This window comes from Magnolia sinica, chromosome 11, assembly GCF_029962835.1.
Source record: "Magnolia sinica isolate HGM2019 chromosome 11, MsV1, whole genome shotgun sequence".
NCBI classification, from domain to species: Eukaryota; Viridiplantae; Streptophyta; class Magnoliopsida; order Magnoliales; family Magnoliaceae; genus Magnolia; species Magnolia sinica.
In genome coordinates this window covers 1594175-1651177 of record NC_080583.1, presented here as the reverse complement: position 1 = coordinate 1651177, position 57003 = coordinate 1594175, and the positions used below count along the sequence as shown (strand labels likewise).

The window sequence follows — 57003 nt, the reverse complement described above, 5'->3', positions numbered from 1 at the left end:
TGGATGTCGAAAATCTACCCCATCAGTCAGATGCATCATTCCATGGTGGGTCTGAGGCTTAAAAATCAAGTCCATCCGTTATTTGTGTGGGCCACAACACATACAAAGGTTGAGAGGGGTTACCCTCCATTAAAACATTCATAATCATTTTTTGGGGCCACCGAGATGTGGTTCACAAATCCAGCCCATCCATTATGTGTGTCTCACTTGGATGAGGGATCAGACCAACTTTCAAATGCATCCAAATTTCAAGTGGGCCCCACCAAGTGCTTTTATATGTTTTAGGCATGTCTTCACATGATTTTAGATGCTATGGCCCACCTGAGTTCCGTATACGGCTGATTTTGGGGATATCCTATAATTTAAAGGTGACCCATCAAATGCACGGTGTTGATGGTTGACACGCATCACGGTGGGGCCCACACAGCTCGACCTCATGGGAAGTTCCCATGAGCTCGACTGCATAGAACCTTTTCATATATATATATATAATCAACAAGTAAGATGGCAAATAAACATTACAATAAGCCTTAGTAAGTTTTTAGTGGCGTGCATTCAATCAGGTGATTGTTTCCTGTGCTGCAATCCACCAGAGTGTTAGTACTATCTCAAAGAGATCATGTCCTAAAATGTGCAGGAAAAATGTATAGATTGCATGGATAAAACACATAAATCATGGTTGGGCCACAGTTTTTTTCAGCACTGACCAGTACCAAGTCAATACTGGCAGCTGGGTCACTACCGAATCCAAGTCCCATGGGACATGTGGTGCATTTTGGACCGTTCATCTGGTGGAACACCATGCGGACATGCCGTATCCCAGAGGGGCAGGAGGAGCAATTAGTCACGGCTGTCCACCACATGTCCTGCAAAATGTACAGTGCAGCAGCCTACATTCAACCAGTAAAATCCACAATCGACTGGTCTGAGTTTTCCAGACATGCGATTTTCAGTCTATAGCTCACCCACACGGTGGCCCATCAATTCAACAGTGTTAGGCACGTGTACGGTGAGACGTGCATGTTAGCTATGGTCTTCTCTGGACCAAATAATGGCATCTGTGTCAATTAAAGGCCTGTTTGGACGTACCCCGCTAAGGGCATGTCAGGCCTAAACTCCGTTTGGATCCAAACAGTCGCTGATGATGTACGTTTGGATGCACCTCGCAGACCTGATAAAGTGGGAAAATGCCGACAAAAATCAATCCAACAAGGAAAAAAAGGTTTGAAGTTATATGTCTTCATTGGGTTTCTAATTTAGATAATTTCACATATTCCGGGTATAATAATATTATCGCATCTAATATTCTATTAAAATATTAATTAAGAGTTTTATCTGATCTTACAAAGTGATATCATATGACTTGGTTAAAAAGATAATGATAAGTTGTTCTTTCCTATTTACATATTTCACATCGGTTAATTAGAAATTTTCTATCTTTACAAATGAAATTAAAGGTTGAAGGTAAAATGAAGTAAGATGGCAAATAAACATTACAGTAAAGATAGAAATTTTCTATTTTTATAAACATTACAAAATGAAGGGAAAATGAAGTAAGATTGCAAATAAACATTACAATAAAGATAGAAACTTTCTATCTATATAAACGAAATTAAAGGTTGAAGGGAAAATGAAGTAAGTTGGCCTGGTGCTGGAGGCACTAGTCAAAAGAATTGGGAAAATGAATCACTTGCATCTCCTTGTTTTTTGCCATATCCCTAGAGAAGGGAATGCCCCGGCGGACAGCTTGGCTCGCCTGGGTAGTGATCTTCAGTCTAATTGCGTGGTCATGTAGATTGAGGACCTCACCTCATCCATCAGGGGTTTAATCTTCCCTGAGAAAGTGGGGTTGGGCGCCATTAGGGAATCCAAAAGGTGTAGGTAGGGGCAAGGTTTTGTATAGTCTTAGAGACTTTTTATTATTTTGATGGGTTGCCGCTGGGCAAGGTTCCTATTGGGTAGCCCAGATGGGCCCTTCATGTGTATATTTTATATACTGGTGAAATGAAAGAAGATTGTTTTTTAAAAAAATAAAATTTGAAGAAAGTTACCTTATAACTAACCCTTTTATAAAGACCTGCTTTATTGGTATTATACAACGATAAGTTTACTGTGTACCAGGCAGGTGTGTGGGTCTAGTGACACATTCCCATAATACAACCCATTCATGTGATGTGCTACCTTAAAAAGCCTGTATAACCCAAAAATCAGACTCTTGCAAAACAGGGAATGTACTACTGATAGGGAATGCCCACTTGGTTATTGTGGGGGACCTACCATGTTGTTTATATATAACCAAGACCACTCACACCCTTCTTCATGTCAAGATTCAGGCTGTTTTGCGAGTCAAGTGGCTGCTAGTGGAAATCAAGTGTGGGCATTCCCTCAAAGCTTGTTCTCTTTTTTTGTGGTCTGCATAGGTTTTGGATGGGGCAGAGTTCTTTTTGGTGGTAAGGGATTTTTAAGACGTGATTTGGATATGGTAATGACCCCTTCCACATCAGGATATTAGTATCGGTTGGTGTTGGAAAAGCCCCATAAGCCCATCAAAGAAGGCGAGTAGTGTCGGTCTTTCGTCTTCAAAGAAATATTAAGATTAAAAGAAATGTTTGATTGTTCAATTAAAAAAAAAAAGCCCCATAAGCCCCACCAAGATGTATGTGTTTTATCTAATGTTTATGAAAATTTTCAGCTCATTTTAGGGCAAAGCTAAAAAATGAGGTATATCCAAATCTCTAGTGGACCACACCACAAGAAACAATGGTGATTAAAACCCACCATTAAAAAGTTTACAGCGCACACCGTAATGGTTATTTGCCTTCCAATCTATTGATAAGGTCACATAGACACGAATGAAAGGAAAACACAAATATTAGCTTGATTCAAAACTTTTGTAGATCTTTAGGAACTTTTTCATGGTAAGCATTCAATCACTACTCGATTTGGATGTGCCTCATTTTTATTTTTTATATGGATCTGAAATGAACTGACAATGCATGCATCATTGTGGGGCCCATAGCACCGACACCAGTACCAATCTCGGTGGAGGTGTCACTACTGAATCTGAGTCCTTTCGAAAGTGGACAATTATCACTAAGGACACTGTTCCATTCGAAAGTATCACATGGCCGAACCGCTTTAGCTCCCCCTTTTAATGCTAACTGAAAGTGGTCTGTTTTTGTTTTTTCAGTCCTAACATTATCACTACAGACACTGTTCCATTTGAAAGCATCACATGCTTCCGAAGCAACCGCTTGTGCAAATGGAATATCCATGTACAGAGAGGTCCAAGCATTGGCCTTTGGTGGAGGGTGTCCTCTCTTTAACCGTCTATTGTCAAGCTCCCAATCATGGGGCCATTTTCCATCCGTTGTGGGGTCCACACGTCAGTGTTTTGGATGGCAGGACCATTTATCCATTTGCGCCGCTCATTCCTTCGTACTATTGGTGCAAGCCATGATGAAAATATCCTATTGATCAACGTACCTCACCCTTTTAATACGGGCCGTCTTCTACAAACCATATGTTTTTTGTGAGCCTAGATTTGACAATTAATTAGCATCCTCATCAAGTGCTTCCTTGGAATCACGAGTGATTGTGGGACTTGAACATTTTAAGATAATGATCAAAGTTATTTTATTTGTTTGCTCCATCTTTATATAAAAGGTGCTTATGTATGATATAATCATGTTAGATTTAGTGATCCAGAAAATGTCACATGACAATGAGATTTCAATAAAAACAAAAGAAAAATCTCTTCAGCTATATATAATAATTGTTGAATTTTATTAGAATTTGAAAAGTCATGGGTAGTCCAAAAGTGACAAGTTTAACCAAGTACTAGCATAGGATGCATGTCCTCCTGTATCTTGCTCGCATAGTAGAGTTCATTACTCACCATAGTAGCCTCGTGATAGATAATGGATAACAAATGAAATACGACCATGACTAATGATGGATTCGTTGATGCACCACAACAGTCACAGAAGAAACCTTCACAGTACCAAAACTACTCAAGAAGTTATAAAGCAACATGACAACAATGTCAAGCTGGCCGATTTTCATGACAAGCTATGTACATTAGAGTAGAGAAAATGATAATGATTGTCTACATGTGGCGCTTTACAAAGAAACATCGCTAATGCAATGGACTCAAGGCGTGCGCAGAACCAATAACTAACCCATGGCAAACAACTAATACACATGTCAGCCTTGGAATTCGGGTGCCCGGATATAATATAACCCGGGACTCAAATCCCAATACTGATATAAATATGATGGGAAGTGAATATTAATTGTACATCCAAAACCAATTTAATGTAATATAATCATTGAGTCACTAAAATAACCCCTACATCCAGAGAAGTCTTATTCCAACTACTTCTATATTTATTCCACCATATGTGAAAGGAAAAACTTATAGTCTAATTACATGAAAGAAAATAATTAAACTAAACCTAAAAGCACGAAATAATTGGGTTGAAGGACTTAGATGGGTCCAGGACCCTCTGTTGCGAATGAAGAAGACACTGGAGAGAGGACGTGGCTGGTGGGTTGTTGCGTGCGGCATGATGGGCCCCACTATGATGATACAACAAATCCACTACGTCCATTTTTTTTTCCCAACCATGTTAGGGCATAGGCCAAAAATCGAGACCGATCCAAAACTCAAGTGGCTCACACCAAAGGAAACAGTAGGATTGATATCCACAGTTTAAATTTATAAAATATGGGCTGTTACAACACGAGGCGTTGTATAACAAATCACAATTGTTTACATGCCCATAGGGTAATTTTTACATCAGCAAATGTGAGGAGTGGATAGGAAGATCTCTCTCCAACTACCTCTTAAAATTATATAAAGAAAAGATTCAAAAGCTTCCAGCCTTTGCCTCTCTCTCTCTCTCTCCAACTACATCTTAAATTATATAAAGACAAGATTCAAAAGCTTCCAGCCTTTGCCTCTCTCTCTCCAAGTACCTCTTAAAATTATATAAAGAGAAGATTCAAAAGCTTCCAGCCTTTGCCAACCCAATACAATATAATTGCTTATTCTAATTTATCTTATCCTAGCACAACATAGCTTAGCCTAGTAAAATCATATCTATCTATGCCGCAACACTGTGTAACACTTCAAACTTTTAAATACTCAGGCTATTAGATCTCCTTGGGTGTGTGTGTGTGTGTGTGTCCATATATATATATATATATATATATATATATATATATATATATATATATATATATATATATATGTCGATTGACTACGCAAACATAGGTCCACACACATCATTTTAACCCAGAAAACTTAAAATTTTATAAATGAAATTTCATTTCCGGAATCCTAATTTGGACAAAAAATTGTAGGACACTTCGATAAATAAATTAAAAAGTACAAATTCAACTTGGAGACTATGATCCGTCACTTGATTATGGAGATCAGACCATACGATCATTAAATCAACCATTGATCTCCAACTAAGTAGTTCCTAAGATCCTTTGGACCATTGATGTTCGGATTCGGAATCAATCCAACCTTCGAATTGATAAAAATAGTTAAGTAAATCCAAATTTCACCTAGTGTGGGTCATCTGAGCTATGGATCTGCCTCATCGCTACAATAATATCCTATCAGTGTCAGTCGAACCTAATGGACAGATCAGATATTGTAAAATCAATAATGTGGACCCCACATTATTCCAGAAGGTGCACCAGAGAATGTGCACCCACAAACCACCTAACCTGGTCAAATTGGGTTTGAGCCGATACCGAGAGAAGAAAGCTTCTCTCCTTGTTTCTGTTCTTTCCCGCCAAACGGCGTTTCAAACGAACACGACCCGTTTGTTGAGTTGGTGGCGGGTCATCATTTGCTGTTCAGACGATCTGAATCGTCCATCGTGTTAGGCAGGAGTTTCCGATCAAAACCCTGTAAACCGTACAGTCTCATGCGCACGTGCGTGAGAACAAACTCGGGCATAAGCTGAGTTGCGAGGGTGAAGTTTCCGAAAACCAAAGTTCCCGTTTCAAGTTGTCGCGCTGGCGATCCGAGGAGAGATGTTTCTCTAGATCTCAGCCCTTCAATTTGTGAAATCTCAGCCCTCCAAACTAGTCCCAGCCAAAGAAACAAAGCCGCTAGGGAATCTTTCGGTTACAGATTTTTTTTTCATCCAAATGCTATCTAAGCCGTCCGTTGGCTCTAGAAGCCACTCTAGAGCATCTCAGACGTCGGAAGCAGGACCTCCTGGAAGACTGATCGAGTTTTTGGACGAGAATTCGTCGGTGCACAAGATATCTTGTGTGCATCATAACAACTCAGAAACCATCGAGAATTTGTTAGTCTCTCCTCAAAAGGGGTCCACAATCTCTCTGGGACCAATCTAGTCCATTCATAAGGGTCAAATCGGAAGATGAGCCCTTCAATCAAGATTTTCCATGATCATGGCCATCATCTTCTCCAATCGACTGAAAACCGTACCAATCTGAGATGGGTCCCATGATCGGATATAAAAAAACGTCCACAAGGTGAGCCGGATCCTGAAAATCCATCCATGTGGGTGGATTGAGATCATGCAAGCTTTTTGGGGTGTGATCAGGATGTTTTCCTTCAGTCAAGATACGCTTCATGGCATCAAACATCTTGATGCGCATCGATCCAACGCATACAACTTTACAGGCATTATCATTGTCCATAAATACCGGGCTACCATCTCATTCATTATAATTAGTAAACCAACTTTGATGAGGGGTCATGGGGTAAGAAACCCCTTATCCAAAATCCTTTTTTTGTCAAAGTACCTGCATTTTGATGCGGTCAGCACATCACCACCGTTCGCTTCCTCACTGGATTCTACAATGTTGGCTTCTGTAGAAGAACTATCTGAATTCTCATTTCTCAACTTAGGATTATGATAATCCTTCTTCATGTGTCATGACATGCCATAATTTCAACACTTCAACTTACTTTTTCCTTTACTTCCTCACTGGATTCTACAATGTTGGCTTTTCCGGAAGAATTATGTGAATTCGCATTCCTCGACTTAGGATTATGACAATCATTCTTCATGTGTTATGACATGCCATAATTCTAACACTTCAACTTGTTTTGCCCTTGCCTTTGGATTTGGACCTCGATCGTGAAGGTCAACTATCCTGCTTAGAATTTCTCCCTCTTATAATCAGTGCATCTTTAGAAGCACTTACGTCGCCGTTTTTCTTTCTCATCGCCTTTGACTAAAGGGCTAAGATAACGGTCTCAACACTAATAGTCGTTCTATTGGTGCACAAAGAGTACTCTTGAACGACTCATATGATGCTAGTAGAAAATTCAATAGTATACATGCATGATTCTCATCTTTCATCGTTTCCTCTATATCTAACAATTTACAAATTAACTTATTAAAGTTACTAATATGGGCCTCAACGTCACCCCCTTAATTATATTATCTTCAGATTGAACAACCGTAGCTTTAAATGCATACGATTCTTAAAAGATTTCTTCGCATAGATATTCTCAAATTTTGCCCATGTACTTCTGTAATTTTCTCTCTCATAACATTATAGAGGACCACATCCGTTAAGTACAATTGGATAAATGTTCTCATTATCTTATCCATTTTGTTTTATTCTTCTTCTATCATAAATTCAAGTTATTTTTCAAGGAGAACATCGTCTAATCCTTGCTAAAATAGGATACCGTTCATCTTAACTTTTCATAGTTCAAAATTATTTTTACCTGAATATTTTTCTAAATTGAACTTTGGGTTAGATGTCATTAATATGTTACTTTTATATTAAACTTGCTTCTCAATATTATCTCTGATACCAGTTGTTAGAAACTATGGAAACAACAAGCGACGAATCAAGCAAAATATTTGCAATTGCACAACCAAGTCCAAACAAGAACAATCCTAAATTTACGTGGAAAATACCTTCGGAAAAAAACCATGGCATAAAGTGATGAGTAATGCACTATAAAAATAGAAATTACAAGGGATGGAGTGTTACCAATTCGAACAATCCTTAAGCCCTGCCCTTGAAATAAAGCCCTCACATACTCTCGAATTCCAATTACACTCGTATATAAAGTATCACAACTGGAATAGGAAACAAATCACACACTTACACAATTCTACGCACATCTTTAATGGGACTTCGATGACATCGAACTTATTTCGATAACATCAAGTAGCAACACTAAAAGTTTCATCGACCAACATGAAGTTTTTGAATTTTCTCGCTGGCATCTTTGATGGAACTTCGATGGTATCGATAGACCCTGTTGTTTACGTATTTAAGACAACAACAACAAAATAGAAAACAGCAAACCACTTACAAAATTAGGGTAGATAATTCATAAAGCAGCTACTCTACGTTTCCTCTGGACGTTTGGAGACTGATTTTCCATTCATCGACAACATGAGAAAGCGAATTATATGAGGAACCCCCTTCATCCAAACCCTTCAAGACACTGTCCCTCACCTCCTTCACCCTGCCCCTCAAGGCCTTTCCATCTTCAACGTCCATCACCAATCTCACCACCCTCTTGATCTCCTCTCGTCCCACTCCTTCCTTCTCCGGCAACACTATAGGTCGAACTGCAACCTTGAGCTCCTCTGTCAATGTCGATGCATTCAGCTTCTGCTCGGCATAGAGCGGCCAGGCGATCATGGGCACTCCATAGACAATGCTCTCTAGTGTCGAATTCCACCCACAATGCGTTAGAAATCCCCCCGTCGCCTTGTGGCTCAAGATCTCTCTCTGCGGTCCCCACGACGGAACCACCAACCCAATTCCCCGGTTCCTTGTTAGAAACCCATCTGGCAAGTACTCCGATGGGTGGTTGCATCGCCCACCTGATGTGAAATAAGTTGCTGATTTCTCATTTCCACTAGGCGGACGGACCACCCAAAGGAATGGTTGCCGACTCAACTCCAACCCCCACGCCAGCTCAGTCATCTGCTCAGCTGATAGTGTCCCACCACTCCCGAACGACACATATATGACTGATTCATCCGGTTGCCGGTCCAACCACATCAAACAATCTTTTCCTGAAAGCAATGGAGCTTCTGATTGTATTATCGGGCCCACTGGATGAACGGATGGTGTTGGGATTTTCCTTAGAATCGGGTCCTCTCTCAAGGCCTTGATTGTTCTTGGCTCAAGACCTTCACATGTGTTAACTAGAATTCCTTGGGCCATTCTGTATTGGCGTGCATGGTGTAACATCCATCCGTACCGATCGTTCTTCCGGTCCTGCAATGCATCGACCAAGTTCTCGATCTTGATAGGCTTGCAGCCGGGAATCCGTACTGGTTCTTGGAGATGGACGTACTCGCCTGTAACCTCCACATCGAGCTTTGGCAAATACATCAGGAACGCTAGCAGCATTGCCGTCGATGTGAAGAATACATATTTAGGTATGTTTAGCTCTTCTGCAATCGAGAATGCGTCGGTGCCGAAGATGTCGACAACGAGGATGGTGGGCAGTGCCAAGTCAGCTAGCGCAGACCGAAGGGTGGGGACTGATTCTCTAATGATGATAGACAATCGGGTCTCTATCGTGGCGTCGGTAGGGATCAGTCCAGAGACGTTGGCCGGTGGGAGGTGGATGATGTGAAGGCCTTGGGGAAGATTTATGGAGCGGAAGAAGTGGGATTGGGCAGCTGAGGCATCGGTTGTTGGGATGAACAAGCTTACGTGGAATCCGTTGAGAGTGGCTAACCGTTTACCGAACTCTAGGAGGGGGATGATGTGGCCCATACCGGGGCTGGGGAGGATTGCCACGTGAGGGTTTTGGGTGGCCATTGGCCGGAAAAAGATCGAAAGAGAGGGTACAAAAGTCGAGAAGAACAGGAAGAAAGAGATAATTTTGCAGTGCTGATATGTAGACAAGCTCTCAATTTTATAGAGATTTGATGAGGCTTATTGATTAGATATTTCTTAGCTTGGGGACCACCCACGATGGAATTCAAACTGGGAGTGCGGATCCTATGTTCCGTGGTAATAGCGAGCAGCTGAATCAAATATTAATTTAGATGTATCTTTTTTTTTTTATTTTTTTGGCTCAAGCCGTAAGACAAGACGAGCTCTTCAAATGAATGGACAGTTTGGATATAACACATACCTTGAGATGACACCCACAAAACTTGCTGATGTCAATAGGCCAGCTGTATAGCTGGCGTGTGGTACACCGCCCAGTTCGCTTCCTTGCCTAGTTCGGCCCGTAATTTTAGGAAACGGATTGGCTACTCCGCGTGGCTGGTGCTCGGTGCTCTTTGGGCCCTACCATAATGTATGTTTTTATTCCATTCCGTTCATACATTTTTAAAGATCATTTTAGTACTTCAACCCAAAAATTAGAGGTATATAACTCTCAGATAGTCCACACCACATGAAAACAATAGTGATTGGATATCTACCATTAAAATCCTCCTAGGGCTCAATGTACTGTTTATTTGATATCCAATCTGTTTATTAGATCATACAGGCTCAGATGAAGGGAAAAACAAAAATCAGCTTGATTCAAAGCTTTTATGGCCCCTAAAATGTTTTTAATGGTCGACGCTCATTCAACACTGTTTCCTATAATGTGGTCCACTTGAGATTGGAATATACCTAATTTTTTGTCTCATACTGTAAAATAATCTGTAAAAATAGATGGACAACATGGATGAAACACATACATCATGGTGGGTCCCACGGAGCACCGACCACCAGCCATTGGCTGGTGTCAGGGGAGTAGGCAATCCGTTTCCATAATTTTATAAGTGAGTTCCGCATAGAAGTTTTGGACACAGTCCGAACGTAGGTAGGGCCCACAGTAATATTTGTGACAAATCCATCCCATCCATCTGTTTTGAAAGGTCATTTTATGGCATGATCCTAACAGATTGAAAGAGCAAGTCGGCTACACAAACGGGGAAACGTGGGGAGGGAAATTCCAACCGTTGATACCTTCCCAAGTTTCCTCGTTATCTTTATTTGCCATCCAAACCGTTCATAAGGTCATTCTCATTACAAAAATATTAGGCTGATCTAGAACTTCTGTTGCCTCGTGAATATTTTTTAGCGGTAGGCATTCAACCCTTACTTTTCCTGCTGTGTGGCCCACCTGAGTTTTGAATGAGTGGAGTAAATTACTCACAAACATCACAATGCACCCCGCTTAGTTTGCAACGGTAGGGAGGTCGCAGTCGACAGCGTCAAAAACTTCTATGCATTTTCTCTAATGGAACATGTGGGACAGTTGGGACCTTTCATCTACGAAGCGGGATCGCGTGGTGGCGTGACACCACCGACCTTAGTGGTGTGTTGATGACCTCACCTAGATGTATATGTTATATCCACATCGCCTATGCATTTTGCAATCAATTTAAGTCATAGGCCAAAAATTGAGTCGGGTCCAGAAGCTAACATGGACCACACTATAGAAAGCAGTGAGGACAATGATGCCCCACTGTTGAAGCCTTAGGCCGTGTTTGGGCTCTTGAGTTACGGTGGATTAACATGTAATATGGTAGATGGGATTCGTCAATCTATGATGTGACTAGCGAGAACATGTTTGGAAGGTCACCGTCTCTCCACAGGATTCGTCAATGCATGAATGGTCGTAATTCCATCCCATGTGATCCGTTGTAACTCATGCGCCCAAACATGGCCTTAGAGGCTCACTATGGTATTTACCCAACCTATTCATAAGGTCACAAAAATTAGAATGAAAAGAAAACATAAATATCAACTTGATTTAAAATTTTTGTAGCCACTAAAAAAAAGTTTAAAATTTAATTTCCACTTCTTTGTGTGGTGTGATCTACTTAAGCCTTGGAGCTACCACTACAAGAAAAGGGAGCTTTAGCCTCGGTTTAAAACCGTGGCTAAAAAGGTTTAAAAATGAGACTAAAGCTTTTAGCCTCAATTTTGCCTCAGTTATCCAAACCGAGGTTGAAACCCCCATGGCTAAAGGCTTTAGCCTCAATTTTAGCAACCGAGGTTAAAATGACTTTTATAGCGTTGGTTCTTCAAATGAGGCTAAAAGAACCTTTTTAGCTTCAATTTTCTCGAAATGAGGCTAAATTAAAATTTTAGCTTCCATTATTTCCTATTGAGACTAAATTCAAATTTTAGCCTCAGTTGCCTCTAATTGAAGTTAAATCTATTTTTAACATCGGTTCTCAACAACCGAAGTTAAAGCCTTTAACCATGGGAGTTGTAGTCTCAGTTTAGATAATTAAGACAAAACTGAGACTAAAAATAGATTTAGACGTGTTTCTTTCAGTGTGTACCTGCCTGACAAACATCCTGAATCATTAGCTCCCATGATTTGATTAATTAAAAAACCAAGCATTACAATTGTCATTAATAATGCTCAATTCTCTAAAAAAAAAAAAAAAAAAAAAGGTAGTCCTTAGCAATTGAGTAAAAATCATCAAACAAAGATCCAAAACTGAGTTTTGGAGCCATGTCTTAAAATGGGAGGCAGATTGTCTGGTGTACCACACACCACAGATCTGCTTGGCTGGTAGTTTAATGTCACCAAATTCGGTGGGTCCCATCATGAGATATGTGGTATATCTCATCAGTCCTTTAGTTGGGAGCTTGTCCTAAGGCTTAAGACAAAAAATAAGACAAATCCACATCTCCAAAGATCAAGTGGACCACACTGCAAAAATCATCGCGGGAATTGAACATCTACCATTAAAACCCTTCTGGGGTCATAAACGTGACGGTGAGCCTTATAAATGTTTTACCAGTGAGAATTATTCTCCTCACTATTATTTGTGGTGTGGTCCACTTAAGCTTTGGATATGAATCATTTTTGAGGTCGTCCTCTAAAATGATCTCGCAAAATGGATGAACGGTATGGATATAATTAATACATCATTTCAGGGGCCATGTAACTTTGATCTCCTTTGAACCGTCGGTACAATCGGAGCTGGAGCGGCAGAGCTGGGCTTCACACGACACGTACCCACGCCAGCCAGATCGGTGGTGTGTGGTACACCAGCCAATCCGCTTCCCATAAAATGATATCAACGGTGTGGGTAAATCACGTACATAAAATGGAGTTTACAAAACTTGGTAACGTAAACACACCACCAAGTTCAACAGGCAATCCGCAATACCTGGTAGCCGGGGTTGTTTGGGGTATATAAAAATATTTTTGACAAATCCATTCCGTCCATCTATTTTGAAAGACCATAATAAGACAAGATTTTAAAAATTAAATAGATTCAAAACTCAGGTAGGCTGCACCAATAAAACATTGTGAATAGAAGCATCTATATTTGAAACCTTCTTAAAGCCGTTATTACCACTTTGATAAACTGTGGGAACCAGTTTCATCTTAATATAAAACTTAGGTTGAACCCAAGGCCTTCAATTCCCACGGCCCGCGTGGGCTTCTAGGGAGATCATGGTCTTTCAACACAGATGAATTTGTCGCTAGAGCTAGGCACGGGAGGACTCAACTCATCCAACTCGTTTAGGTCCGACTTGATCCGAACTAAGTGGGTGAATCGTCTTCTTCCAATCCGAATTCAAACTGAGTTGAATTTGAGTTACCCCGTAACTTGATTTAACTTGAAATCCAACTCGGTACCGACTCGACTTGATGGAAACTTGACTAGTACATATATATTAAAAATAATAATAAAAAAAAGATTAAAAAATAAAAATAAGAAATCGTCAGATCTAAGATGCTGATGGAGAGGCTGCAATTCGGCAAGTGAATCTAGGTCTTGAGTTGAGATTTCAGCCCGTGAATACCCATTGCACTATGCCGACTCAACCCGAATTGATATTTGTAACCGGGTCCAATTCGGTTCGAATTGATCAAGCCCAAACCCGAACTTGGATCGGGTCAGGCATGCTGGACTCGGTACCGAGTTGGGTCAAGTTCAGGTCAAGCCTATTTCAAAACCGAATCCAGTCAAATCAGCCCTAACTTGGTCCAACTCCACTCGATGCCCACCTCTATTTGTAAGAGACATCTCCATTAGCTCCACACATCCCTATGCACGGGAACATATATGTGCCTGGGTCACTGGCAATATTGACTCCCTACATCTGTTTGTTTAGATTATTTTAAGTTGTTGTATCAAAATTTAAGCAGATCCAAACCTTCCATGGACCACATCATAAGCAGTAAATGATCATTAAAAACTTTTTTGCAGGCCACAAAAGTTTTGGATCAATCTTATATTTATATTTCCCATTAATCCAGGTCTGTTTGACTTATCAACGGATTGGCTGGCAAATAAACATTTAGGATGGGCTTACGGTGGGTCCTGAGATGTTTTTAATGGTGGGCATTCAGTAATCACTATTTCCTGTGGTGTTGTCCACATGAGATTTGGATTTTCTTGATTTTTGGGATCACATGGTAGCGTGGGCTAGAAGAAAGGATGGATAGCCTGGATATAAAAGAACCAATGGAAAGAGTAGATATTGAACACATCATTAAGATGGCCCACGGTGAGGTGTACCCGGGTAACAGCTAATCGGCTTCCCAGGTAATCATAGCTGTCCAACAGGTGGCCTGCAAGAGGTCGAAATTGGTTAAAACTCACAATCAAATGATCTGAGCTTTTCAGCTATGCGATTTTCATTCCGTGGGCCACTAATTCAATAGCATGTTAGGTGCATCAGCGTACATTCAATCAGTCAAACTCACAACCGAATGGTCTGAGCTTTCCAGCCATGCATGTGATTTTCAGTCCATGGGCCAGCAATTCCACATAATGTTAGGTGGGGCCCACCGTGATGTAAAAAGCCTTTTGCATAAAGTTCCTGCACTGGGAAGCTAGGCGGGGCCTACCATGATGTTTGTTAGGAATTCATCCTGTCCATCCCAAACGGACACTCATTTTAGTATATACAACCAAAACTTATACTGATCCAAAGCTCAGCTAGGCCACGTAAGAGGAAACAGTGGAAATTGAATGACCACACTTTCATTTATTTATTTATTTTTCACGCATAAGCTGTACAGAACCTGGACAGCTTTTCAGGCTTCCCCTGTCTTCAGGAAACTAGGGGCAGTCTGTCATATAGGCTTAACAAGAAAGAGGCATCCTACCTATGGGACGCGGTCTCTAGCCCGGAATTGGCAGTTCTGTGGGTGGGCCCACCGTGATGTATCTGTTTAACCAAGTCTTTCATCCTTTTCTCGTATCATTTTAGTTCATGATCAAAAAAATGAGGCAGATCCAACGCTCAAATGGACCACACCACAGTTGACTCTTGCATTTAATGCAATTGGCCTTTAATGCTTTGTACATTTAATGCAATCAAGCTTATTATTTGGTGTGGTCCACATGAGCATTGGATATGTGTCATTTTTGTGTTCATCCACATGAGCATTGGATGAACTGCTTGGATAAACAGATATACCAGGGTGGGCCCGCCCATTGAACTGCCCATTGGAGGCTAGAGACAGACACAAAAGAATATTTTTTCTAATGGTCCCCAGCCCACTTTGTCTAGCAAAAATAAAATCAATATTTTTTCTAATGGTTCCCAACCCACTTTGTCTGGCGAAATCAGCCCCCAGATAACGAGGTTGGAAGTGATCATAGTTGAAACATTTGCGCAGTCACCAAAGTTTTATACCAGGCTAAGTTTTTTTTAGGTTTTCAGCTCAGTAGAGAGGGAATGAACTTATAAACAGTTTAAATGGCATACAAACATCGAAGGGTTAGGAAGTTTTCAACAGGAGACGCTTCATTTTCTCACTCGTATGGCTTCCTTGAGTTTTGGATCCAGTTGATTTTTGGTCACATGTTTTAAAATGATCTCCTAAAACAGATGAACAGAGTAGATTTCTCGTAAAATTAGTGAGCCCCACTTAGCTTCGGACGTACCGTCCGAGGGGCGTCTCAGGCATAAATGCCAATTGGATCCAAGTGGCGGTTGAGGATCCGTTTGGATGCACTTTGCAAACGGAAGCGGATTGGCTGTTGTACCACACAGCGGCTGTAAGTACGTGTCGTGCGAAGACGAGCGCTGACGCTCCTCGAGCTCCGAGTTGTACGAACGGTTCAAAGTAGTTCACAGTTACATGGCCTCAAAGTGATGTATTTATTATATCTACACCGTTCATTTATTTTTGGAGATCATTTTAGAGCATTATCCAAAAAATAAATCATATCCAAAGATTATGTGGACCACACCACAAATAGCAGCAGAGATAATGATTTTCACCGTTAAACAATTCGTAGGGCCCACCATAATGTTTATTTTCCATCCAATCTGTTCATAAGGTCACAAGGACCTGAATAAAGAGGAAAAACAAATTTCATATTGATCCAAAACTTTTGTGACCCAAAAAAGGGTTTCAATGGTAGAAGTTCAATCCCCCACTGCTTTTTGTAGTGTGGTCCAGTTAATAGTTAGATTTGTCTTATTTTTCGTTTGAAACCTTAGGATGAGCTCGTCAAATGAATGGACGGTTTGGATATAACACATACCTCATGATAAGACCCACAAAACTTGCTGACGCCCATACACAGCTATAAAACGGGTGTGAGGTACACCAGCCAATCCGCTTCCTTTGCAAACCCATGTCTCCCCCGATAAAATTGAGATTAGATGTTTCCTGGTGCAGTAGATTGCGCCTGCGACCGTCCCAAGAAATGTCCAGAGATGAGACTGAACAAGATTCAATTATCAAGTGAACCATACTTGGGGTAAACGGTGGTGATTGAACACCCCATCATAAAAAATAATTAAAAAAATTTTTTTTTTTAAAAAAAAATCTTTTTAAGGCACGCCTTAATTTTCATAGTGTCTATTTGCCAAACAATTAGTCGACGAGGTCACATAAGCCTAGATGAAGGGAAAAATAAAAACAAATATCATCTTTTAAAATAAAAATAAAAATATGATTGTATATATATTCAAAAAGAGATACAGAGATTCGGGCCTCCCCACTAGAAAAATAGGAACCCAGGACTGCCTATCATATCCATGTACACGCCCAGCACCCCAACGCTACTATGGACATCTTCATGTCTCCTTAATGGAGCCCAGACCTATTTTATCTAACATATACAGGCCTTTTATTGACGCAAGAGAGAACGTGAGGTCGAGCACCGTCTTCTTCAAGAGGATAACTATTCCGAATCCACGGAACTTCTCTGGACTCATCACAGAGACTTCTTGAATCCACGAGAAAAGAAAGCAGAAAATAGAAATAAATTCTAATAAATTCAAAATTGATTAATTCATTAGTAAAAACGAGTTCACAACCCTTTAAATAGGGGTACCAAGCAATGAGAAAGAAATCAGTATCAAACTACAACTAAAACTCCTAGAATTCGCGACTTACTATAAATAGTAAACTTACTATTTATAGACGGTCGTGATGTCTACTAGTGCGCAAGGTTTTTGGCCAAAAATAGTAAGTGTCCTATTTGGCTTCACCAAACTGTTCTCCTAATTATTCTAAGCTCTTTTCACGTTGGGCGCAACTCCTAAAGCCCGACGGATGAAGAGTTATAATCAAACTAAAACTTACTATTTATAGTAAAAACGAAATTAAAATAGGAAAACGACAGTTGATCTAGGGGTTTTTCGCAATTCCGGGTTGCGCAACTCTGCATAGCGGGGTTGGTTGGCTAAAGTAGCTCGTTCTACTCCAAAATCATATATTTTACGTCAGATAACTCATTCTGGATTGCGAGATACGCCCGATTTAAGGTCCAATGGTCTGGATTACTTCTGTCGTCGACCGGGCCTTTTCTGATCCATCTTGGCCATGAAATTGTCCGCAACCTACTTTACATCACTTATGCACATCGGGAGGTATCTAACAGTCTCAATGGCCGAATGATTTTGATTTAATCGCACCAGCCTTTGCCAGGCCATCGGCTGGGCAATTCCCTTCTCTAGGGATGAGGGATAATGAGAAAACTCGCCTATTCTTCAATCTTCTGATCCTAGCCCACCAATATCTCCACTTCCAAGTTGGAGAAGAGTTCTCATTGAATGCATCCACCACACATTTTGAGACAGATTCTAGCTCTAACTAACTATACCCAAATTTCACACAGGGACATAGCGTCATATAGAGGCCGGAGTTCAGCCCTATTATTAGTACCTACCCCATAGCTAGAGGAGAAAGCGAACAGAAAGGAACTGGAGGAATCTCTGCAAAGCCCGCCCCTCCCAGATGGGCCAAGGTTGCCGATAGCAGAGCCATCTACTTTCACTTTCACCCACCCCGTGCTGGGTCTGGACCATTTTACATGCTGCACAGTTTTGGCAAGGAAAGGCCGGGAAGGGATCTCCAGACTTTGGAAGAGGGAGCACTCGGAAATGCACTAAACTTCTGTGGCTCATTAATGGTCAATCACCACAGTTTCCGGTGGTATGGTCGACCTGATAATTGGATTTACTTCATTTTTTGTATAATGCACCACTAAAATGATACGGAGAAATGGATGGACAAGGTGGGTTTTTTTTTTTTGGGTTAGCTTGTTAGTACGCACCCACTGTCAGTACACACTCCACGGTCAGCCACCCCCACTAGGAAATCGAAACGAAGACGTTAGCATTGAAATTACGCAGCACTGCATTCCGGCCCTTTCCGTTCTTCCCCAGCAGTGAAAATGACCGAGCATACAAAGAAGGCCCGAATCGTGGGCAAGAATGGTACGAGATATGGTCGTACCAGCTTGAGGAAGCAGATCAAAAAGAAGGAAGTGAGACAGTATGCAAAATACTTCTGTGAGTTCTGCGGGAAGTATGCGGTTAAGAGGAAGGCTGTTGGGAAATGGGGTTGCAAGGACTGTGGCAAAGTGAACTTACACCTTAAATACTGCAAGTGCTGTAACTGTGAGGAGCACAATCCGACAGCTGAGGTAGCAGACTGAGGGTTGATGGAACCTGCCTGTTAGGGTCACCAGTTATCGGATTTTGTTTCTTGAAATTACCTGGTCACATTCAAAACACAAACTGTTAGAGATGAGGTTTTGGGTTGTTGATTTGAATGCATTGAATTGTAGCTGGACTATTTGAGCTGACAGAGGGGATCTGTAGATGAAGCGCATGTTTCTCCCCACAGTTAGTGCGGGGGATCAATCAACATGAGATTTCAGACAAAAAAAGAAAGTTAGGCCCCACCATAAGGTCCGCAGTGTCTTGGATGAGGCCGGGGTCTCACCTAATCCACTCCCAGTGGAGTACTTGCATTAAACATGTATTTTGCAGTAAAACTAAGATATTGTTGGCTTTTTGAACGTGAAATCCAATCTACTGAATGAAAAACTGTAACTGCTATAGTTGAGGTTCCCAAAATACTCTTAAATTACGTACCTATATAACATAGGGATTTTGACCATACCGGTATTGTAGTATGGTCAAATTCTTGGAAGTTGTTATATGGGTCATGGTTGTCATGTTATATGTGTCATGGTTAATATGGGCCGTGGTTGTCATGTTATATGAGTCGAGGTTATGTAACGTGTGGAGTTCATGGTTGTAGGTTGTCATGTTATAAGGGTTATGGTCCTCTAGTGATTTATGTGTCAAATCCAATCCGTCCATTGGATTTAGTATTTAATTTAACATCATGTGCTAAAAAATGAGTTATATTCAATTTCACTGCTTTCTATGGTGTGGTCCACATGAGCCTTTGATATGCCTCATTTTTGGGCTCACTCCTTAAAATGATATTTCAAAATAAATGGATGGCGTGGATAAAATATATACATCAAATTGAAGACATGCTCGTGGGATATTCATGTATGCCTTGCATGCAGTGAAGAAAGATTATTATTATTATTGTTATTTTGTTTTATTTTTGAGAAAGCAAGAAAGATGATTCTCATCTTACTAATTAAGGGCAAAATTCGAAAGGAATAAAACAACAGAAGAGCCAAACTCTTTGGAAAAAAAAAAAAACCAAGAAGAAGAAGAAGAATAAGAAAGAGCCCACGTAGAGGCCAAAAGGTTAAAGGAGAAACACAAGCTCCCTTACAGGAATAGGGCGGGAAACAGTGTTAAGAAGGGCATTGACTAATTTAATAAAGAAGGTTTTTGTAATGCTTAAAGCAACATCAGTCTGACACCCCAGAGGGAGATAAAGTCATGCACTCCATGGACATATAGTCCCATCTCCCAGTGAAGAAATTAACTTGCACAAAGAAAGTTATTGGAATGGTGTTGGTCCATTGGCTTTCTTTACAAATCAGGCTACTTCCTTTTTCTAAGTTCCTCTTACACTGCCATGTCCCAACACATATAGGCTAAAACCATTATTAGAAAACAACAGAAAATGGGATGAGCATTGTCTTATTTAAAATGAGGGGGCAATTGGCCACTCCACACGTGTGATCACAGGTGCCAACATGAGAGAGAGAGAGAGAGAGAGAGAGAGAGAGAGAGAGAGAGAGAGAGAGAGAGAGAGAGACCGTCTTAACTCAAGGAGGAAACAGAGACCAAAACACTTCCTAAATTAAGGTGGGTATTCATAAAACAGCTACTCTACATTTCCCTTGGGCTTTTGGAGACAGATTTTCCATTCATTGACAACATGAGAAAGCGAATTATACGAGGAACCACCCTCATCCAAACCTCTCAAGACACTGTCCCTCACCTCCTTCACCCTGCTCCTCAACGCCTTTCCATCTTCACTCTCCATCACCAATCTCACCACCCTCTCGATCTCCTCTCGTCTCACTCCTTCACTCTCCAGAGACACCAGCGGTTGAACTGCAACCTTGAGCTCCTCTGTCAATGTCGATGCATTCATCTTCTGCTCAGCAAAGAGTGGCCAGGCGATCATTGGCACACCATAGACAATGCTCTCTAGCGTAGAATTCCACCCGCAATGGGTTAGAAATCCACCTGTCGCCTTATGTCTCAAGATCTCTCTCTGCGGGCCCCACGAAGGAACCACCAATCCAATTCCTTGTGTCCTTGTTAGAAACCCATCTGGCAAGTACTCCGACGGGTGGCTGCATTGCCCGCCTGACGTTAAGTAAGTTGCCGATTTCTCATTTCCACTAGGCGGACGGACCACCCAAAGGAATGGTTGCCGACTCAACTCCAACCCCCATGCCAGCTCAGTAATCTGCTCAGCTGATTAATTATGTCCCGCCACTCTCGAACTACACATATATGACTGATTCATCCGGTTGCCGGTCCAACCATGCCAAACACTCATTTCCTGAAAGTAATGGGGTTTCTGATTGTATTATCGGGCCCACAGGATGAACAGATGGTGTTGGGATTTGCCTTAGTACAGGGTCCTCTCTCAAGGCGTTGATGGTTCTTGGCTCAAGATCTTCACACGTGTTAACTAGAATTCCCTGGGCCATTGTGTATCGGCGTGCTTGGTGTAACACCCATAGGTACCGATCGTTCTTCCGGTCCTGCAACGGGTCCATCATGTTCTCAATCTGGATAGGCTTGCAGCCAGGAATCTGCAGCGGTTCTTGGAGATGGACGTACTCGCCTGTAACCGCCACGTCGAGCGTTGGCAAATACATGAGGAGAGCTAGCAGCATCGCTGTCGATGTGAAGAACACGTACTTAGGCATGTGTAGCTCATCTGCTATCGGGAACGTGTCGGTGCCGAAGATGTCGACGACGAGGATGGTGGGCCGCGCCAACTCAGCTAGCGCGGACCGAAGGGCAGGGACTGATTCTCTAACGATTACAGATATTCGGGTCTCTATCGCAGCGTCGGCCGGGAACAGTCCAGAGACGTCGGCCGGTGGGAGGTGGATGATGTTAAGGCCTTGTGGAAGATTTGTGGAGCGGAGAAGGTGGGTTTGGGATAGCTGAGGCGTCGGCTGTTAGGACGAAGAAGCTGACGTGGAAGTTGTAGAGAGTAACTAACCGTTTACCGAACTCTAGGAGGGGGATGATGTGGCCCATGCCGGGGCTGGGGAGGATTGCTACGTGGGGATTTTGGGTGTCCATTGGCGGGAAACAGATTGAAAGTAGCCGGAAAAATAATGAAAGACAGGCTACCAAAAGCACAGTAGAAGAAGGTGACGATGTAGTGGTATGTAGACAAGCTCTCTCCATTTTGTAGAGATTTGACTGATCAGATGCGTTCTAGTGTCTGGGGCCTACCCATGATGGAATCCAAATGTGGGACCTACAGCTGTTTGTATGCCAGGTTAACCATATCAGAGTCCAGATGGCCCTTAATTTTATTAGTGGATTGCTTCCGCATAGAAGTTTTGGACTCCGATTCCTGCGGTCGGAAAGTAGTGGAGCCCACCATCATGTTTGTGAGAAATCCATACCGTCCATCTGTTTTGGATGTCAAGACCTAATAATAAAAATTGAGTCAGATCCAAAGCTCAGGTCAGCCACACAAACAGGAAATGAGGGGAGGGAAATGCCAATCATTGATACCTTCCGAGGGTTCATCGTTATGTTTATTTGCCATCTAAGCCGTTCATAAGGCTGATCCAGAACTCCTGCTGCCTCACTAATTTTTCAACGGTGGACTTTCAATCCTTGGTTTTTCTGGTACGTGGATTTGTCTCACTAATTATCCAACGGCGGACATTCAATCTCTACTTTTTCTGGTGCGTGGATCTGTCTCAGTTCCGGCCTCATTACCTAGATTTCTCACAAACATTATGGTGGGCCCCACTTAGCTTGCAACATTAGGTGTCACGGGAAACCGCGCTCAAAACGTTTTCCTTCCTGGAACATGTGGTAGAGTTGGGACCGTTCATCTGAGGTGCGGATTACGTGAGATCTTGGATCACCAAGGAAGGTGGTACCCTGACAGTCACCTATGTCCCTTAGACACACCTTCCAACCATCTTGAAAGCTCATTTTAGGGCATGATCCCAATAATGAAGCTGACCCAATTATTAAGTAGACCAAACCACAAGAAACAGTTGTGATTGAATCCTTGTTATTAAAATTTTCATGGATTCCACCAGAATATTTGTTTACAATCCAACCCGTTAACAAGGTAACAAACACCTGGACGAAGAGACCACACAATTATCGTCTTGATCCAAAGCTTTTGTGACCCACAGGAAGGTTTTAATGGTCAATCACTATTGTTTCCTGTACTATAGTCCATCTAGAATTTGAAAGTGCTGCATTTTTTATCATGCCCTAAAATGAGCTTTCAATACCAATGCATAGGGTAGGATTTGGAAATGCATGTTTCATTTTTTGGATCATGTCTTAAAATGAGCTTTCAATACAGTCGAATGGTGTGGGCGTAATCACATATATCATTGTGGGTCCCACATTCAGGAGTCTGATGTAGGACGAGGATCAAACACATTCCTAATGCACATGGACCGGAAGAATTCCAAGGAGAAATTGACAAAATTCAACATAGTTGAGCGATTGACGTACAAGTCGAAATTCCACCAAAAATTTCAAATTGCTTGCTAGCTGATTTCTGCCAGTTTAGATAGGTTGATAGATCCGTTGACAACTTGAAATACTATTGAAAATTCACAGAATTTCTAGTTCTAATCTCTAAACCTATTTGAGTCATTTTGACATGTCTGCTGGACAGGTTGATGGACGCAGAAATTTGTGCATTTTTCAAAATTTCTTTTATATTTTGATTAGGACTCTTTGATTATGTTTTTTAGTGTTTATTTGGAATTATTTAAGGATACTAAACTCATTTTTTAATTATTCAATCAATAAAATTCTTAAAAGTTATTTTATTTCTCTCGTGGATTCGAGAAATCTCTCTTGTGGGTTCAAGAGAATCTTGTGAATTCAAGGCGTTTAACAATCGAGGAAGACGGTAATCGACCTTTCGCTGCATCAATTGGTATCAGAGAGAGGCTTTTTCCATGGATTGATGGCTTCCAACGACGAGTCAGGCACAATCCCATGGATAATTCTCCAGGGAATAATCCTATAACAACAGCAGTGTTTGAAGTTTTCCATCGAGAGAATCAACAAACCATGCAAGGACTACAACTATCGATCAACCGTTTGATGAAAGCCTTATGACAAATCTATGTTCGTAATAATAACCAATATGAGATCAGCGATGGAGCTTGCGGTCATCATGTTCGTGGTGATGATCCGCCTCCAGTAGGCGCTGGAATTCTCAATCGTTCTGATCGCAGGATAATGTCATCGATGAATCGTAGAATCATACCTAAAGACGGTGAATCTAACGATGAGGAGATTGATGACATGATCCTCAACATCCCGGATGAGGCAGTGATTGGGTAGGTTGGATGGATCGAGAATTCAGGATGAAAGTCGATCTTCCTACCTTCAACGACCAACTCCACATCGAGGACTTCCTTAATTGGCTGCTTGAAGTAGAACATTTCTTTGACTATATAGACATCGTTAAAGAGAAGAAAGTTAAACTTGTAGCCTACAAGTTAAAGGGTAGAGCTTCAGCTTGGTGGAAACAGCTTCAACTCACACGAATGAGACGGATAAATGTGTCAATCCACACATGGCCGCTAATAGAGTAGTTGATGCTTACATGAATCCTTCCCAGTGATTACGATCATATATTGTCCCAACACTACTAAAATTGTCAACAGGATAGCCGATCGGTGAGAGATTATTTTTTAAAAAAAACATATTATTTATCGGTAAGAAGTGAGGATAGCCGAACGGTGAAGGGTTATGTAGAGAAATCTTATTGTTTGTCAGCGAGAGGCGACCTGATCAAGACAACATCGTGACAAACCGCCAAATTCATTAATGGTGTACGTGTGGCCCTTGTGGAAACGAGAAACCAACCCAAAACTTCTAAAGTGGTGGGATAGTCTCTCATAACCGAAAAAGATTTCGCAAACAATTTGAGGAAACGGGGGATGTAGATGCATTAGTTGAAAAAGAAAAATATATGGTGCCTATGAACATCCTAAAGGATTTAACACCAGTGTTACAAGAATTCATGGCAATTGTGTCCGATCAACTTCCTAAAGAATTGCCTCCCATACGAGAACTACAAAACCACGTTAGTCTTGTCTCGGGGGTAAGTTTGCCTAATTACCTATATTTTTAGAAAGAATGTGAGATCTTACAAGCACAAATAGAGGAATTGATCCATAAAGGTCAAGTCAAGGAGAACATGAGTACATGTGTTGTGCCAATGTAGGAGTCTACTATTAAGTACAAGGAAGAGGCTATCGAACATATATTTGTGACAAAAGATGTTTCAAGTGGATGATAATTTGCTAGTTCACTTGTGTACAAGGAAAAGTTTCTGACTATGGCATACAACAAGTTAATGAATAAAAAGAAAGGCATTGTTCTGATCCTTAAGAAAATCAGTGATAACGCCTTTGTTCTTTATCTTCTAGAGGAAATGAAGATCTCAAGGACTTTCAATGTAATAGGCCAGTATATAAGTCGTGAACCAAGCCTGTTGAAGATCTTGAGGAAGTTGAATGTGTCGTGAACCAAACTCAAGGATGAGTTTTTTTAAGTGAAGAGGTCTGATGTACCACGATGATCAAGTACGTTCCTAACGCACATGGACCAGAAGAAGTTGAAGAAGAAATTGACAAAATTCAGCATAGTTCGATCGATTGACAAATCCGATCGATGGGTCAAAATTCTGCCAGGAATTTCATATTTTTCACTGCCTTATTATGCCAATTTAGATATGTTAACAGATCTGTCAACAAGTTAAAATATTGTTCGACAGGTCGACATGTCAAAATTCACAGAATTTTTAATTTTAGTCTCTGGACGTTTTTTAGCCATTTCGACATGTTGACGAATAAGGAAATTTGCACATTTTTCATGATTTCTTTCCTATTTTGATTAGGACTCTTTAACTATGTTTTTTAATATTTGTTTAGAGTTATTTAAGGATGCTAAACTCATTTTTATTATTATTCAATCAATAAATTTCTCAGAATTTATTTTATTTCCTTCGTGGATTCAAGAAATCTCTCTTGTGAATTCAAGAGGAACTTACAGATTCAAGGCATTTATTGATCAAAGAAAATAGAACTAGGCATTGGACCGAGTCGGATCGGATTGGGTCCAACCCAATTCGATCCGAAATATAGGCAAGCTGATCCGAACTCAATCCGATCCGAGACCGAGTCTGGGAGATCTGACTCGATCCGATCTGTTTCGCGGTTGGCCTGACCCGAACCAAGTCAGATCGGGTTGGGCACGATTCGGATCAAAATTTTTAATGGTAAAAATCATTATGCTCGCTGCTATTTTTGGTGTGGTCCATTTGAGCCTTAGATATGATTCAACTTTTTTTCAAATGCTCTAAAATGATCACCAAGATTGGATAAACGGTATGGATATAATAAATACATCATTGTGGGGCCCATGTAATTTTCATCTCATTTGAGCCATTCGTACAACTCGGAGCTCGAGGCGCAGACTCCGCTCACCTTTGCATGACACGTGGTGCAAACGTGATGTGCACAAAAGCACAGTGGTGGTGGCTTACTTAGCAAGAAAGCACAGCGGCATGCTGTGCATAGTGCATTGTACTGTATTCACATTAGCAAGTTCTGTGGGTTTGATCATGGGGTATGTGTTGTATCCAAACCGTTTATGCATTTGGCGGGCTCGTCTTAAGGCTTGAGACGAAAAATAAGACAGATCTAACTATCAAGTGGAAAATGTAAATTGTTTAAGGTGAAAATCATTATCTCTGCCGCTATTTGTGGTGTGGTCCGGATGATCTTTGGATATTATTCATTTTTTGGATAATGCTATATAATGATCTCTAAAAATATATAAACGGTGTAGATATAAGAAATACATCACTGTGGGGCCAATATAACTTTGATCTCCTTTAAACCATTTGTACAACTTGGAGCTCGAGGAGCATCAGACGTCACTCGTCAGTGCATCTTCACATCGCGGGACGCGGATTTCCTGCAAGAGGCTTTTGCAGGAAGCTCCGGCGCAAGTATTCCGGGTGGGGCCCATTGCGATGTTCGTGAGAAATCAAACCTGTCCATCTATTTTTCGATCTCATTTTAGGACACATGAGAAAAAATAAGGTGGATCCAAAACTCAAATGGCCCACAAGTGTTGAAAAAGTGGGGATTTATTTTTCACCATTTAAATATTTATATGGCCAACAAAGTTTTGTATCGGTCTAAGTTTTTCGGGTGTTTTCACTTCATCCCAGTAAAAATGACCTTATAAGCAGTTTAGATGGCATATAAACATCAAGACAGATCCTAAGAAGGTTTCAACGGTAGGAATTCCTTTTCCCACTATTTCATCTTGTATGGCCCAGTCAAGTTTTAGATTCTCCTAATTTTTGGTCACATATCCTAAAATGAGCTCAAAAATGGATGGACAGGTTGGATTTCTCATAAACATCACGGTGGACCCCACCTTGCATCTCAGCACAGGAACTTCCTGAGAAAGCCTTCCGAGCAGGTGTCCTCTCTCCGTCTTCCTGAGAAAGCCTTTCGCAGCAGGTGACCTACAGCAGCTATATAGCTGGTGTGTACTGAGTAAACCCCGGATCAGATCGGATTCATTCAGATCGGGTTACGGATCGGATTGGTCCGGATTGACCACGATCCGAACTCAATCTGAAAAACATTTGGATCTGAAAGGCCCAACTCGACCCGCACCGATCCAGGTCGTCGGTTCAGATCGGATCAGGCCAGATCGGGTTGAATCCATTGGATCGGGTCAGAAATGCCCAGCTCTAAAGGAAAATGGTGATCAACTTCATCATGTCCCTGCATCATGGTCCCACCCATCCCACCCACCCTAATGGATTCGAGGTCTCACCTAATCAGCTCCCTTCATTTGGTGGGACACCATGCGGATATGACATATCCCAGATCAGGGACAAATAGTCATAGTTGTCCAACAAGAGGCCTGAAAAGGTACATTGGAGCAGCAACGTACATTCAATCAATAAAACTCACTACAACTAAATAGTCTGAGTTTTCTAGCCATGCGATTTTCATTGTGTGGCCAACCAACACCAATAAGGTGGCCCACCAATTCAACATAATGTTAGGCACATGTACCATGAGAGGAGGGAATTGCATTGGCCTTTTATTCACCAACCCGTATGTTAGCAGTCATCTTCTCTTGACCAAATAGTGGCATCTATGTCTCCAATGGGTTTATGTGGACATACCCTCCCAAGGGGCGTGTCAGGCCTAAATGTTGCTTGTTATTTGGATCTAAATGGCTATTGATTATCTCCGTTTAGTTCAAATTCTTTGAATTAGAAAATACATTATATTAAGTAAAGCATGTGTTTGATGGACCATTGAATTGTAATTAACTAACTACATTTTACAAATGATGCCGATCATCTATATACATATGCGACTTGAATGCCACATGTGTCATGCCCCAAACTCGGAAACTGGGCTCATAAAATTTTCGATCGTCGAATTCAGCGCTAACAACATCCACAGTACCCCATTCTCTGCTCCCGGCACCCATACACCAGGTTCCGATCCTGGGATTCTATAAGGAGGATTTTAAACATGATTCTGATTCAGTATAAGCATAACTATAAGCATAACCCACGTACAATAACTGTAAGACTGGTATCCTAGACCGTACCATTTCGTAGGCTTCCGTGGTCTTCCCGGTCGAATTCCGGCAACCTTCGACCTTTATCTGACATTTACGCGCGATCCTAAGCCGAATCCTGCAAACCTGAGTTGACTCAAACCAAGACTTATACCCTTGCGACCGCGTCGTTGCCGCGGTTCCGATGCCGCGTCTCATACGCCGAGGCGATACCTGGGCCTGGAGATGTGGGCCCGCGTTCGGTTTGAGGAAAAACGCCGTGCGTTACAAATTCTAAGAGAATGTCACATCAATCACTTCACTTGTCAAAGTACACCCATTACTCTATCTCATCCTTAAGTACAAAAGTAACCCTTAAAAGTCAACTCCCTCTCTTACCCAAGTACACTCATCCATCCCTCTCCCATCACTCCTCTCCCATCATCTCTCTCTCATTCTCTCTCTCATTTTTCCTCCTAAGCAACCCACGTCCAAGCTCCCCATGAGAGAGCTAGCATGGCCCACCTTCCTACCTCTCATCTCCACCATTTAAAGTTCATCTCAACCGTCAGAATCATTTCTTTGGAGCTCTAAAGACTATAGGCGGAAGAAGGAAGAGAAGATTAAAGGTGGGTGCTTTATAGGCTAGATTTTTATGTATTTATGATGGGCCAAGTGAGGCCTACGAATTGATGGTATGGATCTCACTTTGGACCCTTAATGTGGCCGATGGCCCACCTTAATTCTCATTATCATTCCATGATGGGGCCATTCTCCATGGACCCCATTATGATGTTTACTTTCTAGTTTGAAAAGGGGTCATTTAGACCTTCTATTTCGGTGGAGAAAGGATCTCCATCGTTGATTTTGATCGGTGGTCCCATATGAAATGGGACCCACATGATGTATGATTGAATGCATGGAAGGGACGGCCCATAGTGTCGGGGTCCCTCCATCATCACGTGTCTTTCTCTCTCTCCTTCCTTTATTTTGTGGCCCACTTAATGAGTGTATGTGATGTCCAAACCGTTCATAAAATGGACCCCATGGCCATCCAACTCATGTGGGCCCTACCCTTTAATGATGGAAAGCACAAGTATCAGATTGATCCAAGCTATGTGGATCACGTCCCCAAGCCATGTGGGCCATGTCCCCGTGGGACCCACCTTATATGTGTTACCCAACTGTCCAGCGTCCTGGGATGCTGGACGTGGCTACATAGAGAAGTGTGAATGACAGTGTGGTGTACTGGCAAGCTAACAAAGAAAAAATATATATAATATTATTTTATTTAAGCTTTTGGGTGGGCCACTCATATAAGCCTAACCTTGATGTATGAACCTTATCCACGCCATCCATTCCATTCCTCAGCCCGTTTTAGGCGTTGAACCGAAAAATGAAGTCAATCCGGTTTTCTAACGGGCCATAGCATAGGAAATAGTGGTTTTCACCATTAAAATGTACTCTGATACTTGTATACCCCAAAATATATCGAATATTAGGCTTGTTTAGCTTGTCTTGAGCCATAGGAGTCATTGGCTGGGTCGGATCTACCTGATGCGGGCCCCACCTGCGAAAAACCCCAAGAAAATCGATATAAAAAAATTTACATCACACCAGAGGATGCAGCAGCGTCCTCCTGCTGCGCTGGGGCGCTGGATGCAGGGACAGAGGTCCCATACGTGGGCCCCACCATGATGTGTGTTGAGCATCCACACTGTGCATTGGGTAGGTCCCCTTTGGGACAGTGGGCCCCCTCAAAAATCAACCGTATAAGGAACTTGGGTGGCCCACGTCACAGAAAACTGTGGGATTGAACGGCTGCCATTGAAACCCTTTTGGGTATCACAAAATTTTTGGGTCAATATGAAATTTGTTTTTCCTCTACACCTAGGTCTACGTGACCTTATTAACAGACTGGATGGAAAATTTACTTTATGGTGAGCCCCACGTAGGACCCACGTATGATGTATGTATACCCACACCGTCAATCCATTTGGTGGACCCCACCCTTGATGCATGTGTTACACCCAAACCGTCCAACCATTTAGCAAGCTTGTCTTACAGGCTTGAGACTAAGAATGAGTCAGATCCATAGTTTAAGCGGACCCCACCATTGCACTAATGGGGACAGTGACATCCACCATTAAAAATTTCTAAGGGCCACAGTATTTTCCTATTAAGCTGATATGTGTTTCCACTTCATCTATCACTATGTTAGTTTATGAATAGGTTGGATCTCTAATACATTAAGGCGGGCCACACCTTAACGTATCCGGCCATTAATCAAGTGGACCACACCACATAATAGTGGAGGATTGAATGTCTATCATGGAAACCCATTTGGGTCATAGAAGTTATGGATCAATAGGGAATTTGTTTTCCCTCTTAATCCATGTCTTTATGACCTTATGATTAGATTAGTTGGAAAATAAACTTTATAGTGGGCCCTGTGAATTGTTTAACAGTGAAAGTCGTTATCTCCATTGCTAGTTCTGGTATGACCCAAATGGTCCTTCAATATGATTCTTTTTAGGCATGTGATAGGGCCTATCTTGATGTATTTGTGGCCCGTTGTTGAGGCCCACCTTAATATTTATAAGGCCCATTGCAATGGTGATTCCACCATAGTTTATGTAATGATGTTCATGACAGGTCGTGCCTTGGGAGCAATGATGGTTTGACGCCCACATTGTAAGAATAATGTTGGTTAAATGTCCACATTATAACTCTCCCTAAGGCCCATTGATACCACCCACTTGATGTATATTGACCCATTGATACGGCCCACTTGATGTATATTGACCCATTGATACGGCCCAGTTGATGTATATTGACCCGTTTGTGCGGCCCATTGATACGGCCCACTTAAAGTATTTTGACCCATTGGTGCGGCCCATATGATGCAGCCCACGTAATGTATATGAGGCCCATATAGTGTGGCCCATTTGATGTATATGAGATCCATGTATTGCGGCCCATTGTGATGTATGTGAGGCCCATATGACGAGGCCCGAGGCCTACTGTGATGAGTATTTGGCCCATGAGTGAGACCCATAGTGATGTGTATTAGGTCCTTGTATGAGGCCATGGGCCTACGATACGTTTGGCTCTATGTGGGCTACTCCTTGGGAGCAATGATGGTTAAATGTCCACATTGATGGGCAATGATGGTTGAAAGTTGCCATTGTAACCTTCCCTTAGGCCCTTGGTTAGGCCGATTGTCGGGGCAATCCCATTGTAACCTTCCCTTAGGCCCTTAGTTAGGCCGATTGTCGAGGCTGATTGTATAGGTTGATTCTGATTATCGAAGCCAAGTATCGAGGCCGATTCCGATTTGTCAAGGTCGATTGTATAGGCTAATTTCGTTTGTCAAGGCCAAGTATCGAGGCCGATTCCGATTATCAAGGCCAAGTATGGAGGCCAATTCCGATTTGTCGAGGTCAATTGTATAGGCCGATTCTAATTGTTGAGGTCGATTTCGATTGCCGAGGCCGATTATCGAGACCCATATGATGTATATACGGCCCGTAGTTGAGGTCCATTGTGATATTTATTCGACCTGTGTGATGTATAAGCGGCCCGTGTTTGAGGCCTAATGTGATATATATATGCGACCCGTATTTAAGGCTTATTGTGATGTGTATTCAACCCATGTTTAAGGCCTAATGTGATGAATATGAGGTCTATGTGATGAGGCCCGCCTTGATGTATTTATGGCCCATCCATGAGGCCCGCCTCGATAAATTTGTAGCCTGTCCATGAGGCCCGACGTGTTGTATATGAGGCCCATGTAATGCAACCCACTTAATGTGAATGAGGCCCATGTGTGAGGCCCACCTGTGAAATATATATTAGGCCCATGTGAATGGCCCTAGTGATGTATTTGTGGCCAAGTTGATAAGGCCCATTGTGATGTATTTGTGGCCCGTATGGCGAGGCCTGTCATAATGTTTATGTAACCCTTGTATAAGGCCCATGTGAGAGGCCCATCGTGATGTGTATTAAGCTCTTGAGTGAGGCCCATGGTGTTGTATATTTGGCCCTTGTGTGAGGCCATGGGTCCACTATATGTTAGGCTCTATGTGGGCTATTCCTTGGGGGCAATGTTGGTTAAATGTCCACATTGTCGAGGTTGATTGTCGATGCCGGTTATTGATATCGATTATGAGTACATGACAACATAGCATCATGATACATGCTCATACGCATCATTTGCATGTTTGTTATGAGATGTGGTCGACCATTTCATATGTCATTGGGCAGGTTGTTATGAGACTCCCTGATAAGCGGAGACTGTCTCACATGAGCGCACAGTATGCGCAGGATTGATGCATGTCTGAATTGTATGACTCATGCATCTTACATTGTGTGTTGTGATTACTGTACGCCCTAGCGACATCAGGGCCGTAACCTCCGCAAGCATATCGTGGATGGTTAGACGGGACATCGAAAATTTATTCTAGCATTGGGCTGCCATAGATGGCCCTGGGTGAAAATCCCTAAACCCTCTTGGTACCAGAGGATGCCCCAATGTCAAGACCGAGTGGATACATGAGCACCCGAGTGCCGAATACCAGGAGGCCGCGTCTCCCACTGTGTCGTGGTCGGTTGGGAGGGGGTGTGGCCTTACTCGCCAGAGGGTAAGGAGCATAACTAGGATGAGTCTGACCAGCTCGTAAATGGGTCCACTATCGACGTGCCGGATAGGTATTGGCAGACTATTGGCAAGGCGAATAGTGAGATTTCTTACGCTCACTTGGACTGTGCTGTTGGGAGAGGGGCAGTGCCATTTGGAGTGTACTAAACCCCGGTGATGATCCCAGAGAGGAATCGTACTGATATGTGAACTTTTTGAGTAGGAGTTGCATACTCATTCATTCATTCATTCACTATCCACTCGGGCTGGTGGTGCGCAACTATTTGTTACGTGTACCTTCGCAATGGCCAGGATTTTGGTCGGGGCGCGCGACTAACCTGAGATCAGGAGTTTACCACATCGAGTCTAACTATCCAAATTTAGGTATGGGACTGGTTTGGATAGAAGTCCCTTGTGATAGACCCCATAGCCTACGATACTACGTACTATCATCCCGACTTCACACTCCAGCATGGTCATTCCATTCGCACCGCATATTGCATTACATCCGCGGTATATGGCATTTTGGGTTACTGTGTTTCTGCATTTATATGGTTTAGATACAGCTGACGCTATTCGTGAACTCATCAGGAATTGCATATTGCATCGCATCCTCGGTATCTAATATTTGGCTCTTTATGACTCCTCATTTGCATAGCTGTTCTATATTACGTATTCTGATATTGATTGACTCATGAACTTGTCCGTATTTCCGCTTACTCTGTTATCGTATGATTTATGATCTTATCAATTTTCTATTTACTCTAATAATTTCTGCTCTTGTCAGTATTTCTGCTCACTCTGATAATTCATGATCTTGTCAATATTTCTGCTTATTCCGATACTATACGATTTATGGATTACCAGTATTTTTGGTATTGTATTATGATGGTATTGTATTGAATACTTGACACTTACCTTGTGCACACACTTTCACCACCCTCTAAACTTTTTATAAGCTTATGCATGATAGATGCGTGCAGGTGGCGTTAGGTTGCAGCAGCGTTGAGCTTGGAGCGTGCAGCTGTTTTCTAGAGCTTTGATTTCGATATATATATTTTCCTTTCAGCATTATACTCAAATGATTATATTAGTGGATATGTGATGATGATGTTGCCTTTATGTTTTGGGTATACTTGTGGTTATGCTTCTTATGAGACAAAGTATGTTAGAAAATCATCCTTGTAAAAATCTCAGGATCGGAACCTGGCATATGGATGCTGGGAACCGAGAATGGGGTACTACGGAGGCTGTCGGCACCAGGTTCGGTGATCGAAATTCCTGTGAATCCGATTTTCGGGTTTGGGGCGTGACAATAACCATAAGAACAGCATCACAAAATCCACTATGATCAAAATCTTTGAGTACAATGCGTATGAAGGGAAATACAAGATAATGATAATAATGGAAACTCCCGAAGCTTGACTGTATGCTCCAACTGCAGCGAGACTACGGCTGCGTCCCGGTGTCACCTGCACGCATCTATCGTGTATAAGCTTATAGAAAGCTTAGAGGATGGTGTAAGTGTGTGCGTAGTATGAACATGCTCAGAATGCAATGTTAGAGTAATGCGGAATCATGCTGATGGGTACATGAATGCAATCAGCCGTACCATAGCTATGCGGTGTAAGATATGAATGTTATCAGCCATATCAAGACCATACCATCCGAAATGCAACTCATGCATGCCAATCCTCGTCCACATGTCAATGCAACTCCTCACTAGATCATCAAATATCAGTACGGTTCTCACTCTGGATAATCACCGGGGTTTAATGCACTCCAAATGGTACTGCCCTTTTTCCAGGCGCGCAGTCCAAGTGAGCGTAAGAAACCTCACTATCCGCCTAGTCAATAGTCTGCCAATATCTATCCGGCACGTCGATAGCGGACCCATTCACGAGCTAGTCAAACTCACCCCAGTAATGCCCCCTACCCTTGGGCGAGTAAGGCCACACCCCTTTCCAACCGACCACGATACAGTGGGAGACGCGGCCTCCTGGTATTTAGCCCTCGTGCACTCATGTATCCACTCGGTCTCGACGTTGAAGTCATCCTCTGGTACCATCGAATTTAGGAATTTTCACCCAAGGACATCTATGGCGCGCCGATGCTTAGTAACAATATTTTCGATGTCCGATCCTGCCATCCACGATATGTCTGTGGAGGTAATAACCCTGATGTCGTTAGGGCATGTAGGAATCATGTCATACAATGCGAGGTGCATGAATCACACTACCAGTCATACAACAATCTTGAGTGTACCATGCGCTCATGAAGGGCAACTCTGCCTATTAGGGAGCCCATAAACTATCTACCCGAAGGCATATACTATGATCAGTCACTCCTCATATCAAGCTTACGTATGATGCGTATGAGCATGAATCATGGAACTATACTAAACATGTTATGTGGTGATGGATTCTGTTCATAACAAAGATGGGCCTATACGGCCTACACACTACAAGTATGGGCCTATCAATGGGCCCTAGGGAGAGTTACAATATGGACATTTAACCATCATTGCTCTTACTATATGGACGTCAAACCATCATTGCTCCCAAGGCACGGCCGCCAAAACATCATTACATGCATCATGGTGGAATCTTACATCGCAATGGGCTTCATATACATCACATTCGGCCCACACAAAGCTCTCACATACATCTCATTGGGCCTCATATAAATCAAATGGGCCGATCAAATGGGCCGATCAAATGGGCAGATCAAATGGGTCAAATCAAATGGGTCGAATCAATGGGCCGAACCAAACGGGCCGATACAAATGGGCCGAATCAATGGGCCGAATCAAATTGGCCAAGTTGTATGGGCCGAGTCAAATGGGCCTAACACAATTCATCTATTTTTAGAGATCAATATAGAGTATTATGCAAAAACATGAGTCATATCAAAAGATCATCTGTACTATTGAGGGTCAAATATTACATATTAGACCCCAGTTATTACTTGGATCTACAAGCATAATTCCGTTTAATGGCTGATTTAATCATGTTTGTGATGCAGGGTGTATCTACGAGTCTGGATTGGAAAAGGGTACTAAAAGCATGAATTTAACAGTCTGAAGTCACCAAGGCAAGCAACGGACCCTAGGAGACCAAGATCGACAGATTTGCACGCCAGGGATCTGAGAAAATTGAGAAACTGAAGCTCAAGTGGCCTGAAAAGTGTCCAGAATGCAAGATCATAGGGTACCCACCATCTGATCAGTTCAAAACTCCATACGTGGCCTGAGGACCGTAAATGAACCGTACACGTAAAATTTCATCCATTGGATCCCTCTAGAAGTGGCCCAACGGACAGATCAACCCCTTTAATCGTTACGTGGGGCCCGCCTGATATCTGGATATGCTTCAAACTTGGCCTGGATGGTTTAAATGATATGACAGAATAGATGGATGGAACGAATTTCATGAATATATCAAAGTGGACCCTATGCAGCAGTGCGTGTACACCACGTACCGGACGGCTCGCTGTGCACCGAGAAATTGAAGACGGTCAACAAGGCGTTGGCCGATTACAACTCAAAAATGGCAAAGCCGCTCGCTGTTTGCAACAGAGAGTTGCGGTTGAAGTCAGGTGGGCCACCATCATCGCAGATATCTCTAATCCGGGCCGTCCATTTGTTTCAGAAGGTAAAACCGACCGTACACATGAGGTTTTTCAAAACCTATGCTCGCATACACAGGAAAATACCGTTCAAACGCAGGTTGAACGGCAATATGGAAAATCAAGTGGGCCACTTCAGCGTCAATCCAAAACCGACCAGATCCGAACGGTTTTTCGAGGAAAGTGCAATGGACGGTGTGGATTTCTCATATATGGTCGATCAATGCCCATCAGCCACGGCGCAAGAAGCCTTACGACGTCTCTGCTTCGTGACTAGATCTGCGGACGATCCTGGTGGGCCACGTAAACGATCTTTTCGGATGATCCGGTCCACCCCTCTTGATCAGGGTCAAAAACCGACCAGTCAATGCGCGTTTTCTTGATCTATGTTAACCGGCGCAAGAAGCCTTACGACGTCTCTGCTTCGCGACCAGATCTGCGGACGATCGTTGTGGGCTCCTATCTTCAAGGTGATTGAAGATCTGCATCGTCCATCTTGTAGGGATGAGGGACTAGACCAAACCCTAGAAGATCTTTCACCGATCAGCAAGATCAGCAAGGGTGGAGTGCATCATCTAAATCCCTGCGTAAACAAAGGTTCTACAGGAGGCCTTGCGTAAACAGACTTGCGGAGGACGTTTCACCGTCAGCAAAGCCCTATTAAAAGGGAATCGGCGTGGGGAGGAAGGGAGCTTTTTGAAGAGGGAGTTGGAGGCAGTGGAGGAGTTCTCGTTTTGGCTTTGACGAAGGAAGAGAAACGGAGAGAGAAAGGGAGCAGGGACGTGGCTGCTGGCACGTAACGGGAGGTGTTTTGCTGCTGCAACATGAGCACAGGTTTGTTTGGCTGCTGGGATTGACAGGGCTGCTGGCTGGAACGTGGAATTTGGCATGATCTTGGCGACACGTGAGCTCGGTTTTGGAGATGAGCATGTGGAGGAAGTATTAGAAGGAGGGGCTGCTGAAGGCTTGGGCTAGACCTGGACCTGGTTGTTTCCCTTTTTCCTTTCTCCTTCTTCTGTTGTTGATTTTTAATTTAGCCCATATCATGTGTGGCTAAACCTCTTAGCTAGGGCTAAGAGGTGAAGCCTGTAGCGAGATGGGAGAACCTACTTTATGCCTTTAATTTAAAATTTCTAAACTGAATTTGATATAGTTGATTATTAAAGGAATATTTTTCTTAGTCTTTTATGGTCTGTTGTGACTGAAATTACAATGGGTTTGCAATGACTTTGAGTATTTCTTTCCCCTTTTTAAGTTTATGAAGTCAGGAACCCCTATTGTTCATCATTGCTCCATGGGCATGGTAGGATGACAGTACCCTTCCTGATCCTCATACATTGTTGATTGGTTGGTAATTAGTTTAATCCTGTTGTTTGCTTTGTCTCCTGGGCATGGTTAGATGATGGAATCCATTCTAATTCATATACCTTTCATCTCTTGAAAACTATATCAAAGGAAGTCTAGTTGATTTCCATGATTTGCGAAGCAGGCATAAGATCTCCCTTATCTCTACAAGTGGATCCTCTGAATCCCTAGTTTCCTTCCTCTAGATTCCTTAAGTTTTCGATAATTATTCTACAATTATTCCTTAAATTCTATTTGGTTTAGATCACATCTTAGACTAGTTATAGTTCTACTTGGTTTCAGATAACGTACAGGTATCAGTCCCTGTGGATTTGACCTCGGTCTTACCGAGTTTATTACTACATCACAACCCTATACTTGGGGAGTGAACATGTACCATACCATATCTAACCGTGGTGATAATGATTTCTATGGTTAAATTTCCAGTGGGCCCCATCATAGGGTTTATTTCCCATCCAGCCTATTCATAAGGTCACAAAAGACCTGGATTTAGACGAAAAACAAATATCATATAGGTCCAAACGTTGAAGCCCAAGGGCTTTGATGGTGGACGTTCAAACCCACTGTTTTCTAAAATGTGGTCCACTTGATCCTAGATTTGTCTTTTTTTTTTAGTCTCAAGCCTTAAAATTATCTTTCAAAATGGTTGGACGGTTTGGATGCAACACATGCATTAGCGGCCCCATATAGATGGACGACATAGATAAACAACATTCCTCAAGGTGGGGGGCCACACTGATGGAATGTGTGGAATACATACATTAGTGGGTCCACGTGGGGCCCACCGTAACGTTTATTTTCCACCCAATCTATTAATAAGGTCACACAGACCCGGATAGAGAGGAAAAGCAAATTTCATAAGGATCCAAAACTTCTGTAACCCAAACCTGGTTTCAATAGCAGACGTTCAATCCTCACTGTTTCTTGTAGTGTGGGCCACCCGAGTTCTACATATGACTAATTATTGGGGGTGGCTCACAGCTAAAAGGGGGGTTACCAAATGCACGGCGTTGATGTTTTACACACATCACGGTGGGGCCCATGGCTGAGACCCACGGTCCTTGCCTCCACCGCCCACGCAGTAGTGCAAGACGCTGCTGCAGCGTCCTCTAGATGAGCAGCAGCCCTTGCTGCTTATATTTTTTTTATTTTCTGTTTTCTCGCTGCTTTTCGTAGGTGGGGCCTGCATCAGGAGAATCCAACCCAACCATTGGATTCTATGGCTCAATATAGTCCAAACAAGTCCAATATTCAATTTGTTTTGGTGGGTAAAAACATCAAGGTGGGCCCTAATGGATTTTAAAGATGAAAATCATTGTTTTCTATGCTAGGCCTACCAGAAAATCGGATTAGCTTCATTTTTCGGCTCAACGCCTAAAATGAGCTAAGAAATAGGATGGACAGCGTGGATTATATTCATACATCATGGTGGGGCCTGCATGAGCAGTCCACACATCACTGTTAGCCACACACCCACGTCAGTTCACACCTCATTGTTAGCCACACACCCACATCACTTCTCACTTCACTATGGGGCCACGTCCAGCATCCTTAGACGATGTTGGACAGTTTGGATACAACACAGGCATCATAGTGGGTCCCACATGTACATGGCCCACCCATTTTAGATCGATCTAATATTTGTGTTTTCCTTCCATCTAGGCCCGGTAATGGGCTGGACGGTGTAGATCAAACACATCCATTAAGTGGGTCTCATGAAGGTGGATGGCGTAGATGGGTTACATGCTTCATGGTGGGGTCTATCTGAGTGGGCCACACGGTCACATCATCACAAAAAAAACAAGGAGAGAGAGAGAGAGAGTGAAAGAAAGACGAGAGAGACGGTGATGGAGGGGCCCCGCCACTATGGGCCCCTCATGATTACAACACATACATCATAATGGGTCCCACCTATAAGTGGGCCCTCAAATGCAAATTGACGGTAGATCACCCACCTATTGGCCTCCTTCTTGCTCCCTTAACCTCCTTACCTCCTATGCTCAACTTTTGATGGTGGATGATGGAGTTTTGATGGTGGGGATGAGAGATTGGGTGGTAGAGAAGTGGGCCACACTTGGCTTGCTCTTTGAAGGGTTGGACGTTTGAAATTTTTATGGCTTGAAAAAATGAGTTTGAGAAATGAGAGAGGGAGAGGTGATAGATTGATAAGAGATGGGTGTTGTAAGGAAAGGGGATGAAGAGGTAAAGTTTAGTTTGAAATTTGAAAAAAGAGGGATGGGTAGGGAGAGAGAGTGTTGACTTAGGAAAAATGAGGGATGGATTGCTTGTACTTGAGGTATGGAGTGTACTTGACTTGATTGATTGATTGATGGGACATGTTGTAGAGATTCCTTCGAAATTCGCAACGAGCAGCATTTTCCTCGGAACGAACGCAGGCCCACATCTTCTAGCCTGGGTATCGGATCGGTGCGTGAGATGTTGGAACCGCAGCAACAGCGTGGTCGCTAAGATACAAGTTTTGGGTCAAGCCGACTTCGGTATACAAGTCTCGGCTTAGGATCGCGCGCAAACATCAGATACAGGTTGAGGGTTGCCGAAATTCGACCGAGAGGACCGCGGAAGCCTACAGAACGGTACGGATTAGGATACGGGTCTTACAACATGTAAATGGCACATATTAATGAATGGTGTGGATAAAACACATGCATCAACATGGGCCTATGGTTGCAGTGGATTTTGAAATCCACCAAAAATTATTTACTATTGGCTCTGGATAATATGATTCCTTGTTGTTTTCAATCTCTGAATGGAATTTGCATGGGACCAAATGTAATTTCATACCACCTAATCCTACCTAATATGATGTAGGGAAGAACGTGATGAGGTTAATCACCATCTTCCTTGATCGACAATTACTTTGAATCCATAAGGATCTCTTAAATTCACAAAAGCTTTCCGGAATCCACGAGAGAAATAAGAATTTTTAAGAAATTGATTTATTAAATGAACGATTTTCACAAAATTTTTAAGAATTTTTAAGTAATCTGGATCGTCCATTGTGTACAGAGGGGGGGCGTGACCATCGTCGAGCTTTCCTTTTTGGCCTAAACACATGTACGCACGTGGATCGTCAGGAAACGCAGGATGAACGGCGGAAGAAAAACATCAATGGACCGCACCAAAACTCGACCAAAACCACCCCTTCTCGACTGGTTTTTCGCCACAAATTCAATGGACGGGGTGGATTCTTCCGAAAACATCACCGTGGGGCCCACCGAACACATCAGCGCACTCTATTATGCAGGAACGCGCGACCGTAAAACACGGCCGTTCCAGGCCGTTCTGCAATCATGGTTAGGATCAGATCCACAATCCTGACCATTCAAACTTACGGAAAAGAAGTCCTGATCGTCCCCAAGAAGTTAGATCAGGTAGATCTGATCACAAATTTCCAAACTATTCACTGCATGCAAGACTGTCTTTGCGATTTCGCAATAGGAAACAGAGCTGCGGTTTTCGGTTTCTCTACGCTGCGTAAAACTCCAGCCCAGCTGACCTATTGTTGTCTATAAAAGGACGTGGGAGAGAGAGCAGAATGCAATCTCGGTTTGGGCTTCAACGTGGAACGTGAGAGAGAGAGAAAGATAGTAATGTTTTTTCTTTTCTTTTTCTTTTTATTTTGTTTTTGTTTAAGGGATCTAGCCCATTCATGTTGGGCTGAACCTCTTACCTAGGGCTAAGAGGTGAAGCTTGTGGCGTGATGGGGTTGATCCTATGGTTTGGATGCATGTGATGAACTGATGTTGATTCTAGTTTGATTAATAGGAATGCCTTTAGTTTTTAATAGTTTGTTGTGACTGAAATTACAATAGATCTGAGATGGCTTTAAGTATTTCCTTTGCATTATAGAGTTTGTGAAATTGGGAACCCTGTTGTTCACCATCGTCCCCTAGGCATGGTTGGATGACAAAAACCTTCCTAACATTCATACATCCCTTAGATTGGATGCGGATTGGTTTAATTTTATTGTTTGCTTTGTCTCATAAGCATGGTTTTGTGATGGAATTCATTCTAATTTACACCCGTCTGATCTCTTGAAAACTAGATTAAATGAAGTTCATAATTGATTTTCAGGTTATATCTTCTAACTGGATGAAGATGGAACTTGAAGTCCAATTGAGTTCATGAATCGACCGTAGATCTCCCTGATCTCCACAAGTGGATCCTCTGAATCCCTAGTTTCCTACCTCTAAATTCCTTAAGTTTTAGATTATTATTTCACCATTATTCCCTCATATTCACTTGATTTAGATTACATCTTATTCTAGTTCTAGTCCTGGTTAGTTTCAGATTACGTACAGGTTTCAGTCCCTGTAGATTCGACCTCGGTCTTACCGAGTTTATTACTACATCACAACCCTATACTTAGGGTATGAATAAAGAGCTGGCGACGCAGGGGGAGGAGTAGGAGAGGAGGATGGAAGAGATGCGGGTGAAATATAAGCGACGAATGACGGAGATGTTTCAGACTTTCGCTGCACGCTTACCCACCAATGCCTCAAAACCTCCGCCTTCATCTTTGTAATTTTTTATATATTTGTTTATGATATTAAGTTTATATGTATTTATGCGTGAATGAATGTTATGTGGATAAGATTGTTTGTGTTTGGATGAATGTAGTTTATGTTTCGATGGATATGAATGTGAATATGATGAAATATAGTATATAACATGTGTATATCAGGATGAATATGATGAAATATATTGTTAATAGGTGTATATCAGGAATTTTGTGTTGGAATATTTTTTTTAAAAAAAGAGACATTTACCTACGAAAATTTTCGTATGTAAAAGTTTTTACGTATTAAAATTTTTGCAATTATTTTTAACAACGAAGATTATCGTCGCTAAAAGTTGATCATGTATTTTTTAGCAACAAAAGTTAAAAGTTTTGAAATGATTTTTTAGCGTCGAAAATTTTCGTCGCTAAAAGTTTTTGAAATGATTTTTTAGCGACGAGAAAGTTTTGAAATGATTTTTTTGCGTCGAAAATGTTCGTCGCCACAAGTTTCGTAATGATTTTTTAGCGACGAAACTTTTTGTTGCTAAAAGTTTTGAAATGATTTTTTAGCGGCGAAACTTTTCGTCGCTAAAAGTTTTGTAATGATTTTTTAGCGACGAAACTTTTCATCACTAAAAGTTTTGAATTAATTTTTTAGCAGCAAAATTTTGTCACTAAAAGTTTTGTATTGATTTTTTAGCGGCGAAACTTTTCGTCGCTAAAAGTTTTGTACTGATTTTTTAGCGGCGAAACTTTTTTATCACTAAAAGTTTGGTACTGATTTTTTAGTGGCGAAAATTTTCGTCGCTAAAATTTTTGTAATGATTTTTAGCGACGAAAAGTTTCATCACTAAAAGTTTTGTAATGATTTTCAGCGACGAAAAGTTTCGTTGCTAAAAGTGGTTTTAGCGACGAAATAATTCGTCGCTAAAAAACTTACCTTTGGTGACGATTGAAATTTTTCGTCGATAAAAACCTTTTGTGGTGGTCTTTTAACGACGAAGTTAGCAATGAAAATTTTCGTCACCAAAACTATTTAACTACGAAAATTTGGCTTTTAGCTACGAAAATTTTCGTCAATAAAAACCTTTTGTGGCAGTCTTTTAACGACGAAGTTAGCAACGAAAATTTTCGTCACCAAAACTATTTAACTACAAAAATTTGGCTTTTAGCGACGAAAATTTTCGTTGGTAAAGGTGGGATTTCTTATAGTGGGTCCACTCGAGCTTTGGATCTGACTCATTCTTTGGATTATGCCCTAATATGATCTCTCCAAATGAATGGATGGTGTAGATACAAAACATACATCATGGTGGGGCCCACAGAAGTTGGTGACGTTAACTTCAGTGGCGAGTCTCGCTACTTAACCTGTCAGTATCTAATCAACGCCATTGAGAGAGGGGGTTGGGTGACGTGATCAAGTTCTGTGGGTCCTATCATGAGGTATGTGTTATATCCAAACCATCCATCCATATGGCGAGCTAGTTGTAAGGCTTGAGACAAAAAGTAAGACCACACGATCAAAAGCATGTAGGGGATTGAACTTCTACCATTGAAACCCTTTTGGGGGTCATAGAAGTTTTTGATCAATATGAAATTTTTTTTTCTCTTCATCCAGGTCTTTGTGACCTTATGAACAAATTGGATGGAAAATAAATGTTATGGTGGGCCCTACGAATTTTTTAACGGTGAAAATCATCACCCCTGCTAGTATTTGTGGTGTGGTCCATTTAATCTTTAGATATGATTTATTTTTTGGATAATTCTCTAAAATGATCTCGAAAAATGCATGAATGGTGTGGGTTGATCCTAAATTTTCGGTAAATCCAAAGCTGAGGTGGACGATGCCACACGAAACAATGTGGAATAATGATTTCCACCGTTGATACCTTCCTTGGTCCCACAGTAATATTTATTTGCTATCCAACCTGTTCATAATATCAAAAAGATATGGATGAAAAGAAAACACAAACATCAACTTGATCCAAAACTTTTGTGGCCTCTAAGAATTTTTCATTGGTAGAGGTTCAATCACACTTTTTCCTGTGGTGTGGTTCACTTGAGCTTTGGATATGCTTCCTTTTTATTCTTTAGACCTCAAATTATCTGTTAACATGGATGAATGGAGTGGATAAAATAAATAATTAATGGTGGACCCCACAGAGTTTAGTCGGTATGCTAAGGGTAATTAGTAACTCACCTAAATGGAGTGGAGAGGGGTTTCCTTAAAACATTCATAATCATATTTTGGGCTTGCCTAAATGTGATTCACATATCCAACCCACTCATTATGTGTGTCCCACTTGGATGAGGGGTCATACTAAGTTTCAACCACATCTAAAACTCATGTGGGCCCCACCAAGTGCTTTTATATTTTTTAGGATGTCTTCACATGGTTTTAGATGGTATGGCCCACTTGAGTTTCGTATACGGATGATTTTTGAGATATCTCATAACCTAGAGGGGACACATCAAATGCACAGTGTTGATGTTCGACACACATCATGATGGGGCCGACAAAACTTACATTAATTCTTAGGTTCTCGTGAGGTCAATAAGTTAGGTCACAATTTTGACCAGAATATTTGGCCCATTTTATATGTTTGGTCCATTCACTCTATTTTACTGATTAATTCCCTCAATTTGAATAGTTACTCGGCCCGATCAGGCTACATTTTTATTTTTATTTTCACAGATAAATTTCAATTTCCATTTAAAAATAACATTTTTCTCAAAATGTACATTTTTTATGCTTAATTTTTCTTTGAAAACTTTTAACAAAATATCATTTTTATTATAAAATATTTCAAAAAAAATTAAAATACAAATTCTGAATTTTAATTTTCAAAATCTTAAAAAATTTCTCAAATTTTAATTTTTTTTCTCAAAAATTCCAAAATGCCGATTTTTTTCTTTAAAAGCATCATTTTGTTCTAAACTTTTCAATTTTCTTTTTTAAAATGATATATATATTTTTTTCAAAATCTCAATGTTTTTATAAATAACTTTTTCTTTTAATTTCAAATTTTTAACATTTTCAATTATTTTTTAAAATCACAAAATTTTCTACTTCTTTATTTTTCATTTCAAAATGTTTGTTTTTTGTTAAAGTAATGATTCTTTAATATTGTTTAATTTTAAAATTTTCAATTCTTTCTAACTTCTCCATTTTTTTTAAAAGCATTTTTTTCGAACTTCTCAATTTTATTTTATTTTTCAAAATACAAACTCTCATTTTCTTTTTCAAAATATTTTCATTTTTCAACATCATCCTTTTCAGGATATTATTTTTAATTTTTAATTTTCTTTTTCAGGATATTATTTTTTAAAATATTTTTAATTTTCTTTTTCAAGATATTATTTTTTTCCTCGAAATCATTTTTTGTCAAAATTATCAACTTTATTCAATATTCTTTCTTTTTTCCCACAAAATAGATTTTTATTAAATCACGATATATTTTTTTCTCAAAATCTCAATTTTTCTCAAACATTGTTAAATTTTTTTAACTTATTAATGTTTTTTTTTCATTTCATATTACAAATCATTTAAATATTAGTTTTAAATTTTTAAAAAATAATAATTTTCACTAATTCGATATAAAAACTATATATATATATATATATATATTGCATTCAATCAATTGTTAAAAAATAATATTAGATACAAATATGTACAATTAAACCACTGAATTTGTATTAAAAAACAATTCTTAGACAAAAAAAAAACATAATTTTCCACAATATTCTTAAAAAAATGAAAAAATAAATGTTTAAGGCAAATGTCCTTTTACAACGGACCATGATCCATCACAAAAGCAACTTGAAAATGTCGGGAATTGCTATTTTGGGCGGGAATTTGCAGCTGATCATATTCCGTTGCAAAATTAACCTTTGCGACGGATTTAGTCCGTCGCCAATTTACGACAGACCAAAATCCGTCGTAAATCCATTTTAGCGACGGAATAAGTCCGTCGCAAAATTTCACAACGGATTTTCGAGAAAGACGGAATTGGCGACGGACATTTTCCATTAGTGACGGATTAAATCCGTCGTTAAACTAAGCGATTTTTCCGACGAATTAAGTCTGTCGCAAAATCCGTCGTATATTCACAATTTTGGCACAGTGAACTCTCATTATTACAATTGTACTGCCAATGAACTAATCATTGTGAGTTGTTGGGCAAGTGTGGATGTTTTCAAGTGAGGAATTTATAATCATTGCACTTTTTTCTGGTGGTGTGGTCCACTCGTGATTTAGATCCTTTCCATTTATGAGTTCATTCTTAAAATGAGATGGTAAAATGGACGGACAATATGGATCAAAGACACATCATGGTGGGACTAACAGAATCTATAAATGGAAAAACAAACACTCCCTTATCTTATAAATGGAAAAACTAACACCCCCTTTACATTACCGCAAATGCGTACACCAAACACAAGCATGGAAATTGATGGCCACATTCTAATGTTGTAACCAAATAAAAAATGATTTTGCAATCGTTACACTTTTTCTTTAGGTTATTTTGGCAATTGGGAATTCAAAATTTTGGAAGCATGGTCCATCCAAGGGGAAGTTGATTGTGTGCGCCACGCCGAGGTTGGAGGTGTGTTGACATCTCCAAGTTTCTTGAACTAAAAAATGAGGCAGATCGAAAGTGCAAGCAGACCACACCACATGAAGCCGTGGGTACAATAATTCCCACCATTGAAACCTTCCTAAGGCCAACAGTAATGTCCAAAACTTTGGTGATCCCTAATGAGTTTTTAATGATAGACATTCAATCCCCACTAGTTTATATGGTGTGGTCCACTTAAGCCTGCAACCCTATGGCTTAATGGTAGACTCACAGGAGTTTTAACATGAACATGAGATCATGGGTTTAAGCACCCATTGTGGTGTGAGGTCGGGGGTGTGTAAAAAAAAAAAAAATGGCCTTAGTTTTAGCTCATTTCTGGGCTCAAGACCTTGCCAAATCAGCAGACAATTTGGATATAACACACATCAGGGTGGGGCCCACAATTTGGTGAGTCAACACACCACACCAGGCAATCCAGTTCCCCACCAAAGGTGGGCTGGAAAACCATGGGACTAGGGTGTCAACGGGCCGGATTAGGGCCAAGCTGAGCTCTGTCCAAGCCCAGGCTGCATTGTTCAAGCTAAGCCCAAACTAGGTCTAGGCCGCGACGAGCCAAAATAGCCCGGCCTAAGCTGAACCTAAGCTTTAAAAGGTTAAAAACCTAAACAAGAATTTGCCTAGCAAGGTGGCTACTGGACAGTAAGTCCAAGCTCAGCCCGCTTAGGAAATGGGCTGAAGGTTTGAGCCCAGCCCAAGCCCGCCCAAAACAATCCCGAAAGCCCGTGGGCCAGCCTGGCCCATTGACAGCATTACAAGTGATTGTGGGACCTATGGAAGATAATGATAAGAATTATTTTCTTTCTCCACTCGATCTTTACATAGGACACATTATCAACGGCTCAGATTATGCTCCACTTTGAAACTACTGTACATTTTCATCCATGTTTTGGAGATTCACTTTCCATTCACTGACTACATGAGAGAGGGAATTGCAAGAAGAGCCTCCTTCATCCAAAGCTCTCAAGGCAGCATCTTTGAGCTTTTTCACCCTGGCCCGCATGGTCTTCCCTTCTTCACCGTCAATCACTAATCTCACCACCCTCTCTAACTCCTCTCGTCCAACCACTCCATTCAACGGTTCCGATCGGACCGCCACCTTTAGATCATCGGCCAGCATTGCAGCGTTCATCCTCTGCTCAGCGTAGAGTGGCCACACGATCATGGGCACACCGTGCATGATACTCTCCATCGTTGAATTCCATCCGCAATGTGTTAGAAATCCAGCCGTTGAAATGTGGCCTAGTATCTCTATCTGTGGGCCGAACGTGTGGACCACGAGCCCAACACCCCGGGTCCGAGTCAGGAATCCATCTGGCAAGTAGTCCAACGGATCATCAGAGCCGTCCATCGAGACCCTGACATTCCGTGGACCATCCCTTCCGCTAGGTGGACGGACCACCCAGATAAACCGTTGCTGACTCAGCTCCAACCCCCATGCCAGCTCAGTAATCTGCTTAGCTGATAGGGTCCCACCGCTTCCAAATGCTACAAACAGAACAGACTCAGGTGGGTGCATGTCCAGCCACGTAAGACACGCCGGTCCATGAAAAAACGGACGGTCTGATCTTATTAGTGGGCCCACTGGATACACACGTGGGGTGGGGTTTTGCATTAGGGTATCGTTCTCTCTCAACGTGCTGATTGTTTTCGGCTCCAGATCTTCGCACGTGTTGATTAGAATACCGTGGGCCATTCGGAACCTGTGAGCATGGTGTAGGAACGATCTGTACCGTTCATTTCTCCGATCGCGTAATGAATCAACCAAGTCGTCGATCCGAATCGGATTGCAACCAGGAATTTGCAGCGGTTCGGGGAGATCGATGTACTCACCGTTGATTTCCTGATCCAGCGTCGGCAGATGCATCATGAGCGCGAGCAACGATGCAGATGATGTGAAGAACAGGTACTTGAGCATCCGTAGATCATCGGCGATCTCGAAGACATCTGTGCCGAAGATGTCGACGATCAGGACCGTTGGATTCGCTAGGTCAGTAATTGCGGACCGGAGCAACGGTATCGATTCTCTAATCACCTTAGATATGCGGGTCATTGACGACGAATCCTGCCGAAGCTGGATGATGTGGAGACCGTCGGGAACGGACGTTGATCGGATCAGTTGGGATTGGGCCGTTGAGGCATCGGTGGTTAGGATGAAGAAGCTGACGTGGAAGCCGTGGAGAGACACCAGACGCTTGGCAAATTCCAAGAGGGGAATGATCTGGCCCACTCCAGGACTAGGGATTATTGCCACGTGGCACTTTGTAGTGTCCATGGCAAAACATAAAAATTTAGGCGAAAAAAAAAATTGGAAATGGAAAAATCTCTAGTCCAGAAGGTATTGCTTCCTTTTATAGAGGCGTTCGTAGGGGAGCGGAATCGGTAAGGCGACCAAGGGCCCACCTTGATCTACTTTTTGTATATCCACACCGTCCATCCGTATTTACATCTTATTTTATGTGATGAATCCAAAAATTGAGTAGATCCAGTTCTCAAGTTGACCACACTACAGGAAACAGTGGTGATTGAATGTCCACCATTAAAAACCTCTAGGGCCTACCGTATTGCGGAAGTTTGTAATACGGTACGTCGGGACTTTAGCTTTGAATCTGAGTCATCTTCCAAGATCCAAACCGTTTATACGAAAATTCTCATTTTGACTGGTGGATAATCAACAAACAAAAGTGCTAAATTGGATTATTTCGACCCTTACATAAGTTGTGTATTTTGCTTTGAACATCAACGGCCATCATAACCTTTGTATAATCAGAGGAGTTTAATAGTCAATTGGAGAATTTTATTTCGGTGATCTTCCATCCAAGGAGAGCTCGATCAGATAAAACGGTTTGGGGTCATTTTAAAACCCCAAATACAACGGCCAGAGTCCCACGTTTCTTACTGCAATACATTGGGATGTATTGGAGAAAACCTCTTCTTGATGACGACTGATTGGATGAGAAACGCCCACTGGAAATGAAAGCGGATTCACTGTTGACACTCTCCCACCAGAATATCCATGGTGGCCCGAGACGTGGGCCCACCTTGATGTATTTTTTTATATCCACTCCGTCCATCTGTTTTTCCTTCTCATTTAAGTCGATGAGCCCAAAAATGAAGCATATATAAAGTTCAAATCAACCACATCAAAGGAAAGAGTGTGGATAATGACAACCACCGTTGAAACCTTCCCAGGGATCACCTTGATGTTTATTTACATCCTCACGCAGGCCACACGGACCTGGATGAAGAGAAAGAAAAATATTATCTTGATACATAACTTTTGTGGGCTCCAAAACGTTTTTCCTGGGGTATGGTCCCCTTGAGCTTTGGGTCTGCTTCATTTTTGGGATCATACCATAAAATGAGCTGAAAAAACGGATGAACGGCGTAGATAAAACAAAAACCTCACGGTGGGCCCCACAGAGCCTGTCCTTAGGCAATCCACTTTCACTCCTAATGGATTAGGTGAACTTTTGGCGGTTGAAAAAGAAATGCTGCGCTCGAGGAGAATCTTAGTCTAAAGCATGCCAACATGGGACACGAATGAGAGATCTGAGCCATTCATCTTGTGAGGCTAACTGTGAAGATAACCCCGTCTAAGAACTGGAAAAGATCGATATCCGAATGGGCCTGATAAAATATTGACGGTTTGAAGATAATTACAATAGTCAGTATTCAAATTTCATCTATGGCCCACGCGATCCATAGAACAGAAAATACATTCAGGAATGAGAATTTTCTCTTTGGGCCCACGTGATGAATGGACCAGATCTTGAGAAAGTATGCTGATTTCCTGTGCCTGTGGTGGCGTGTGGATCGAACTTGATCCTTCATCTAAATCTCAGTTTCAAATACTCCCCCTGCCACCAGCTCCGTGGCTGGTGGTCGGCGCTCTGCGTGCCCCGCCATGATGTATGTGTTTCATCCATTTTTACGGATCATTTTATGGCTTGAAACAAAAAAATAAGAGGGATATAAATCTCAGGTGGACCACACCACGTGAAAACAATAGTGATTGGATATCTACTATTAAAATCCTGCTAAGGTCCATTATACTGTTTATTTGACATCCAATCTGTTGATTAGGTCATATAGGCCCAAATGAAGAGAAAAAACAAAGATGAGCTTGATCCAAAACTTTTATGGCCCCAAAATGTTTTTAATGATAGACCCTCATTCAACAACACTGTTTCCTGTAATGTGGTCCACTTAAGATTTGTATATACCTCATTTTCAGAATCATATCGTAAAAGGATCTGTAAAAATAGATGAATGGCATGGATGAAACACAAACATCATGGGGCCCACATAGCGCCGACCACCAGCCATTGGCTGGTGTCAGGGGGAGTAGCCAATCCGTTACGGCCGATAGGCGACCGTTCGTGCCATATTAACTTGAATTGATTACCTACAGCGGGTTGCTTGCTAAAACTTGTCATCCATACACATTTCCCGCCAAAATTCGTTATTCGATGAAAATCTGTACCATTCAAACGGTAGGATCCATCATGGAGATCATCCATCTCCAAAATCAGGCTTATCCATTCATTACTTGGGCCATACCCTTATGTTGATACAGACCGTCGGTTGCACATCAATTCCTATCGTGTGGCCCGTGAAATGAAGGGACTATCCTGATACTTTTGCCACATGATCTGCAACATGGACCAACCGTTTTCAAGGTAAAGATTTCTATCACAATGGCATTTTGCCGGGAAACATAGAGATGCATGACAAGTAAGCAAACAGCCGGTTGTAGTTTATTAGTACTGTAATTTGTAATTTCAAACATGCCTTTTACCACTACTGCTGTAGTGCATCCCAGGCTGTTGGAATCTAGATTTGTGATTCTCACGTACCGACCTGATGCACCTGTGCAAGATCTAAGCCATTTATCAGACTCGGGCCAAAACAGAGATCCTTCGGTTCAGGCCAACATTCTAATCCAGCTAGACACATCTACACACGCACACACACAAAAGGACGGTCAAAAGAGATCGACACCGGTCCACTGTAGAAAAGATGAGCCACGTACGGTATGACTCGGTGTAGTGTTGTGGTCCACCCAAGGAATTGATTGACTTGATTTGCATATCGAGTAATGACCATGGTGGGGCCCGCCTTTTGCAAGGATTGGATTTTCTGCACGTGACATATTGGCAGGAAAAAAAATGGTTCTATAATAACTTATGATACAGTCGATGTATCTGATTCTTTCTCGTTGTTGGAAACTCAACCGAGCATCAGAGCCGTGTATCAGGTGGGACACATGCTGTGTACAAAACTCATGCCTTTAAACTATTTAGATGGGTCACGTGCATTCTAGAGGAACTTATGTTTTTTTTCCCGTACATTTGTGACCAGGTAACAGTTGATGGAACTAAATCTTCCATCCAACGACCTACATGGCGTGTCTCAGATGCTCTGATCCGACGACCTCCATGCACGAGCTACCTTGGTACGTGTGGAGGAGGCATGTGGGGCTACAAACCTCTCTTACGACCTATGCAATCTTTCAATCCTAAGTTAACTTGGCAAATGTACTTGGCTGGCCTGCCAGGCCCGTTCCATGAGCCAGGTTTAAGATAGTCCGAGCTCTGTCCAATCTGGCCCGCAAAGTAAAACCTAGGCCCAAGAGAAGCCGTGATGTCTCTGATCGAGCCTGAGCTCAGACAACCACTTTTTGTGCAAGATCTGGGCTGCTCATTACGTGTAGCATATCATGCATGATAGATGATTATTAGTAAAGAGATATGTAATCCATTGATCAAAAAGTCATAGAGTGCGGCTGATATTCTCTTCACTTTTTGTCTTTGAATTCAGCATCTTTGGTAGGCTTTCTTTTGTCTTCTTAATGATTTAAGTGATAGATTTCGGGATTTGTGTTATTTTTATTTATGAGAGAGAGAGAGAGAGAGAGAGAGAGAGATTTCTGTCTTCTTCTCATGTTTTCCTATGGTAAAGAGATATTTAAACCATTGATTAGAAAGCTTAGATTGAGGCTAATATTCTCTTTACTTTGTGTTGTTGAATTCAGCTATCTTTGGTGGGCTTTCTCTTGTCTCATTAGTAATTTCAATGATAGATCCCAACATCTATATTATTTTTACATTCGCTTATGTTTTTAGTTGTTGGGGTATGCCCCCACAACCTTTTGACTTGGACAAGGGCTAAGGCTTTTCAATATTAGGCCAATATTTCATACTTTCAACCTCAATCACATCCCAATAAAATTCATAAGGACATTAGCAATGTTTTTGGGTGAACTGCAATTATTAGTCAAATATTATGAAAATGATTTCTTACCATTCATGTGTGAGATCTAGGTATCTAATTTGCAATTACACTAATTTCAAATATTGATAACACACAAAAAAATTTGTTTGTTGGTTGATTAACGTATTCCATAATGATAACGGTGGCTATAACGGCAACTGCCATTGTCGTTACAATAAAGGCCGTTACAACAATTTTTTTAAATTTTTGAAAAAAATTGTTTTGGGGCTGTTACGGGTCTGTCACAGGCTGGTACAGGTAATTTTTCCTGTAACGGCTACATAATTGAATACCTTGTGGTTGGGATATCTGGTTGCTTGTTGAGCTTTCAGTAAATTGGTAATTACAATGGATTAATAACCTAGCTTGTTGATTGGTGCACGTCCAATCCAACCATTATAATGAAAAAGTCATGAGTCAGAATATAAATGATGAATGCCTACTAATAAGATATTAGGATTGTCCGACCAATCTTTAAGAGTGTTAGCTAAATGGGTATGGATGTGGGTTATTCTTTGAGCTCCTTTGATAAATGGGTTGGGTGTCGGTATACCCAGATAGTACAATCACACTAGACCCAATTTTATATTACATAATAATATATATTATATATGTAACATGTATTAAAATATTGGACCATTTAGAATAAACCTAATAGCTATTTATTTTGGCTTGGATACATGGTCCATTAAAAGTGTAAAACATCATGTGGAATATGTTAACCACCCATCCTCATCTCCTTCGAAGCTTCCTCCGGACTGTTAGCCTATCACTTAGGCACATTCAAATCTCAAATACATTTAAATTTGTATTCATTTAAAAGTATGTTGTAATCCATCTTCTATAAATATTTGTATTCATTTAACAGTATGTTGTAATCTATCTTCTATAAATACAAATGAATCTGTGAGATTTATGTTAACTTTCTCCATTACATGTAACAAGAGGAGCCAACAACATTTTACATCCAACCGTAGAAAAGTTATGGCATGTAAGACATTATTTTCATGCAAATCAGTGGTATTTTTTAAAATCTCCACGATGATTGTGTAATATCCACCCATGTATTTAATTATTATGCGCTGCATGTTAAGACATTAGTCAAAACATGAGGCAGATCTAAACTTGAGTGGGCTACAAAAATATATAAATAAAAATGAACCCATGTATTTATTATGCGCTGCATGTTAGGACATGAGTCAAAACATGTGGTAGATCTAAACTTGAGTGAGCTATAAATTTTTATCATTATTTTTTTTTTTAAATGAGAGTGAGTTGCCCAGTGACTGATTGCCTTCTCCTATATAATTGTAGTCACCTTCTTTTCTATCATTTTTCTCTCCTTGTTCATAAGTATCTCCCCATTCTCATATATCTCTCTCCATGTTTGTTGCACATGCTAATTTCCCTAATATGCCAAATAAAAAGTATCCGTGTAAAATTTAAATACCAAATCAAGAGTCATAATAAAATGATGAGTTATTTCATATTTAGGATGTTATATAACATTTGATTGGCTCAAAATTTGTACACATGACAAACCATATTTCTAATGAAACCAAGTAAATTGTGGAAATTACCATAGCTAGGTATCAATCTCAGTATCAAATTGCTTGAATAATCCTAATATCTAATTCTTAGACACTTGTTTGTTAAAACATGATCATTGGATATTTCACTTTTAACCATTCAAAAGCGTTCACCAATCCAACAAAGTAATCATCAACCAAGCTTAACTTTTAATTCGTTTTACATCTAATGTAAGGCCTACAATTTGAACTACTTATTTTAGTTACTTATACTCCAAGTGTGCAATTTCATTACTATAGTTCTTAACTTTTAATCATACAATAGTTTAAAAACAATAAAAAGAGTGATTTTTTTAAAATTCAAAATAGCATGCTATCATGTTATATTTATGTTTAATAACAAAAATCATAATATTTTTATTTATGCATGATCTTTAATCTTTTAGTTAATGGTATGTGTATTTTTTAATTATGAGTGCCCGAATGTTCGATAGTACACATACATGATAATAGAAGGTATGGGCATCAGTGATACTGAGTACGGCTCTAGGTGTAGCATCCATTAATAGGTTTCGGCATGGAAAGTCCATATGTGATCAAACCTGGTCCATTGACAGCCCTCTCAATCTGAATACATGCGTGGGAACCATAGTGCTCTGTCAGAGTAACAAATAACGGGAGCGGATTGCCTTCTGCCCGGGGCAGCGTGGGGTCCACAGATATTTCTGTGACAAATCCACTCCATCCATCTGTTTTGAAAGATAATAATACGGCAGGATTTTATAAATCAGGCAGATCTAAAAGTCATATGGGCCATACCACATAAAAGAGTGGGGATTGAACCCCTGGCGGGGACAGAAGTTTTGTATCAGGATGATATTTGTTCCTACAGTTTGTTTGAGTGGTAATAATTCTATGAACGGTTTGGATGGAATATAAACATCATGCTCAGCTCAAGGAAGGCTTCAACAGTGGAAGTTGATGTTCCGACTGTTTTGTTGGTGTGGCCCACCTGAATTTTATATCTGCCTGAGTTTTAAAATCATGTCCTAATGTGGTCTTTCAAAACATATGGACGGATTGGATTTGTCACAGAAATCTCTGTGGACCCCAACTGCTCCAGGCACAGGCAACCATCTCCCACAAAGAACCCCTCTGGTGAGGGTGGAGGGCGGTTGGACCTCTCCTTAAAAATGGTGAGCCCCAACGTAGTTGTACTACTGAAACCGGACCCTTATATGGTAATGGCTTATGGACCACATTCATGAACATGGACGGCCATTAATTACTGAACCACCTGTGGATGCGATGCATCACGAGATCAGGGCCACCTGACTAGTGTATCTTGGCTAGGGAGCCAGTGGAAGAAAAAGCTCCGTCTGACATCCACTCGCACCAGCCTATGTTAGGGTGTGAGCCCAAAAGTAGGCAGGTCCACATAGTAGAGAACAGTGGGGATGGGAATGCCCATCACTGAAACCTTCTTGTGGCCCACCTAAGTTTTGGAATAGGCTGGTATTTGAATTTTCACTTCATCCTGGTGGGAAACACCTTATGAACGGTTTCGATGGGATAGAAACATCACAGCTGGCTCCAGGAAGGTCTCAAAGGAGGACGTCCGCAGCCCCACTTTTTCCTATGGTGTAGCCCACTTTATATTTGGATCTGCCTATGTTTTGGGCTCACATTCTAACATGAGCTGGAACAACTGATTGACCGACCGGATATCACATGGACATCATGATGGCCCAACAGAGCCTTTTGTTTGACAGGCAGGAGCTTTGAGTGGCCACCGTGATGTATGGGTCTTATCCACACCGTCGATAAATTCCTCCCTATCATTTTAGGGTATGAGCCCAAATATGACGCAGATCCAAGGCTCAAGTGGATCACAACACCAGAAGCAGAGGGGATAATGATTCTCATGCGTTGGAACATTTCTAGGGCCCA

At 41.4% G+C, this 57003-nt stretch overlaps 4 protein-coding genes and 1 pseudogene across 4 annotated transcripts; 1 reads left to right on the top strand and 4 right to left on the bottom strand.

The window, feature by feature from the left end:
- Nucleotides 1-8078: 8078 nt before the first annotated feature.
- Nucleotides 8079-9858, bottom strand: LOC131218538 (anthocyanidin 3-O-glucosyltransferase 5-like). Its single transcript, XM_058213133.1, has one exon. The coding sequence runs from the start codon at nt 9802-9804 to the stop codon at nt 8362-8364; it is 1443 nt and encodes a 480-aa protein (XP_058069116.1). The 5' UTR covers nt 9805-9858; the 3' UTR covers nt 8079-8361.
- Nucleotides 9859-18603: 8745 nt separating this feature from the next.
- Nucleotides 18604-19110, top strand: LOC131218229 (large ribosomal subunit protein eL43z-like; annotated as a pseudogene).
- A 978-nt stretch (nt 19111-20088) lies between these two features.
- Nucleotides 20089-21085, bottom strand: LOC131218228 (anthocyanidin 3-O-glucosyltransferase 5-like; the record flags this gene model as incomplete). The annotated part of the gene is made up of 1 exon (XM_058212908.1): nt 20089-21085. A coding segment is annotated over one exon (606 nt), but the record flags the coding sequence as incomplete, so codon positions are not given.
- A 25-nt stretch (nt 21086-21110) lies between these two features.
- On the bottom strand, nt 21111-22386 carry LOC131219049 (hydroquinone glucosyltransferase-like). Its single transcript, XM_058214011.1, has 2 exons — nt 22372-22386; nt 21111-21797 (listed from the first exon to the last, which is right to left on the bottom strand). Exons 1-2 carry the CDS (start codon nt 22384-22386, stop codon nt 21111-21113), a joined length of 702 nt encoding a protein of 233 aa, XP_058069994.1.
- A 25638-nt stretch (nt 22387-48024) lies between these two features.
- On the bottom strand, nt 48025-49575 carry LOC131218537 (hydroquinone glucosyltransferase-like). The gene has a single exon (XM_058213132.1). The coding sequence runs from the start codon at nt 49521-49523 to the stop codon at nt 48114-48116; it is 1410 nt and encodes a 469-aa protein (XP_058069115.1). The 5' UTR covers nt 49524-49575; the 3' UTR covers nt 48025-48113.
- Nucleotides 49576-57003: the final 7428 nt, after the last annotated feature.

What these genes read in the sequence shown, in the direction of transcription:
- LOC131218538 (XM_058213133.1), bottom strand. Translation starts at nt 9,804, where the DNA reads ATGGCCACCCAAAACCCTCACGTGGCAATCCTCCCCAGCCCCGGTATG.
- LOC131218537 (XM_058213132.1), bottom strand. Translation starts at nt 49,523, where the DNA reads ATGGACACTACAAAGTGCCACGTGGCAATAATCCCTAGTCCTGGAGTG.